This window comes from Impatiens glandulifera, chromosome 2 (assembly GCF_907164915.1).
Source record: "Impatiens glandulifera chromosome 2, dImpGla2.1, whole genome shotgun sequence".
Classification (NCBI taxonomy): Eukaryota; Viridiplantae; Streptophyta; class Magnoliopsida; order Ericales; family Balsaminaceae; genus Impatiens; species Impatiens glandulifera.
Genome location: NC_061863.1, coordinates 38,298,510 through 38,364,783, shown reverse-complemented (window position 1 = coordinate 38,364,783; position 66,274 = coordinate 38,298,510). Strand labels below are relative to the sequence as shown.

The 66,274-nt window shown below is 34.8% G+C and overlaps 2 protein-coding genes across 2 annotated transcripts; one reads left to right on the top strand and one right to left on the bottom strand.

Annotated features, from left to right (window-relative positions):
- The first annotated feature begins 21,760 nt into the window (after positions 1–21,760).
- LOC124924633 (F-box only protein 6-like) lies at positions 21,761–22,897 on the top strand. Its single transcript, XM_047464646.1, has one exon. The coding sequence runs from the start codon at positions 21,761–21,763 to the stop codon at positions 22,895–22,897; it is 1,137 nt and encodes a 378-aa protein (XP_047320602.1).
- Positions 22,898–61,245: 38,348 nt separating this feature from the next.
- On the bottom strand, positions 61,246–62,154 carry LOC124924632 (keratin, type I cytoskeletal 10-like). The gene has a single exon (XM_047464645.1). It carries the CDS (start codon positions 62,152–62,154, stop codon positions 61,246–61,248), a length of 909 nt encoding a protein of 302 aa, XP_047320601.1.
- Between the last annotated feature and the right edge of the window lie 4,120 nt (positions 62,155–66,274).

Genomic DNA, 66,274 nt, shown 5'->3' with positions numbered 1-66,274 from the left:
TTGCAAAACTTAAAATTCTAATAAAGAAAGATTAAACAATCTTGTACTTTTTTCAAGATGACTCAAAAGATTCATATAAATGAGTGGTTAAGTAGAGTAAATCGAATAAACTAATCTAATGGTGTCATCAGGATATCTCAATGATATTTTGATAGGTAGTAAAAATTGTCTTTGACTGAGGGTAAATGTAACGTCAAAAAAATGGACGACATCTTAAAACATATTTTTTACTCTAATAGTTTTCTCCCCATAACTTATCTTTCTCTTGAATCCTGAGTGGATAAGGAATCAAAATGCTAGGCTAAACTAAATTTTGACTTAAGATTTATTTCATTAAATCTCGTGACTTAACTTCCTCTCAAATCTTGTAAAATAAAACGAGATAACAACTTTTTTGGAAGTCGTCTCATTTAAAGTGAGGTGAAGAACCAAAAATATGATTTAAATGTGTTTAATAGACCAACATTAACTTCTTAGAGTTGCCACACAATTGTTTCTTTAAAAATTGCGAGAAGAAAATATTTTGCGTTCTCAAAAGCGAATAAAAAAGATTATGATCAAGGTTCGGTACTTGGTCAAACGTGAGAAAGAACACCATCGATATGCATCACGTGTCCATCAAATGATGGTGTCTACTATAAACTCTTGGATAATTTATGTTAGATTAAGTTCTACTATCCTCCTTTGTCAAGATATATTTTAGGCTTCAAAATAATAGAGCAAAATAATTATTATTTCAAGTACAAACACATAACACCTTACAAACATTACTTTAACACCTAGAAAAAACCCGGTACTAGTACCGTGAAAGTTAAAGACTCGAGATTTTAACATCGGTTTGTGTGTCATGAATTTATTTTAAAGAAACATTATTTTAATAATATTTTATATAATTTTTAACCGCTTTTGAAATTATTTAAAAATAATTAATTTTAATTTTAATTTAAATAGTTTAGGGATTTGTAGTAATCAAATTACAATTTGATTTTTTTAAAATTCGTTGTTTAAATTAATTATTTTTAATTAATTTAAAATATTATTTATTTAAAACAGAGACGCTAATTGATTTTTTTAAATCAATAAAAATGACATAGTGTACAAACGTATTAGTTAAAGTTTATGTTATTAAAATATATTTTTGTGGAAATATCCCAAAAATCTTTTGAAATCATTATCTAATTTGCCAGGATTTTTGGAAAATAGTTTTAGGTTCCAAAATTACAAAACTAATTTAGGAATTTGAAAATGGGAACCAAACGGGCCTTAGGACTGGTGTCCTAGGTCTTGTGTTCTGTTGGGTCAAATTATCTTGACTAACGATATTTTCATTATGAACTTGTGTAAAACTTAAATAAAAATGAAACTAAACCGTCTAAATTGTTTTTGTGCATGTGCATCAAAAATATGCTAAGTTAGACTTGGTTTGAAATAGGTCTATTAGACGTGTTGGTAGTTAGACGTGTAGTCTAATAGATACGTAGTTAGACGTGATGTCTAACATATACGTAATTAGACGTGCATTCTAACAGATACGTATTTAGACATGTAGTCTAACAGATACGTAGTTAGACGTGCAATCAAATAGATACGTAGTTAGACGTGCAGTCAAACAAAAACGTAGTTAAAAGTACAATCTAACAGATACATTGTAAGACGTGCTGTCTAACAGATACATAGTTAGACGCCCAGTCTAACAGATACGTAGTTTGACGTGTAGTGTAACCGATACGTAGTTAGATGTGCAGTCTAATAGATACGTAGTTAGATGTGCAGTCTAACAGATACGTAGTTAGACGTGCAGTCTAACAGATACGTAGTTAAACATGCAGTCTAATAGAAATGTAGTTAGACATGCAGTCTAATAAATACGTAGTTAGACGTGCAGTCTAACAGATACGTAGTTAGACATGTAGTCTAACAAAAACGTAGTTAGATGTGCAGTCTAACAGATGAAAGTTAGTCCGCTGGTGTCTATCTCCTTCACACAAGTCTGAAATGAAACGTAGTTAGACGTGCTGTCTAACTCCATTAGATTTGGTGGTCTAATGGATCTCGCTATTAGACGTGGGCGTTTAACTTCCTTAGACTTGACAGTCTAATGGAGCACGTCTAATGTCTCGCTTCAGCAGTTGCTTGAAGTTAGCATTTGTCTACCCACGATCAACTAGCTCTATGTTACTCCTGCTCCACTCATCATTGTAGTCCAGTACGACAGGCAATTGTATCCAATGGATGAATTTCACGTAAGTAATTATTCTCTCCACTACTTGTTCCTTGTAGGACAGGTCTATAAGATTGTTTGGCGGACTACCAGATTGGTACGACCACTATCTTTGAGAACAGAGCCTGTTTCACTCTTGTACTATGGGCGACTTTCCAATGGATTCTCTCCACGTTTCAATGCGGAAGATTCGATCATTGATACCTGTGTTCTATATAAAGATCCTCAAGGACAACAAACATTAATATCACTCTTTCATAATTAATTCTAAATGATAGCTGCGTCTATTGGGAATAGATTTCTTAGATTTTTGACGGTTCATATAATTATCAATTTAATATTCACACGTCAGCTCTTCTGTATTTAAGAAACGGTCATACTCAAAGGATTGAGTATCTTCTTCCTGAATCCCCAATTCTCTCTCTAAGAAATCTTTCTTGTTGCTTTTGAATCTTTAAGGTTTTTCTTTCATCTCTCCTGCGTCTTTTGATTTTTTTTAAATTCGTTGTTCAAATTAATTATTTTAAATTAATTTTAAATATTTTTTATTTAAAACAAAGACGCCAATTGATTTTTTAAAATCAATAAAAATGACATAGTGTACAAACGTATTATGGAGGCTTGAATTATTTGATCCAAGGGTATGAGTAGATTCACAAAGCTCCTAGGGACATTTAGAACATCATCCCAGGTATCAATCGATTTGGTTTATGATCAATTTGTATAAAATATTTTATGGCCAAAAAACGGGGTTTTTGATTTTAAAGTAGTTTTTAAAGTGGAGTGAGCTTTCCATCGTCATTATACTTCATACATATTATTGATTCCAAAATATGAACACTAGTTGTTCGTTTGGACCAATTCAAGAACTCAAAATTTTAATTATTTTGTAAATTTTGATTTTGATACAAACAAAAATGATCGGATGGATCAAACATGATCCAAATAGTTGTCCAACATCATTAGAAATATGTTGGAAAGCATTCTAGGAAGTTGTTTTTGGATGATTAACCCAAGAACAACAAACTTAATTTTTAGATTTTTAAAAATTAAATTTGTGTTTTTTGGTTAAAGGTTGATTAATTAATTTTTTTGGGAAAATTGACTTATCGTCATTTCATTAAAAATTCCCAAAAATGGAAAAAAAACCACGAGTTTAAGAGATAAATCTAGGCAGGCCTAGAATGATTTTAAAGTAAATGAATTATCTGATTACAATGCTTTGAATTTTAGTGAGTTTAAAAAACGATAAATTCTAGTTCTTACAGATATTCTAGTTCTACCACGTGCTTGGAATTCTTGTTCACGTTCCCGCGAGGGCGCTGCAATCCGATACAATATCTGATAAGATCGGCGTAATCAATAAAGACGGGGTCTGTCAAAATTTTAACGACTTCAGAAAAACGATTTGATAGAAATCCTATTATGTATTTAAATCACTTTCTATTCTACGCAACCTCTTGCAAACTCTTGAACGATTCAAGTGCGGAAATGTTTTGCTTGAGTTTGAAGCTAAGAACCAATAATGAAAAGATGACAGAAAGGAACAACACAACAATTTGTTTATGGATGTTCGGAGTTAACTCTCCTACGTCAGCCCTTCTTCCAACCACCGGAAGGATTCACTAACTTTCAAATAATCAAATACAGTCGCACGACTAGCTCACTGTTGAACAGAACAGACTCTGTTCAACTTACAATATGAAGAATATCACTCAGCTAATACAATTCTTTGATTGTAACTCTCTCTAGATTAACACACAATAAAAGCAAGAAAGTAGTTGACAGTTAAGATAGAATAATCTGAGTATCGATAGATCGATGATTCTTCCGTTGTCCTTGAGGATCTTTAAATAAGAGCAGGTACCAATGGTCGAATTCTCATAATGACACGTGGAGAGCTTCCATTGGAACGCCTCCATAGTACATAGCAGACTCTGAGTACAAAGATCGTGGTCGTTCCAATCTGGTAGTGCGCCAAATATTCTTCAAGGATATTCCTACAAAAACAAGTAGTGGGAAGAATATTTATTTACGTGGAATTAATCAATTGGTTACAGCTGGCTGTCGTACAAATTTTCACAGGAAAGTGGAGCAGGAGTAGCGTACAGCTAGAGAACGTGGGTAGGCGGGTGCTAGCTTCAAGCAACTTCTTAAGCATGGCATTAGACGTATTTCACTTACACGACCTCGTCTAATGAAATTAGACGTCCCCGTCTAATAACAAGATCCATTAGACCACCTAGTCTAAAGGGATTAGACTTCATGTCTAATTATAATTCACCTCAGACTAATCTGAAGGAGTTAGACTGCACGTCTAACTTTCACTAGTTAGATTGCACGTCTAACTTTCACTAGTTAGAATGCACATCTAACTTTCTCTTTCCATTAGACCTCACGTCTAATTACATTTCACTTCAGTCAAATCTGAAGGAGTTAGACTACACGTCTAACTTACACTAGTTAGACTGCACGTCTAACTCAACTAGTTAGACTGCACGTCTAACTTCACTAGTTAGACTGCACGTCTAACTTCACTAGTTAGACTGCACGTCTAACTCCGTGTGTTAGACTGCACGTCTAACTTAACTAGTTAGACTGCACGTCTAACTCTGTGTGTTAGACTACACGTCTAACTCCGTGTGTTAGACTGCATGTCTAACTCAACTAGTTAGACTGCAAGTCTAACTCAACTAGTTAGACTGCACGTCTAACTCCTTGTGTTAGACTGCACGTCTAACTCAACTAGTTAGACTGCATGTCTAACTTCGCTAGTTAGACTGCACGTCGAACTCCGCTAGTTAGATTGCACGTCTAACTTCGCTAGTTAGACTGCACGTCTAACTCCGTGTATTAGACTGCACATCTAACTCAACTAGTTAGACTGCACGTCTAACTCAACTAGTTAGACTGCACGTCTAACTTCGTGAATCTAATGCCAAATTGGTTTAATGAACCTCATTAAGACAAATTCTAATATAACCTGTTTTTGATACACTTTCACCAAAAGCAATTAGACACATAAATTGAGTTTTATATACATTCATCTTCAAAATTTCAATAGTCAAACTACTTTGACACTTGGTCAAAATAATTTGACCCAACAATTTCCCCTTTTTTGCTGATGATATTAAAACCTTTGCCTAGATAACGAATTACGCATTCATCATATAGATAAGAAGTAAAACTTGTTTATTCATCTTACATAAACACTTTTCAAGAACACCAATATTCAGAAACCATGTTTTAGAAAGCCAAAAACATAAACTGACATAAAAATAGTGAATCCCTTTTCACTCGAGTATCAATTGGATAGGTGAATCCTTCACCGCTCATTCCTTCTCCAATCAGCAGGTTCTGGAACGGACGAAGACCGCGTCCACCACGACCACTTCCGCCAGTTCGACTCCACGATCGCTTCCAGTACTTCGACCCCCGCGATCACCACCACTGCTTCGACCTCCGCGATCACCACCACTGCTTCGACCTCCGCGATCACCGCTTCTTCGGTTTCCGTGATCACCACCGCTTTGACCTCCGCCTCTTTTAGTTGGCCTTGGGTTTTCATCATTTGTTGGCATTCGCTTAAATCTGGTTCTGGTTGTTACACTGTCACCTCTTCTGTCTCTAACATCATTGCCTTGAGTAATGGTATTCTGCTCTTTCTCAGCATCATCTTTCGCATTCTCTTCAGCTTGAAATTTCCTTGCGATAGAGTCAGCATACTCCAGTCTTTCAGCATATGTTCTTCTCATGATGCCTTGAATTTTATCCAGCTGATTCTGAATCAAGCCCATTGCTTCCATAACCTCTCTTTGATTATCATGATTGATCTGTCTTTCAAGGCTCATCATTTCGGATTGTCGATTGAAGAGTTTCTTTTCAAACCTTCCAAAATTCGTATTGGAGTCTTCAACCTCATATGTGTTTTTCTTCAATGTTAGCTCCAACTCTTTATTTGTTTTGACAAGATCATCAAAGTTCTTCTTGTCTTCCTTCTGGGCTTCCATAAATTTTGACATGTTGGATTGCATAACTGCCACATTATTCTGAAGCATTGTTGTTGACATTGACTTCATGAGCTTTGTTCCGTCAGCTGAAGATCCTTCATTAGATGAATTATTTTGCGAATATGTTGCCATGGTCTGAATTGGACTGAAGTTGGTATGAACTTGTATGGACTGCTCAGGTTCATCCTCCCCTGATTCACCATCAGATTTATTTTGATCTTCTTCTTCCAACTCCTTCTCTTCTATGTTAATCCTTTCGAGAAAGTTACCTGAATTGTGAAGAGTATTAAGAATGTTCTCAAAAACATTTGCAGCAATGATATTGGGAAATAGTAGAGGCTTGAAAGTTTAAGCATTCTGATCTTGTTCCCCCTTAGATGAGGAACTACTCTCAGCTTCTTTTTCTTTTTTAGGGTTCCCCCTCTAATCTGATAATCTCAGGCTGACTGACTTCAGCCTCTTTTTCTTCAGATCCCTCTATTCTGACAGCATGAGATTTCACCACCTCTTCTTCATGAGTTACAAGAGCTTGAACAGGCTCTTCAACAACATCTCTTTCTTTTGATATAAGAGCTTGAACAGGCTCTTGATCAGCATTATTTTAAAGAGCTTGAGCAGGCTCTTGAATCACTTCTTCTTTTTTCTTTAGATGGGTTTGACTGAATAGGTTCTTCGGCTTGCTCAATAGAGGGTTGAGCCTTTAAATGATTCTCTTCTGAAGAAAGACTTCCAAGTTCGATCAGATGAGCAGCATCTTGCTTATCTTTATCTGTAACATCATCAGATAAGTCCATTTGATCATCTTCATCCAAGGAACTACCGAATGGGCTAGCTTCTTAGCAACTTGCTCCATCAACGTACCGAGTAACTACTAAGCTATAGTTCTCCATAATCTCGTCCAACCTCTTCAAAGCCTTTTCTTCTGCTTCAGCACCTTTCTCAATGGGATTGAAGTTGGCTTTTCTTGCCTCGAGTATAGGAAAGAGAGTTCTTCCTCTCAAGTTCGCTTCCACCAGATCTTTTCTCTTAAGGGCATCATACACTTCTGAAGTCTTAGCCCACTTCAAGACCTTTTTCTCATTTTTGACTAGCTCCCTCCATTGACTGATTATCCCTTTACCTTTGATGACTCCGGTGTACTTGATAGACATTCTGTTCAGTACCCAAGTATCGAAGATCTCTATCTTCTCAGCAGCAACAGCTTTGGCCTGATCCATCATGAGGTCAACAATACACGTTGCCTCCAAAACTTCTTCATCAATGTTTGAAACAATATTCTTCCCTTTTTTGATCACTTTGGTGGCTTTGGAAAGGGTCGTGGTTCTCCAAAGACAATTCCAGCAGATTGTCTTGCAGAACGCATGATTTCATGAGCAGTCAACGGTTTTACGATATGTCCTGGTGCGGGTTCTGCTAGAACAATCTTTCCACCCACTAAAGACTCCGTTGGAACAAGGTTTGGAACGTGAGGAAGTTCCAATAGCATAGACTTAACCTTTTCAGGTTCACCACCAGCAACAAAGGTAGGAACATCGCCTTGCTCTGGTTCAGTACGTTCTGTAGCACCCGCAGCTACAAGATCAGGTTGATGAACAGGAGATGCAACTCTGTTCAGAATTTTAGTAGTTGGACCAACTGGTTCAATAGTTGGCCCGACAGCAGATTCCTTTTCAGGAATAAAAACATATTTTTCTTGTTCCATCTCAGGAACTTTAAATTTGGGTACATCGGCCAGGTATTGAGAAGAGGTTACCTTCGATGAGGCTTTCATCGATTTAGACGCATGAGGCGCCTTTGACTTTTCACCTTTAGAAATAGATGACCTTGATGATCTCCGCAACTTACTGGCAGCGGAGACAAGGGAGACATGAGAATTGTGGCAAGTTCGACTAAACCTTGCTTGACTTTGAAATCTACGATTCCAAAATCCTTCTTCGATGAGTTCTTAAGGCTGGTAGAGCTATCCTCAGACTCGTTCACCGTTTTGGTTCGTTTTGCTCCTAATAACAGGACAGAAGCCACTGGATGTTTTGATTGGGTAACAGAACTTCCTACTGTCTGTTAACTCGAGGCTCCGGAAAGAGACTCTTTGTTGTTCTTCATTCTTACTAGGGTGTTTACGACTATGAAGACAGTGTACACCCTGGTCGGGTTAATTAGTTCGGAATCCTCCATCGGGATCCCCAAATTCTCCAATAGACGGCTTATTTGAGCAGCAAAGTTAATGCTCTCCTGGTTAATTTAAAAGTAGAGGTTCTGGAATAGCGTTAAGGCCCAGTTGACCTGAATCCCCTTTGAAATGGAAGACATATAGTCAAACCGATCTTGACAGTAGAGATTGAATGAACCCGCCTTCCCCTGAAGTGCTTTCGCCACCACATCATTCAGCAAAATGAACTGTGGTTTGAGAGCCTTCTTACTTCCATTGAGTCGAATCGCCGAGCCATCCACATAAAAGACCATCTTCATTTCCTCCATCATCGTCGCTGACAGATATTATTTGAACGTATGCCCTTCTAATGGAAGTTCAAAGAACTTCGCATATACCGCCTCGTTGAATGAGATTTCTGTTCCGTTAACAGTTGCTATAATAGAATCATTCACAATTGTTGCAGACTTGAAGAAATTCCTCACATCCTTCTCGTGGAAGATGAAAGGCCTTCCCAGATAATTTCCTAGACCGGAATACTCGAGGGATCTGAACATTTCGACCACCTCTGGTTGATCAAACGTGTAAACGGAAGGAAAATCCACATGCAAAGTACACTGACCGAGCATGATTCTCTTGTTTCCCATTTTTAGAAGAATGCGAACAGACACACAAAGAACAAGAGTTATTGAGAGAGAAAATCGGAGAAATCTAGGGTTCTTAGAAATCTTGAGTGAAAGAAACTTTCAATCTCATGCAAAACTATCCTTATATATGCTATCAAAAGTCATATAGGATATCCGTCGTTTTTCCTAGGGGTATGTCCCATCAATTAATTTTTAGACGTCCTTTCCAAAGAGTAATCATTATATTGAGGGTATATTAGTCAATCTCTCTCAACATTGACACGTGTATTCATTTTATTAGGAGATGACTGTTTTTATTTTTGAGCGGGAAAAATTAGATGTCTTCTCACGTGGGACAGCTGTCCTTGATCGGTCTAATACACACGTTGTTAAACGTTTTTCTTACTTCACTCATCTAAGACAACTAAACGTCTATTAGACGCATGAGTCTATTAGACACAAGCGTCTAATCACGTGTCATAAATATGTGTCTAATGTTTAGTAGAAGTGTACGTCTAATTACGCATGAACAACACGTATTAGACGTGTGTTTGATTAGACGTGAGCATCCACTTGCTCTTGACGTAAAAACGTCTAACGTCTATTAGACGTCTACGTCTAACCGCTCAGGTTTTAAACCAAAACATATAGACTTAGATGCATAGATTGTGAGCAAAATTACGTCTAAGTACATGCCTCTGCCTTTAGACGACCTCGTCTAATAGACCGATTAAGGCCTTTTGTCTGAGAGTATCTTTATATTCAAAATAATTTCTCCCTCTCATATTGTGCATGTACAAAATGAATAAACAAATGTTTTGAGGTCCTTCGGACCAAAAGTATTTTAATACAAAAACACAGAAAAACATTTAATCTTCTGGAATGGCAACGACCATTGTTGATCTTCTGAAATATATACTCAAAAGAGTATTCTCCATGCTTCCTTCCTGCAGCCCTCCTGCATCACCTACATAAGAAACTATTTACAAACTCTAGTACCCATCTTCAATTGGGTCCTCGATCAATTAGTCCCTTAGGAATCCATATCTGAGATATTCTAATGGATTTCTCATTCTGTGTTGTGATTAATGCGTATGATTTTGACTTAACAGACGACTTCCTGCTAGAAACTGATCCATTAGCTTTTGAAGAAGACTTTCTTTTTAAATTCCTTGACTTTGAGTTAGGTTTTAGGTTGCCAGACCTGTTAGCTGCTTCTAACTTATTTTTCAGCCAGCTAACAGTCGGTGGAACATAAATTATTTCAATCTTAAAAGCTATTTCTTCACGAATGGGATTAGATTCAATATCAGTCAAACTTCCTTTAACAAAACTTATAGGCTTAAGCTTGTTATTCGATGAGTTTGACTTTTTGCACGACAGGTTTGAGTCATTGTCATCAAATTCTAGACCGGATCTAGATCCAGCAGGTTTTAATATGCTGATCTGATATTTGACAGCTTCTCCAGACCTTATCCATGCACTGACAACATAGTTTAACCTCTTGTTTTCATCAGAAATAGTTTGAATCTGTTCTTTGGTCATCTTATTCTCAGATGAAATCTCTGCAACTTTCTTTTCAAAAACATTTGATTCAAAAGTTTGAGATAAAACTGGATGAGATGCTTCAGGTGATGATTTTGTTTCATTTAGGTCTTGCCAATGATAGATAAGGAAGAGACAATCTGACTGAATCTGGTGTCGAACTCGTTCATTGTTTATCTAGGGCGCATCTTGAAACTGTCAAACTGTTGAGTGGAAACCATGATCTTGTTTTCCTTGATTTGCTCGTTGCCCTCACACAGTTGGGTAAGTCTGTCCCAGACCTCTTTAGCAGTATCGCACTCGATAATATAGTTGAACATGCTGTCATCGAGAGATCTATATCTCGTTACTTATAGGCTAGAAGAGGGTATATATATATGTATATATAATTAACACAACAAGAAAAATGAATTTGAACACGAATTAATATGATTAATCCCAACTGTCTCTGGTCTGGTCCGTAGACAGGCAAGACTAGACAAGGCAACAACTACAACTCCCAATATGTTACTACTGACAGATCGTAATAACATAAACTTTTTTGAACTATAAAAACACAATTGAAAACAGGTTTCTATTCGACACGATGACAAATTATAGTTGAGATTACACGATACACGAATTTAAGCATACGAGATAGTACGATACGAATAAATTTATTGACACAAGTTACCACGAAACAAATAAACTTATTGACACGAGTTAACACAACACGATTGGACCCAGGCTCATGATATTTTGAGCGAGTCAAAATACAATACGACACGGATGAGAATGAGTTTCGACACAACACAAATAGATTTGGGACACAAATTGCAAAAGTCGAGTAATACTGTTTAGGCACGATGGCCCACTCTAGTTTTATATAAAGTGTTTTTTATATAGATATTATCATTATAATTAATTTACAAAATGGTTAAAAGTAAGGATGTGTTTGAAAAAAAAAAGTGACCATGTTATAGAAGATTTGTAAGTAATAAAATTTTGTCAAATAAATTTATTATTATTATCGGTTGTTATTTATATATAATAATGTTTAATATTATATTGTCAAGTTATGCGCTATTGTTGATTTAGATATTTGCATTAGTATAAACAGATCAACCTATTTTGTGGGTTAACACATGAGTTTATTGACCAAAATAAAACAGTAACAATAGAAGATGAAAGGTCTCACACAGAATGTTTAAGTAAATTAAATACAAACTTTCATTTATTGTATCTTCTCCTCTTCCATTATATGTGATGGACAAGCTCGTATAGTTGTAAAGCTTTCTCTTCTTTTTCTTTTGATTTGTTCTTCTACTCTTGAGGTAAGTATTTCCCTTTCTGAAATATCTTTTCAAATTTCTTCTGATGCTCCTCTTGTTTTTTGGAATTATTTTTATTTGAGTGTTTGAGTGTTGTTAATAATTGTTTTTCTTATGGAACTCTAAGAACATTGAATTAGTAAGGTAAAATTAATGGTTTGTATTAATCCTACTTCTTTCTAATATAAAGATAATTATTTGATATTATTTTGTTTAAAGGTGTGATACCTTCCTCGATCAACTAGATATAATGTAATCATAGACTATTTAGACTAGGTTGAAGAAAAATATTAGAAAAGGTGAACTGAGAAATACATCAATTTATTGTATTGTCTTTGAGTTTGAAGCCACTATTTATACTAAACATATTACAGTAGTTAAGAAGTAATTAGAGTCTAGTAAGGTTTGACATTCTGATTAAATCTCTTATATAGTAGTGATCGGATCATTTTGTGGGTTCACTACATTCTCCGTCCTTAAGCCTTCTTAACATTCCCGGCCTCAATTTTGTCAAAGGAAATTGTTATCCAAATGTGACGATTATTTGAGACAATCCATGTAAATTATATATATTCTCAAGAAAGGAAGAAGCTATTTGGGATGGTATGAATGGATGTTTCAATTTGACAAAATAGTCGTACTTATGCAATAATCCGTCAATGGCTTACTAATGGAAACAAAATTGCATAAGAATTTTCTGTTATGCCTTGTAAATCCTAGGAATCATTTTAATGCTTTCACTTATTTTGGAGTTGGCCATACTAGAATACATATGATTTTACTTGGATCAACTACCACACAATTACTACTAACGAAGTGGCTCAAGTAGTTTCAATAATTCGAAAGAGCATATAGATAACTTTTCCAATAACTGGTTACTTCCTAGAATATGTAAAATTGATTCCAGCTGCTCCTTATTTTTGTTTAAATTGGTACTGTAGAAAAGAAATTTGTAAGAAAATGTGTACTCCTTTGTCCATTGTGTAACCATGTTAGAAACATTTTTTTCATTAGGGACTGAAATATGACTGGTGCATCAAATAAAACAAATGACATAACTCGAAAATCATATAATTCTGAGTGTGTCACAAAGGTCGTTTTGTGAATGTCTTCCTCTTCTACTTGTATATTATGATAGCTCGCCGAAGATCTAGTCTTGAGAATATAATAGCTCCATGTTGTTTGTCCAACAGATCGTTGATTGAAGGTATATGATACTTATCCTTTATCGAAATCTCTTTCAGTCGTCTATAATCAATACAGAAACGTCAAGTCCCATCTTTCTTCTTCACTAGTATAACCGGTTATGCGAATGAGCTAGAACTCTCTCGAAAAAATCCGGAGTTTTTTATTTCTATAACTAGATTTTCAATCTCTCCTAAATGAGTTAAAAATTAGTATTTGCAATTTGTTATTAACCAGACTGCCTCTAATTAGGTGGTTGTGACCCAAGTTTTAAATTTATGGCCTAGATAGAAAAGATGACGTTGGCTCAAGAAAACCCTCACTGTTGTTGTTTTCTACGGTAGATTTCGTGTTGGATTTCGCTTTCATTTGAAAAAACACCCAACAAAATAGCTCAATCCTTATAGTTATGTGCTACTATCCCAGGATTTATCGAGCGGCTGGGATTAAATCGTTCCCAACAATGTTCAATTCACAAGTTAGGCCTATATATTTGAATGTTTGAATTTCTGTTTTTTTCAAACCTAGTTTTGTGAAACTCTAACCCTAGATTATTGAACTTATCCTCATGCTCAAACTTGGGCTATTGTAACTGATTTCTCTACTGGGTTTTGTCTGTATATAAAACTTGTATATAAAACGAACTCACCCAATTAAGAGCATAAATAATTTTTTGTGAAAATTTGGCTTCTCTCAATTAAATTTATGAATCTTCATTCTTCATCTTAAAACTCTTGAACTATTATGCGCTAACAGTGTTCTTTTCTTATCACTGTTTTTTCTTATCCTCGAAACCCTTCAATATTTCATAGTCCGTTGAATTAGGAAATCTCAATCATAAATTCATCAAAGCAACTACATGAAAGTAATGATGTGGAACGTGTTCAAGAGGGACCTCTTAATATAGTTCGGTCCTTCTACACATGAAACCCCCATAAGAAAATTAATGCACTTAAAACATGTTAGTTCATTCAAAGAAAAAATCTCCAATACATATAATTTCCTAAAAATTGTATAGTATGTGTAGAGAATATATTATAGGCTACTACCTGTTCAGATTGAGGGAAGAAATTGTAAATGTAGTCATATTGCGGTTTCTCGAGTCCTTAAGCAGCGGCCACATGTATATTTCAGAACCACCACTACTGCGTTAAACCGACCTGACCAAACCCCTCTTATGCGTCTTCTTCTAACGTGAACTAGGTCCACATAAAGCAATTAAACCCAACTATAATGGATAAAAAAAGGATTAAAGACCTCTACTACACTTGTGATGAGAGGTGGGAACCTAATCACATATGTAAATCAAAGTTATTCATGGTCTCAGTTAATGACCAAGTTTCTAAGAAGTCACCCTAATACCACTTCTTGACAATTCTCCTTCATGGCAACACATTACAGAGGAAGATCCCACATTTTCTTTACATGAATTGACCGGTTCTAAAAATTTTCAAACACTTCAGATTCTCAGCAAGATTAGAAACTTACCAATGATGATCATGGTCAATAGATGTAGAATCTTCAACTTTATAAACAACAAGATTATGAAATATATAAGTCATGATACATTGCCCACTCAGGTGTTGTCAATGAAATGGTCAATGGATGCTAAAGATTAACAAACATATATGAAAGTGATTATCATGATACAGTACGATATTATATTGGATGAATGTGGAATGACTACTAACTTAGAGAATCTAGAGATCATGAGTAAATGGTCGACTCCATAATTAGTAAAATAATTGAAAGGAATTTTGGGATTGACTAAATAACATCGAAAGTGTATGAAGGACTACGATTCTATAGCTCGACTCCTTTCTTCCCTGCTAAAAAAAATATATATAATTGCATGAAACAGTTGAATGATAGAAAGATAAACGAGTTCACTTTAGAAATCGAATATTGTGCATTAGTGATACTATTGCCATATATGCAGCTCTCGATCCATAAACTATTCTATAAACTCTCTCTCAAATAATGCCATTATACATAATGTCTTCCATATATCACAATTGAAGAATGTCTAAGGGATCTCTTCTTTCATTGTATAAATTCCCTAAATTGATGCATAAACTATCAGGAAAAAAAAATTATGCGTGAACGAGATTTCGTAATGTAGGGAAGACCAAAAGAAACTGTTAATCAGCTAAGAATGGATAGAAAGAGAAGACTAGACTTGGAAAGAAGCTAAAAAAATAAACATTCAATGCCTATAGATGTCGCTAACATGAAGTCAAACCTGACCAATATCACTTCGTCGAGGACGACAGAGAAATGAAGGGGGATAATGCTACAATCCCAAGATTGATCGAATGACTGAGATAGAATCGCACCCAACAAGGTTCAATTTACAATTATAGTTGGATACCTAATTTTTTGTGATTCTATAACCCTAGTCATTGTTTGGTTTTTTAATCAGTCGGCTGCATCAAAATTCGATGGCTTTCAATTTCCTCAATAATGGAAACTTCATCCTTTTCTTGTGAATCTATTGGTAGTCTAATAATTTTAAGCCGTATTCATTCTTGGTGATGGACATAAGGAGAAATTGAATCAATGTTTGATATTTTTTAGAACAAACGAATAGATGGACATTAAGAAATATTTATTCTCGGTGATGGACCAATGATAGATAATACCACAGTTGATCACATACTTTACGGTTTGTTCCAAGTACACTTTATCATTGATTAAATGCGGCTGAATATTTATTCAATAAGATGTTGATGCCTTGCAAAAGTAGTTTGGGATTCTTAGGTAGGAAGAGAGATACAAAGGAAGTGAAGACTCAGAAAAATATTAGAATTTTATTGTAAGGAGGATGAGATAGATACATAGATAATAGATAAGAGATATGTATCTGGAAAAAACATATGATTTGGATTCAATTCGAGTCGTATTCTTTAATCTGTGTCAACTTATGTGTGAACTTAATGGGAAATACTTGGCACCATTGGATATAAGGATTGAATTGTGAATCAACGGATTTAGATTAAAATTGACATTGGAGATAAATTGGACATACATGATATTAGTATTAATGTTAGGCTTTATACCAATGGTTGTAATACCAATCGGTATAAGTCATCTACAAAAGGGCGTGGAAAGTTAACGCGTAGTTTCCATCGGATTTTCTAGGTTATACCAATTAATATTATAACTAATCGGTATTGACTCGGCTATACCGATTGATATTATAATCAATCGGTATTATTATCTTTACACTGATTGGTATCATAACCAATCGCTAAAGATATTCGTCATTTATAGAAAGAACATTAATTAACATTTTTTCGAGCAGCTTGACGAGTATTTAGATTTCAGTATTAACCTCTTCTGCATTCCAATTAAATGAAATATATATATATTTTTTAGAGAATAGGGAAAAAAGTACCCTAAAAGATTATTCACTACATGGTTCTAAACCAAGTATGTTTCTTTTATAATTATTCTAACCTTAAGAATTTTTCTCCAAAAATAAGTTGATTAATTTCCTTTATCATCTTCACCTAAATAAGGAGTGAGATTAATTACAACACTACTAACATTCCTAAAATCTAACATCTATCTACTTAAGTAGAAAGGAAAGTAAAATTATGTTAGTTAAAATAATGATTGTAGTTTTAGAAAGAAGATTTGAATTCGAACATTTCATTATCATTATTAGGTGTATACATATTGTTTGCTGGGTGCAAGATTTGAGTTAATTTACTATGAAACTTATTCTACTCCACTTATTTATTTTATCTCAAATTGATTATTTCTCCAAAGTCATATTATTTTATCCTATATTCAAATAACAACATTGTCTATTTTATTTTCTTTCATTTATTTGATATCTGTATAAACCCAGAAGACGTTTTATTATAGGTTCTCGTGTTTGATATTTTATAGTGTTTTATGTCTAAAATTTAAAGAGAAAATGGTGACTCTTTATTAAGTTAATTAGTCATTTATTTTTCTAACTTGCAACCATGTTCCGTTTGTCCTCGACTCATTTAATCCTAGAATACCAACTTAATGTTGTAAGAATAGATTAATGTTTCTACACAAATTTTAGTTTGTCAAAATTTTATGCTCACCTTTATTTTTGAAATAGTTTATTTTGTTTGGATCATTGAACATATAATTGTTTTGTCTTCTATAATTCTTGATGAATGATGAGAAATTTCAATCTCGTGTAGTTTTTTGGAAGACATTTATTATAGTATACCTATAACATTTATTACTGTTTCTGCTTACCATCTTTCTTCCACTAGGTTATTTGTTTCCACTATTATATTCTACATTAATATAAGTAATAGCACACACGTTGTTAATGATAAAAAGATATATTTTTTCTTGTTAACAATATTATCTAGTTGATGTTTACATAGAGTCTCACACTGATTATATATATATTATTCTAATAAAATGATATTATGGGTGATACAGAGAAGACTTGATATTCAGTTAGTTTTATTGTCCATATCTAATCCTTTTGGTTTTCTATTTTTAATTTGAGTAATTTGATGACCTTTATCTTTTTTGTCATTGGATGGATATTATACTATTTCCCCCTAAATAAATGGTCTAAGTTGTTTTTTGTTTAGTTTTGGTATCATAATACATTACTTCTTCCTCTTATAAGTAGGTCTTAGACTTTTTTGACGTGGATGCAATTTTGTAATATTGTTCAATTATTTATTCTTTATGATTTAACTATTAATCTTAGTTTAAATTATTTTCTCTTTGCAACTAGTTGATTTTGGGATGGGGTGACAGAGTTTCAATATGATTTAGTTATGATTTTTCAATTATTCTAAGTTGAGTTTTATTCGTTTGGAAAAACTAATCCTGGATGTTGATATTGATTATTATAGAAAATTATGTTTTCTCATACTAGAATGATTTGGTCTGTAAGATGTTTAGATTATTTATCTCGTGTTTGGTAAAAATACTTAAAATTAATTATAATGTTTTATTGTCTCATGTAAAATGATGAACTCATATAATATAGTACAACAAAATATGATAATTTTTAGTGTTATAAATATTTTTTGCTAAATGTTTGTTTTATTTAAAATAATTTATGTACTATTTTTTTATTATGTAAGATGTACATGGTATTGATTAACATTAAATGTTTTTGTATATTTTAGGTACGAGGCAACATGTAGAATGTAGAATTGTGTTGGGGGCTTTTTTCATGACCATGACAAAGCTAACATGAAGGTCATCGTTCATGTTGGTATGGCCTATAATTTTTGTATTTATGTTTTGATTATTCTTGTTATTGAAGTGTACTTCATCACAAATCCTTAATTATTTTATCACTTGATAATTTTTATTGGAGAACACAATGACTTTTTATGTTTTGTTAACATTAATAAATATGAATATGGAGAATTATATATATGATGTATAGGATATGATTGGCATCTCAATTAGATGTTAAACATAAAATGTAGGTGTAATAACATTTTGTGTGAATAATATTTTGGATTGTAAATTTGAAAATAGTCCAAGGTTAAATTTATAATAAGGAAATGTTAACTAGGATTATGATGTATATTAGGCTCATGGGAGTTAAAATTTAAATTCATTAGAGTTTGGATTCAAAAGGAAAATTAATAGTTTTAAATTTGGGTTAAAATATGTTGGTAATAATAGATAATGAAATAATAAGAAACAATATATATATATATATATATATTTTGTAATATGTTTTGATTTTTAGTAATGTAAATGTATTGAAAGTGATATTTCTTTTTGTATAGAAAAATAATCCATTCTCTTAGTTGTTTTAAATCTATTCTATTTTTTATACATTAAGAAAATTAATAGTATTTGAATATTAATTTTAATTTTATGCATGTTCACATATTTTGATGTAATAGTGAAAACAAATGATATTTGTTCATTTGAATATCTAACTTATTTTATTTGATAAGTTATGAGCTACATTAAAAATTCAATTTTTATTATATTTCAATAGTTTTTCTCTATTATTCAAGAAGTCAAAATCTTAATTGGTATTGTGTGTTGGGTATACATTCTTAAATTTAATAATTATAAAATTGTGTCTTTAGTTTGATGTATTTTTTTGAGATATATGTTTTTTCTTTTGAATAAATTTGCAAGTGATAAATTGTAATAAACATTTATCATTCTTGAACATAACTATTTGAATTATTGAAAGTGTTTATTAGTGTTTTATAATTTTTGTTTTTGTAGTTTTTATTTTTCATATTTCATAAGATAAATTGATCATGTTTTTGTGATTGTATTCTTTTGATATATACATAAATTAATATAATCATTCTTACGTGTTTTTAATAACACAAAATTATTGTTAAGAAATAACAAGTTAACACAAAAATATTGTTAAGAAATAAAAAAGTAATGTAGTAAAAGATGATAAATTGAAGTTCAATAACCAAACATAAGTATAAAAAGCTTTATGTTTGAATTTATTTTAGAATTAACCTTGTACAAGTTTTTCAAAATTGAACTGATCAATAATGTGAAATTCTATTTATTATTTGTCTGATTTTCTCAATTATTAACATTTTAAATGGATCAATAATTTTAAATTAATGTGTTGAATAGTAAAGATTAAATTTATATCTATTTTTTAGTTCTTAGCAATCCTCATAAATAATTGGGTACATCAAATGTATGCTTATTTATTTATATCAATACATTTTCAAATTTCTACATCTATATACATTTGGGCTAACTATTGTGTTTGAAGAAAATGACTACCTTTTTATGAGTTTGAATTAAAATAATATTTTTCTTTATCCTAAATTGGAAGAATTTATTTATTAATTATAATATTTTATTTGTTAAAAAATCCTTATAATTTTTCATATTTTATTTCATGATTATAATTGTATTTATACAATGAATAACCACATATAAAAAGTATGTTCTAGAATCAATCTTTCATTTACATTTAAGAATAAAATAATATTTATTCATTAACATTTAAAATAAAATTGATTTAGAGAGTTAAACTAATAAATTAGTAGGGATTGAGAGTTATGATTTAAATATAGAGAGAAGTATTTTACACATTAAACATATTTTATTTATCTTAAAAAATATTTGATTGAAGATATATTTAAAAAGGTGATAGATTTATGGAAATTCATTTTTATCAATCTATTTTTGTCAAATTTCTTAAAAAAGTCAATAATATTTTAGAAAAAAAATTTAATCAAATATTTTTTGTTCATTATATATTTGGTAAGTTTTATTTAACTTTTAAAATAATTTTTTTTATTTATTCTTTCACAAATTAGTTTACTTTTATAATTCAATTTTTTGTTATACTTTTTTTAAATATTATCATTTATTATTAAATACATTTTAAAATTAATTATCATATTAATACATATAAATTATTATTATATAATATAATTATTATCATAATTTTAATCATATTAATTTTTAACTTTTATTTTTTAATATTTGTGAAATTGAAAATATTAAAAAAAAAATACGAATTTATGAAACAAATCTAATAAAAAAATGTTAGTTAAAAGGAATTGAAGGTGCAATCTTTGTGTGTGTTTATTTATTAGTAATGTATGAGAAAAACAAAATTAATAATGTAGAAAAAACACTTGTAGAGAGCGGACTGATCCGGAGGGAGAAGAGACAAATGACCTATATTATATCACTGGCCAAGCTTCCTTTGCTTCTCTTCATCTTCATCCTTCGACGATTCCGCCGCCACTGAGTGATAGGTACTTTTTTCTATGCTTGTTCTTATCTTCTTCCTTTGGCTGTCCAAACCGTGGATTTAATCTTATCTCTATATTTTGCCTATGCATGTTCAATCCACACATTTTAATCTCATCTCCAACGATTTGAAACTAGCTAGGTCTCATGATGTCCCTTTTCACTCATTATTCCTTGTCCTCTTTGATAGGGTTTAGAAAGACAGAATGTATAATATGATAGGGTTTAGAAAGACAGAATGTAATAAACTTCATGGTTGGATATTGAGTAGAGTAAATCTTATTATTCAGGTTTCCAATTCCTACAAGTATGTATTTGAGAAGACCTGCATTTCTTTTGATTGTTAGGTGTTAGTCATTGACCAAACACTGTTGGATATGTTGGAATATTATATATTTGGTATTAAATTGCAAAGACTGTATTGTCATAATGAAATGAAAGATCCCTTAATATTAAATATCTAAGTGATTCCAACCCCATGATTTTGGTTGATGCAAATGGAAGCAGGTAGAGTATAACGATTTTGTCATAATCTCTAGTCTTAATAATATATTCCTTCTTAGTGTTTGAAAATATTCTATTTTCCTATCATATTCACTGCATAGATGTTCAAAAAGTATTGTAAAGACATCTTATTATCCTATTTTTAATGTGAAACTATGTTTCTTTAGGGTAAAATTAGTATTAGAATTTGGCGGTTCAATTTTAATTTTCATACTTGTTTAAATAAAGAATTAGAATTAATGTACATTTTGAATTTAGCAAAAATCTGTTTCAGTAGTTTACTACAACTTAAAACGTTCAAAATTAGATCTATCTATAAATCTTATAAATCAATATTGGTTTTTTAAGTTATATTTTATCTCTACTTACATTGTCAAATTTTGATCCTTTTATTTTGTTGGGATATTGTAGAATAATGATTATGGTCAATAATTGAGCTTCATATTGAAGAATCGGAAGTATTAACCTTTAAAATGATGGAAGTCGGGGAGACTTCTCGTAGGAAAAGTCGTAGAAATAAGTTGATCATATGTTCGTCTAATGAAATGTTACCTAAGATATGGGAAAAATTCCCGGAAGACCTCTTTGAAGTCGTTGGGGCGAGACTCCCAACATCTACCTTCTTTCGTTTCCTTTGTGTTAGTAGAAAGTGGAACTCCATGTTGACTTCTCATTCGTTTCGGGACCAATATGCTCAAATTCCCATCTCCCAACCTTGGTTCTACACCATCACCCACGACAATGTAAACACCGCAGCCATTTATGACCCCTCCTCGAATAAATGGCACCATCAAAAAGTTCATTCTTTCTTAGAGAAGTTGGTTATCTACCCTCTAGCTTCTATCGGTGGTATAATTTGTTTTGTCAATATTCATCGTACCCGTTTTTTCGTGGGTAACCCGCTTACTCAGACATTCAAGGAGCTTCCAGCTTGTTCAAGCATGGATTGGTCTCAAGTAGCCGTTGGAATGTGGATGAATGGAAAATCCACAATCGAGGGCTATAAGATCCTCTTCTTAGGTTGCAATGGCCAGTACATAATTTTTGATTCCAACAAGAATAAATGGTATGAATCAAAAGTTATTTCAACGAGCATAAGGTTGCCGTATATTTTGAACTTGCGCTCGCAGGCTATCTCCGTGGATGGTTGTCTTTACTTTATGTCTTCATATCCAAACGGTATGGTCTGCTACAATACGTTGTCTGGAATTTGGAATCATTTCTCAGTCCCGATTCTACATGATATGATTTCTGGCCGATTTCTCGTAGAATGTGGGGGACGAATCATGTTCGTTTGTGTGATGATAAAATCGTGTGTTTCTATTTGCATTTGGGAGTTTGAAAAAACAACATTATTATGGAAGTACTTCGACAAAATGCCACGTGAGTTGTGCTTGAAATTGTACAAGAAGGGCGCAAATATGATTTGTGTAGGTAATAAAGATATGATCTTTCTGTGCTTTAGTTCTGAAAAATTGTTCATGTTAGTAACATATGATGTTGTGAAGAAAGAATGGTTTAAAGCTCCAAGATCTTTACTTCCCCGAGGAATGGCGTATCAAAGGTTTCGACATAAAATCGCATTTTATCCATGCATTACTGCAACACCTTAGCTTATTGCATTGTATCCATGTATTACTACTGCATTGCTGCAACACCTTAGCTTATTGCATTTTATCCATGTATTACTACGACACTTTAGCTTATCACATTTTATTTATGCATTATTGCAACACATTAACTTAGTATTAACTATCTTTATTTTATTGATAATGAATTTTGTTCCTTAATCTAAGTTATTTTAAATTGGTATTATTATTATAATACATTTTTTTTATTGAGCTTCATTTTATTAGTTTTTATTTAGAATTTTCAATTAAATAATATTATTTTTTTAAAAGCAGTTAATAACATTTTATTAAAAATTTCAAAACTGAGAGAGTTAATAATCATAGACAGACCCTAACTACTATAAAACACATCATTATTTAACTATGATATTATTATTTTATTTACTTTTCAAATTTCTTTCGCACAACAATTTTACATTCATACAATTATTGAAATATATTTTGTTTTTCTAAAATTTTCAATAAATTTAAAATTTTAATAATTATTTAAAGATTATCAACTCCAGACAAATCATTTGGATATTTTTTTTTAATTTTAATCTTTTCCAAATTTGAAAATATTGTGAAATAGTAATGTTTTTAAAAATTTAACTAAGACTTTTTATGAACTTATGATTTTAAGTGAGCTAAAAAATCAATTAGAACAATTATTAACCGACCAAACCGAGTTTTGTTCGGACGGTTCATAATTTTCTGTATCGAGTCTATATGGTTCGATTGGTGATTTAGATAATAAAAAATGACAATTTACATCATCATATATATTCATATATATGTATTTTGATAATTTTTTTAATTATTATCTTTAGCTTAGTGGTAAATGAGAGACATAATGTATTTATTTATTTTTTAAAATAAATTAATTGTCATTAATTTAAATGAAGAGTTACATATAAAATATTAATTTTCAAAATAAAATTAACTAAATCAAAACAACTAAATGAGAATTTGGATATTAAATAATATAAATGTTTGCAAAACTTAAAATTCTAATAAAGAAAGATTAAACAATCTTGTACTTTTTTCAAGATGACTCAAAAGATTCATATAAATGAGTGGTTAAGTAGAGTAAATCGAATAAACTAATCAAATGGTGTCATCAGGATATCTCAATGATATTTTGATAGGTAGTAAAAATTGTCTTTGACTGAGGGTAAATGTAACGTCAAAAAAATGGACGACTTCTTAAAACATATTTTTTACTCTAATAGTTTTCTCCCCATAACTTATCTTTCTCTTGAATCCTGAATGGATAAGGAATCAAAATGGTAGGCTAAACTAAATTTTAACATAATATTTATTTCATTAAATCTCGTGGCTTAACTTCCTCTCAAATCTTGTAAAATAAAACGAGATAACGACTTTTTTGGAAGTCGTCTCATTTAAAGTGTGGTGAAGAACCAAAAATATGATTTAAATGTGTTTAATAGACCAACATTAACTTCTTAGAGTTGCCACACAATTGTTTCTTTAAAAATTGCGAGAAGAAAATATTGTGTGTTCTCAAAAGCGAATAAAAAAGATTATGATCAAGGTTCGGTACTTGGTCAAACGTGAGAAAGAACACCATCGATATGCATCACGTGTCCATCAAATGATGGTGTCTACTATAAACTCTTGGATAATTTATGTTAGATTAAGTTCTACTATCCTCCTTTGTCAAGATCTATTTTAGGCTTCAAAATAATAGAGCAAAAAAATTATTATTTCAAGTACAAACACATAACACCTTACAAACATTACTTTAACACCTAGAAAAAACCCTTTTAGTACCGTGAAAGCTAAAAACTCGAGATTTTAACATCGGTTTGTGTGTCATGAATTTATTTTAAAGAAACATTATTTTAATAATATTTTATATAATTTTTAACCGCTTCTGAAATTATTTAAAAATAATTAATTTAAATTTAAGAAGTTTAGGGATTTGTAGTAATCAAATTACAATTTGATTTTTTTAAAATTCGTTGTTTAAATTAATTATTTTTAATTAATTTAAAATATTATTTATTTAAAATAGAGACGCCAATTGATTTTTTTAAATCAATAAAAATAACATAGTGTACAAACGTATTAGTTAAAGTTTATGTTATTAAAATATATTTTTGTGGAAATATCCCAAAAATCTTTTGAAATCATTATCTAATTTTCCAGGATTTTTGGAAAATAGTTTTAGGTTCCAAAATTACAAAACTAATTTAGGAAGTTGAAAATGGGAGCCAAACGGGCCTTAGGACTGGTGTCCTAAGTCTTGTGTTATGTTGGGTCAAATTATCTTGACTAACGATATTTTGATTACGAACTTGTGTAAAACTTAAATAAAAATGAAACTAAACCGTCTAAATTGTTTTTGTGCAGGTGCATCAAAAATATGCTAAGTTAGACTTGTTTTGAAATAGGTCTATTAGACGTGTAGTCTAACAGATACGTAGTTAGACGTGAAGTCTAATAGATACGTAGTTAGACGTGCATTCTAACAAATACGTATTTAGACATGTTGTCTAACAGATACGTAGTTAGACGTGCAATCAAATAGATACGTAGTTAGACGTGTAGTCTAACAAAAAGGTAGTTAAAAGTTCAATCTAACAGATACATTGTAAGACATGCTGTCTAACAGATACATAGTTAGACGCTCAGTCTAACAGATACGTAGTTTGACGTGTAGTGTAACCGATATGTAGTTAGATGTGCAGTCTAACAGATACGTAGTTAGATGTGCAGTCTAACAGATACGTAGTTAGATGTGCAGTCTAACAGATACGTAGTTAGATGTGCAGTCTAACAGATACGTAGTTAGACGTGCAGTCTAACAGATACGTAGTTAGACATGCAGTCTAATAGAAATGTAGTTAGACGTGCAGTCTAACAGATACGTAGTTAGACGTGCAGTCTAACAGATACGTAGTTAGACATGCAGTCTAACAGAAACATAGTTAGATGTGCAGTCTAACAGATAAGTAGTTAGACGTGCAGTCTAACAGATGAAAGTTAGTCCGCTGGTGTCTATCTCCTTCACACAAGTCTGAAGTGAAACGTAGTTAGACGTGCTGTCTAACTCTATTAGATTTGGTGGTCTAATGGATCTCGCTATTAGACGTGGGCGTTTAACTTCCTTAGACTTGACAGTCTAATGGAGCACGTCTAATGCCTCGTTTCAGCAGTTGCTTAAAATTAGCATCTGTCTACCCACGATCAACTAGCTCTATGCTACTCCTGCTCCACTCATCCTTGTAGTCCAGTACGACAGGCAATTGCATCCAATGAATGAATTTCACGTAAGTAATTATTCTCTCCACTACTTGTTCCTTACAGGACAGGTCTATAAGATTGTTTGGCGGACTACCAGATTGGTACGACCACTATCTTTGAGAACAGAGCCTATTGTACTCTTGTACTATGGGCGACTTTCCAATAGATTCTCTCCACGTTTCAATGCGGAAGATTCGATCATTGATACTTCTCTTCTATATAAAGATCCTCAAGGACAACGGACATTAATAGCACTCTTTCATAATTAATTCTAAATGATAGCTGCGTCTCTTGGGAATAGATTTCTTAGATTTTTGACGGTTCATATAATCATCAATTTAATAGTCACACGTCAGCTCTTTTGTATTTAAGAAACGGTCATACTCAAAGGATTGAGTATCTTCTCCCTGAATCCCTAATTCTCTCTCTAAGAAATCTTTCTTGTTGCTTTTGAATCTCTAAGATTTTTCTTTCATCTCTCCTGCGTCTTTTGAATTTTTTTTTAAATTCGTTGTTCAAATTAATTATTTAACTTAATTTTAAATATTATTTATTTAAAACAAAGACGCCAATTGATTTTTTAAAATCAATAAAAATGACATAGTTTACAAACGTATTATGGAGACTTGAATTATTTGATCCAAGGGTATGAATAGATTCACAAAGCTCCTAGGGACATTTAGAACACATCCCTAGGTATCAATTGATTTGGTTTATGATCAATTTGTTTAAAACATTTTATGGCCAAAAAACGGGGTTTTTGATTTTAAAATAGTTTTTAAAGTGGAGTGAGCTTTCCATCTTCATTATACTTCATACATATGATTTTAAAATAGTTGTTGTGCCGTCATCTTCACATCAGTAGAAGCAAGTGGCTCATCAGCAGTCATAAGCGCTTTGGCAATAATAATGGATGTGGATTGATCTTCTTCAATCATACAGTTCAGCTCGAACTCGTAGACCTTGAGATTAGCAAACAAGTCGAAGAGAGAGATCTTGTTAAGATCTTTGGATTCCCTCATAACCATCGTCTTTATGTCTCATTCCCTTGGAAGAGCACACATGACCTTAATAGCAAGTTCCCTGTTTCTATAGGTCTTGCCAATGATAGATAAGGAAGAGACAATCTGACTGAATCTGGTGTCGAACTCGTTCATTGTTTCACCAGGACGCATCTTGAAACTGTCAAACTGTTGAGTGGAAACCATGATCTTGTTTTCCTTGATTTGCTCGTTGCCCTCACACAGTTGGGTAAGTCTGTCCCAGACCTCTTTAGCAGTATCGCACTCGATAATATAGTTGAACATGCTGTCATCGAGAGATCTATACAGAACATCAAGAGCCATGTTGTTGAGGTTGTTCTTCCTCTTTTCTTCACTGGTCCATTCGGATTTCTTATTATTGATCTTGATAGGACCATCTGTGATGACACTCCACATGTCGTCATGGAGAGAAGAGAGGTGTGCACGGACTCTCTTTTTCCACACGATGTAGTTTTCCCTAGAGAAAGTGGGAATAGCGGTAGCACTGACATCTTTGGTTATGGTCGACATTCTTGGAAAAGCTTGAGAACAAAAACAGAGCTTTTATACCAATTGATAGGATCGGCGTAATCAATAGAGACGGAGGTCTGGTGATTGATAACGACTTCAGAAAAACGATTTGATAAAATTATTGTTAGGGATTTAAATCACTTTCTATTCTGCGCAACCTCTTGCAAACTCTTGAACGATTGAAGTGCAGAAATGTTTTCTTGAGTTTGAAGCTAAGAACCAAGAATGAAAAGATGACAGAAAGGAACAACACATCAATTTGTTAATGAATGTTCAGAGTTAACTCTCCTACGTCACCCGTTCTTCCAACCACCGGAAGGATTCACTTACTTTAAAAGAATCAAATACAGTCGCACGACTAGCTCACTGTTGAACAGAACAGACTATGTTCAACTTACAATATGAAGAATATCACTCAGCTAATACAATGTTTTGATTCTAACTCTCTCTTAAATAACACATAAGAAAAGCAAGAAATCAGCTGAAGTTAAGATAGAATAATATAAGTATCGATAGATCGATGATTCTTCCGTTGTCCTTGAGGATCTTTAAATAAGAGCAGGTACCAACGGTCGAATCTTCATAATGACACGTGGCGAGCTTCCATTGGAACGCCTCCATAGTACACAGTAGACTCTGAGTACAAAGATCGTGGACGTACTAATCTGGTAGTGCGCCAAATATTCTTCAAGGATATTCCTACAAAAACAAGTAGTGGGAAGAATATTTACTTACGTGGCATTAATCAATTGGTTACAGCTTGCTGTCGTACTGATCTTCACAGGAAAGTGGAGCAGGAGTAGTGTACATCTAGAGAACATAAGTAGGCGGGTGCTAGCTTCAAGCAACTGCTTAAGCATGACATTAGACGTATTTCACTAAGACGACATCGTCTAATGAAATTAGACGTCCCCGTCTAATGAAATTAGACATCCCCGTCTAATAACAAGATCCATTAGACCACCTGGTCTAATGGGATTAGACTTCACGTCTAATTACAGTTCACTTCAGACTAATCTGAAAGAGTTAGACTGCACGTCTAACTTTCACTAGTTAGACTGCACGTCTAACTTTCACTAGTTAGACTGCACATCTAACTTTCTCTTTCCATTAGACCTCACATCTAATTACATTTCACTTCAGACTAATCTGAAGGAGTTAGACTACACGTCTAACTTTCACTACTTAGACTGCACGTCTAACTCAACTAGTTAGACTGCACGTCTAACTTCACTAGTTAGACTGCACGTCTAACTCCGTGTGTTAAACTGCACGTTTAACTCAACTAGTTAGACTGCATGTCTATCTCTGTGTGTTAGACTGCACGTCTAACTCTGTGTGTTAGACTGCACGTCTAACTCAACTAGTTAGATTGCATGTCTAACTCCGCTAGTTAAACTGCACGTCTAACTCTGCTAGTTAGACTGCACATCTAACTTCGCTAGTTAGACTGCACGTCTAACTACGTGTGTTAGACTGCACATCTAACTCAACTAGTTAGACTGCACGTCTAACTCAACTAGTTAGATTGCACGTCTAACTCAACTAGTTAGACTTCACGTCTAACTTCGTGCATCTAATGCCAAATTGGTCTAATGAACTTCATTAAGACCAAGTCTAATATAACCTGTTTTTTATATACCTGCACCAAAAGCAATTACACACATAGATTGAGTTTGATATACATTCATCATCAAAATTCCAAAAGTCAAACTACTTTGACATTTGGTCAAAATAATTTGACCCAACAATATCTTTCCATAACTCTTCAACGCTCCTACGGGTTCTGTCATATACCCTTGCAGTCCGTTCTTTCTAAATGTTATACACCACTGCTCCAAAGCCGCACTTGAACACGCTTGTTGCAAATCTATTTCCCTTGGGTTTGAGTAGTGTTGCATCTTTGATTTCATTCCATTCGCTCGGGAAACTGATCAGCTCCATGTTTTTATAGAATCTGTCCCAAAGCTCTAAAGCAATACAGCAGCTCCCGAATAGGTGATCTATGGTTTCTTCATTTCCTCTACATAGAAGATAGCTCGTGTCCGGGATGCTCCTATACTTACTAATACCATCACGAGTGCTGAGTCTTTCCCAAAAGGCGAGCCATAGGATGAACTGGTGTCTAGGGATAATCTTCGTTGACCATACAAGAGGAGCCCATTCTACTTTCTGCGCTTTTTCCTGGGTTACCTCCCATGTTTTCTTCGATACCAACTTCTCATTTTCCTCAGCTTTCCATTCATGAATATCCGGTCTGTCGTGTAGTTGTATGTTACTTATATGATCAAGTATCCTCTATCCTTCTGGATTTCTTCTCAAGAGTGAGTCCTAATTCCCGTCTTTAATGTCTCTGATTTTCGCTTATGTGCAGTCCCTTAAAACTCCTCCTTGTGGATGATAGGCTAGTTTTCGAACTAGGGGTCGTGCCGAATAGAGTGTTTTTCCCGTTCCCTAGCCGGATGTCATAAAGATCTGCAATATCGCTTCTTAATTTGAGAATCATTTTTAGAGACCAGCTCATACCTTCATGAATTTTGCCGGTCCAGATGTTAGAAATGATTTTAGGATTAATTTCTAATCCTAAAATTTAACAATCAGACAATATAAAAACTTGTGAATATTAAAATATAGAAAGTTCAAATTAAACATTATTTGTATATGATTCCGTCAAAACTCTATATTTCTATATGTATGAGAAATCGTTCGTACATGATTCCGTTGTAAGCATGTTTGTTAATAAGCATAAAGATCGATGATCCGTTAATAATCTTCAAGTACATTCCTCCCTAAGTTATCATCGGCAACATGTACTAGCATTTAAATATTTGTTTTTACAAATTTTTAAATAACGTACAAACCTTATGCATGTTTAGGACTGGAAGAATAATCTGTAAAAATAAAATGTTATAAAACCATTTTTCAAAACCCAAATTTATAAGTAGAGACTGTTTTTAAAACAGTTACAGAGGATGAAGCGCAAAGACCGTTTTCTTAGTATCACCAAACTACAAACTAAAAGAAACTATAACCAATACATTTTTATACATATGTCTTTTTTTTTATAGATTTTCAAAAATAAATTAGTGACTCTGTTTCAAAATAAATAATATTTTAAATTAATTATTTTAAATTTAAACAACAGATTTCTAAAAAATCAAATTATAATTACTGTAAATATCTGAATTATTTAAAATTAAACCCTAAATTAATTATTTATGATTAATTTCAAAAGTTGTCAAGGATCATTAAAAAAATCTTTTAAAATAATGTTTTATTAAAAAAGAGATTCTTGACAAGCAAATCGAGTTTTAAATTTTCGAACATAGAGTTTTCTAAAGAAACTGAATGAAGAGTTTTTTTTGGGATTATATGTAGATTTTTAGTGCTTATAATCGCAATCATATTCCGATCACATATGATTTAAGATGCTCAATTAAATTGCTAATTTATTAATTTTAATATTTTTCCTAAATATTAATAATAATTGATTACATATTATTAGTTAATTTAATTAATTTAAGTTTTTAAATTAAAATAAATAAATTAATAATCATATTTCTAAACATTTATTAACAATATAATTTACAAATATATAAAAATAATTAATCTCAACAATCATATATATATATATATATATTGAATAATAATTTTAAATTTCTTTCAATACATTTAAGTAGTTACATTCGTTTTTGGATAGTTGATACATAATGGTAGTTTAAAACATTATCTATCATCACTCTAATAAATATATATAATAATATAATATATTATGTAATTAATATTGAATACAAATTAATTAAATAAATAATAAAATTATATATTTTATTTTAATAATAATAATAATAATATAAATTAAACATTTCACTAGGCGCGGAACTTGTTGTATGGCGCGTTCGATTCTAGAACCTCTCAAAAAGGTTGGAGATATCTATATCTTGTTACTTATAGGCTAGAAGAGGGTATATATATATATATATAATTAACACAACAAGAAAAATGAATTTGAACACGAATTAATATGATTAATCCCAACTGTCTCTGGTCTGGTCCGTAGACAGGCAAGACTAGACAAGGCAACAACTACAACTCCCAATATGTTACTACTGACAGATCGTAATAACATAAACTTTTTTGAACTATAAAAACACAATTGAAAACAGGTTTCTATTCGACACGATGACAAATTATAGTTGAGATTACACAACACACGAATTTAAGCACACGAGATAGTACGATACGAATAAATTTATTGACACAAGTTACCACGAAACAAATAAACTTATTGACACGAGTTAACACAACACGATTGGACCCAGGCTCATGATATTTTGAGCGAGTCAAAATACAATACGACACGGATGAGAATGAGTTTCGACACAACACAAATATATTTGGGACACAAATTGCAAAAGTCGAGTAATACTGTTTAGGCACGATGGCCCACTCTAGTTTTATATAAAGTGTTTTTTATATAGATATTATCATTATAATTAATTTACAAAATGGTTAAAAGTAAGGATGTGTTTGAAAAAAAAAAGTGACCATGTTATAGAAGATTTGTAAGTAATAAAATTTTGTCAAATAAATTTATTATTATTATCGGTTGTTATTTATATATAATAATGTTTAATATTATATTGTCAAGTTATGCGCTATTGTTGATTTAGATATTTGCATTAGTATAAACAGATCAACCTATTTTGTGGGTTAACACATGAGTTTATTGACCAAAATAAAACAGTAACAATAGAAGATGAAAGGTCTCACACAGAATGTTTAAGTAAATTAAATACAAACTTTCATTTATTGTATCTTCTCCTCTTCCATTATATGTGATGGACAAGCTCGTATAGTTGTAAAGCTCTCTCTTCTTTTTCTTTTGATTTGTTCTTCTACTCTTGAGGTAAGTATTTCCCTTTCTGAAATATCTTTTCAAATTTCTTCTGATGCTCCTCTTGATTTTTATTTGATTGTTTGAGTGTTGTTAATAATTGTTTTTCTTATGCAACTCTAAGAACATTAAATTGGTAAGGTAAAATTAATGGTTTGTATTAATCCTACTTCTTTCTAATATAAAGATAATTATTTGATATTATTTTGTTTAAAGGTGTGATACCTTCCTCGATCAACTAGATATAATGTAATCATAGACTATTTAGACTAGGTTGAAGAAAAATATTAGAAAAGGTGAACTGAGAAATACATCAATTTATTGTATTGTCTTTGAGTTTGAAGCCACTATTTATACTAAACATATTACAGTAGTTAAGAAGTAATTAGAGCCTAGTAAGGTTTGACATTCTGATTAAATCTCTTATATAGTAGTGATCGGATCATTTTGTGGGTTCACTACATTCTCCGTCCTTAAGCCTTCTTAACATTCCCGGTCTCAATTTTGTCAAAGGAAATTGTTATCCAAATGTGACGATTATTTGAGACAATCCATGTAATTTATATATATTCTCAAGAAAGGAAGAAGCTATTTGGGATGGTATGAACGGATGTTTCAATTTGACAAAATAGTCGTACTTATGCAATAATCCGTCAATGGCTTACTAATGGAAACAAAATTGCATAAGAATTTTCTGTTATGCCTTGTAAATCCTAGGAATCCTTTTAATGCTTTCACTTATTTTGGAGTTGGCCATACTAGAATACATATGATTTTACTTGGATCAACTACCACACAATTACTACTAACGAAGTGGCTCAAGTAGTTTCAATAATTCGAAAGAGCATATAGATAACTTTTCCAATAACTGGTTACTTCCTAGAATATGTAAAATTGATTCCAGCTGCTCCTTATTTTTGTTTAAATTGGTACTGTAGTAAAGAAATTTGTAAGAAAATGTGTACTCCTTTGTCCATTGTGTAACCATGTTAGAAACATTTTTTTCATTAGGGACTGAAATATGACTGGTGCATCAAATAAAACAAATGACATAACTCGAAAATCATATAATTCTGAGTGTGTCACAAAGGTCGTTTTGTGAATGTCTTCCTCTTCTACTTGTATATTATGATAGCTCGCCGAAGATCTAGTCTTGAGAATATAATAGCTCCATGCTGTTTGTCCAACAGATCGTTGATTGAAGGTATATGATACTTATCCTTTATCGAAATCTCTTTCAGTCGTCTATAATCAATACAGAAACGTCAAGTTCCATCTTTCTTCTTCACTAGTATAACCGGTTATGCGAATGAGCTAGAACTCTCTCGGAAAAATCCGGAGTTTTTTATTTCTGTAACTAGATTTTCAATCTCTCCTAAATGAGTTAAAAATTAGTATTTGCAATTTTTTATTAACCAGACTGCCTCTAATTAGGTGGTTGTGACCCAAGTTTTAAATTTATGGCCTAGATAGAAAAGATGACGTTGGCTCAAGAAAACCCTCACTGTTGTTGTTTTCTACGGTAGATTTCGTGTTGGATTTCGCTTTCATTTGAAAAAACACCCAACAAAATAGCTCAATCCTTATAGTTATGTGCTACTATCCCAGGATTTATCGAGCGGCTGGGATTAAATCGTTCCCAACAATGTTCAATTCACAAGTTAGGCCTATATATTTGAATGTTTGAATTTCTGTTTTTTTCAAACCTAGTTTTGTGAAACTCTAACCCTAGATTATTGAACTTATCCTCATGCTCAAACTTGAGCTATTGTAACTGATTTCTCTACTGGGTTTTGTCTGTATATAAAACTTGTATATAAAACGAACTCACCCAATTAAGAGCATAAATAATTTTTTGTGAAAATTTGGCTTCTCTCAATTAAATTTATGAATCTTCATTCTTCATCTTAAAACTCTTGAACTATTATGCGCTAACAGTGTTCTTTTCTTATCACTGTTTTTTCTTATCCTCGAAACCCTTCAATATTTCATAGTCCGTTGAATTAGGAAATCTCAATCATAAATTCATCAAAGCAACTACATGAAAGTAATGATGTGGAACGTGTTCAAGAGGGACCTCTTAATATAGTTCGGTCCTTCTACACATGAAACTCCCATAAGAAAATTAATGCACTTAAAACATGTTAGTTCATTCAAAGAAAAAATCTCCAATACATATAATTTCCTAAAAATTGTATAGTATGTGTAGAGAATATATTATAGACTACTACCTGTTCAGATTGAGGGAAGAAATTGTAAATGTAGTCATATTGCGGTTTCTCGAGTCCTTAAGCAGCGGCCACATGTATATTTCAGAACCACCACTACTGCGTTAAACCGACCTGACCAAACCCCTCTTATGCGTCTTCTTCTAACGTGAACTAGGTCCACATAAAGCAATTAAACCCAACTATAATGGATAAAAAAAGGATTAAAGACCTCTACTACACTTGTGATGAGAGGTGGGAACCTAACCACATATGTAAATCAAAGTTATTCATGGTCTCAGTTAATGACCAAGTTTCTAAGAAGTCACCCTAATACCACTTCTTGACAATTCTCCTTCATGGCAACCCATTGCAGAGGAAGATCCCACATTTTCTTTACATGAATTGACCGGTTCTAAAAATTTTCAAACACTTCAGATTCTCAGCAAGATTAGAAACTTACCAATGGTGATCATGGTCAATAGATGTAGAATCTTCAACTTTATAAACAACAAGATTATGAAATATATAAGTCATGATACATTGCCCACTCAGGTGTTGTCAATGAAATGGTCAATGGATGCTAAGGATTAACAAACATATATGAAAGTGATTATCATGATACAGTACGATATTATATTGGATGAATTTGGAATGACTACTAACTTAGAGAATCTAGAGATCATGAGTAAATGGTCGACTCCATAATTAGTAAAATAATTGAAAGGAATTTTGGGATTGACTAAATAACATCGAAAGTTTATGAAGGACTACGGTTCTATAGCTCGACTCCTTTCTTCCCTACTAAAAAGAATATATATAATTGCATGAAACAGTTGAATGATAGAAAGATAAACGAGTTCACTTTAGAAATCGAATATTGTGCATTAGTGATACTATTGCCATATATGCAGCTCTCGATCCATAAACTATTCTATAAACTCTCTCTCAAATAATGCCATTATACATAATGTCTTCCATATATCACAATTATACATAATGTCTTCCATATATCACAATTGAAGAATGTCTAAGGGATCTCTTCTTTCATTGTATAAATTCCCTAAATTGATGCATAAACTATCAGGAAAAAAAAATTATGGGTGAACGAGGTAATGTAGGGAAGACCAAAAGAAACTGTTAATCAGCTAAGAATGGATAGAAAGAGAAGACTAGACTTGGAAAGAAGCTAAAAAAATAAACATTCAATGCCTATAGATGTCGCTAACATGAAGTCAAACCTGACCAATATCACTTCGTCGAGGACGATAGAGAAATGAAGGGGGATAATGCTACAATCCCAAGATTGATCGAATGACTGAGATAGAATCGCACCCAACAAGGTTCAATTTACAATTATAGTTGGATACCTAATTTTTTGTGATTCTATAACCCTAGTCATTGTTTGGTTTTTTAATCAGTCGGCTGCATCAAAATTCGATGGCTTTCAATTTCCTCAATAATGGAAACTTCATCCTTTTCTTGTGAATCTATTGGTAGTCTAATAATTTTAAGCCGTATTCATTCTTGGTGATGGACATAAGGAGAAATTGAATCAATGTTTGATATTTTTTAGAACAAACGAATAGATGGACATTAAGAAATATTTATTCTCGGTGATGGACCAATGATAGATAATACCACAGTTGATCACATACTTTACGGTTTGTTCCAAGTACATTTTATCATTGATTAAATGCGGCTGAATATTTATTCAATAAGATGTTGATGCCTTGCAAAAGTAGTTTGGGATTCTTAGGTAGGAAGAGAGATACAAAGGAAGTGAAGACTCAGAAAAATATTAGAAAATGGATAAGTGAAGATAGATACATAGATAATAGATAAGAGATATGTATCTGGAAAAAACATATGATTTGGATTCAATTCGAGTCGTATTCTTTAATCTGTGTCAACTTATGTGTGAACTTAATGGGAAATACTTGGCACCATTGGATATAAGGATTGAATTGTGAATCAACGGATTTAGATTGAAATTGACATTGGAGATAAATTGGACATACATGATATTAGTATTAATGTTAGGCTTTATACCAATGGTTGTAATACCAATCGGTATAAGTCATCTACAAAAGGGCGTGGAAAGTTGCCGCGTAGTTTCCATCGGATTTTCTAGGTTATACCAATTGATATTATAACTAATCGGTATTGACTCGGCTATACCGATTGATATTATAATCAATCGGTATTATTATCTTTACACTGATTGGTATCATAACCAATCGCTAAAGATATTCGTTATTTATAGAAAGAACATTAATTAGCATTTTTTCGAGCAGCTTGACGAGTATTTAGATTTCAGTATTAACCTCTTCTGCATTCCAATTAAATGAAATATATATATATATATATATTTTAGAGAATAGGGAAAAAAGTACCCTAAAAGATTATTCACTACATGGTTCTAAACCTAGTATGTTTCTTTTATAATTATTCTAACCTTAAGAATTTTTCTACAAAAATAAGTTGATTAATTTCCTTTATCATCTTCACCTAAATAAGGAATGAGATTAATTACAACACTACTAACATTCCTAAAATCTAACATCTATCTACTTAAGTAGAAAGGAAAGTAAAATTATGTTAGTTAAAATAATGATTGTAGTTTTAGAAAGAAGATTTGAATTCGAACATTTCATTATCATTATTAGGTGTATACATATGGTTGGCTAGGGTGCAAGATTTGAGTTAATTTACTATGAAACTTATTCTACTCCACTTATTTATTTTATCTCAAATTGATTATTTCTCCAAAGTCATATTATTTTATCCTATATTCAAATAACAACATTGTCTATTTTATTTTCTTTCATTTATTTGATATCTGTATAAACCCAGAAGACGTTTTATTATAGGTTCTCGTGTTTGATATTTTATAGTGTTTTTATGTCTAAAATTTAAAGAGAAAATGGTGACTCTTTATTAAGTTAATTAGTCATTTATTTTTCTAACTTGCAACCATGTTCCGTTTGTCCTCGACTCATTTAATCCTAGAATACCAACTTAATGTTGTAAGAATAGATTAATGTTTCTACACAAATTTGAGTTTGTCAAAATTTTATGCTCACCTTTATTTTTGAAATAGTTTATTTTGTTTGGATCATTGAACATATAATTGTTTTGTCTTCTATAATTCTTGATGAATGATGAGAAATGTCAATCTCGTGTAGTTTTTTGGAAGACATTTATTATAGTATACCTCTAACATTTATTACTGTTTCTGCTTACCATCTTTCTTCCACTAGGTTATTTGTTTCTACTATTATATTCTACATTAATATAAGTAATAGCACACACGTTGTTAATGATAAAAAGATATATTTTTTCTTGTTAACGATATTATCTAGTTGATGTTTACATAGAGTCTCACACTGATTATATATATATTATTCTAATAAAATGATATTATGGGTGATACAGAGAAGACTTGATATTCAGTTAGTTTTATTGTCCATATCTAATCCTTTTGGTTTTCTATTTTTAATTTGAGTAATTTGATGACCTTTATCTTTTTTGTCATTGGATGGATATTATACTATTTCCCCCTAAATAAATGGTCTAAGTTGTTTTTTGTTTAGTTTTGGTATCATAATACATTACTTCTTCCTCTTATAAGTAGGTCTTAGACTTTTTTGACGTGGATGCAATTTTGTAATATTGTTCAATTATTTATTCTTTATGATTTAACTATTAATCTTAGTTTAAATTATTTTCTCTTTGCAACTAGTTGATTTTGGGATGGGGTGACGGAGTTTCAATATGATTTAGTTATGATTTTTCAATTATTCTAAGTTGAGTTTTATTGGTTTGGAAAAACTAATCCTGGATGTTGATATTGATTATTACAGAAAATTATGTTTTCTCATACTAGAATGATTTGGTCTGTAAGATGTTTAGCTTATTTATCTCGTGTTTGGTAAAAATACTTAAAATTAATTATAATGTTTTATTGTCTCATGTAAAATGATGAACTCATATAATATAGTACAACAAAATATGATAATTTTTAGTGTTATAAATATTTTTTGCTAAATGTTTGTTTTATTTAAAATAATTTATGTACTATTTTTTCATTATGTAAGATGTACTTGGTATTGATTAACATTAAATGTTTTTGTATATTTTAGGTACGAGGCAACATGTAGAATGTAGAATTGTGTTGGGGGCTTTTTTCATGACCATGACAAAGCTAACATGAAGGTCATCGTTCATGTTGGTATGGCCTATAATTTTTGTATTTATGTTTTGATTATTCTTGTTATTGAAGTGTACTTCATCACAAATCCTTAATTATTTTATCACTTAATAATTTTTATTGGAGAACACAATGACTTTTTTATGTTTTTGTTAACATTAATAAATATGAATAGGGAGAATTATATATATGATGTATAGGATACGATTGGCATCTCAATTAGATGTTAAACATAAAACGTAGGGGTAATAACATTTTGAGTGAATAATATTTTGGATTGTAAATTTGAAAATAGTCCAAGGTTAAATTTATAATAAGGAAATGTTAACTAGGATTATGATGTATATTAGGCTCATGGGAGTTAAAATTTAAATTTATTAGAGTTTGGATTCAAAAGGAAAATTAATAGTTTTAAATGTGGGTTAAAATATGTTGGTAATAATAGATAATGAAATAATAAGTTAAACAATATATATATATATATATATTTTGTAATATGTTTTGATTTTTAGTAATGTAAATGTATTGAAAGTGATATTTCTTTTTGTATAGAAAAATAATCCATTCTCTCAGTTGTTTTAAATCTATTCTATTTTTTATACATTAAGAAAATTAATAGTATTTGAATCTTAATTTTAATTTTATGCATGTTCACTTATTTTGATGTAATAGTGGAAACAAATGATATTTGTTCATTTGAATATCTAACTTATTTTATTTGATAAGTTATGAGCTACATTAAAAATTCAATTTTTATTATATTTCAATAGTTTTTCTCTATTATTCAAGAAGTCAAAATCTTAATTGGTATTGTGTGTTGGGTATACGTTCTTAAATTTAATAATTATAAAATTGTGTCTTTAGTTTGATGTATTTTTTTTGAGATATATGTTTTTTCTTTTGAATAAATTTGTAAGTGATAAATTGTAATAAACATTTATCGTTCTTGAACATAACTATTTGAATTATTGAAAGTGTTTATTAGTGTTTTATAATTTTTGTTTTTATAGTTTTTATTTTTCATATTTCATAAGATAAATTGATCATGTTTTGTGATTGTATTCTTTTGATATATAAATAAATTAATATAATCAATCTTACGTGTTTTTAATAACACAAAATTATTGTTAAGAAATAACAAGTTAACACAAAAATATTGTTAAGAAATAAAAAAGTAATGTAGTAAAAGATGATAAATTGAAGTTCAATTACCAAACATAAGTATAAAAAGCTTTATGTTTGAATTTATTTTAGAATTAACCTTGTACAAGTTTTTCAAAATTGAACTGATCAATAATGTGAAATTCTATTTATTATGTGTCTGATTTTCTCACTTATTAACATTTTAAATGGATCAATAATTTTAAATTAATGTGTTGAATAGTAAAGATTAAATTTATATCTATTTTTTAGTTCTTAGCCATCCTCATAAATAATTGGGTACATCAAATGTATGCTTATTTATTTATATCAATACATTTTCAAATTTCTACATCTATATACATTTGGGCTAACTATTGTGTTTGAAAAAAATGACTACCTTTTTATGAGTTTGAATTAAAATAATATTTTTCTTTATCCTAATTTGGAAGAATTTATTTATTAATTATAATATTTTATTTGTTAAAAAATCCTTATAATTTTTTCATATTTTATTTCATGATTATAATTGTATTTATACAATAAATAACCACATATAAAAGTATGTTCTAGAATCAATCTTTCATTTACATTTAAGAATAAAATGATATTTATTCATTAACATTTAAAATAAAATTGATTTAGAGAGTTAAACTAATAAATTAGTAGGGATTGAGAGTTATGATTTACATATAGAGAGAAGTATTTTACACATTAAACATATTTTATTTCTTAAAAAATATTTGATTGGAGATATATTTAAAAAGGTGATAGATTTATGGAAATTAATTTTTATCAATCTATTTTTGTCAAATTTCTTAAAAAAGTCAATAATATTTTAGAAAAAAAAATTAATCAAATATTTTTTGTTCATTATATATTTGGTAAGTTTTATTTAACTTTTAAAATAAATTTTTTTATTTATTCTTTCACAAATTAGTTTACTTTTCTAATTCAATTTTTTGTTATACTTTTTTTAATTATTATCATTTATTATTAAATACATTTTAAAATTAATTATCATATTAATACATATAAATTATTATTATATAATATAATTATTATCATAATTTTAATCATATTAATTTTTAACTTTTATTTTTTAATATTTGTGAAATTGAAAATATTAAAAAAAATTACGAATTTATGAAACAAATCTAATAAAAAAATGTTAGTTAAAAGGAATTGAAGGTGCAATCTTTGTGTGTGTTTATTTATTAGTAATGTATGAGAAAAACAAAATTAATAATGTAGAAAAAACACTTGTAGAGAGCGGACTGATCCGGAGGGAGAAGAGACAAATGACCTATATTATATCACTGGCCAAGCTTATCAACTCGAGACCAATCATTTGGATATTTTTTTAATTTTAATTTTTTCCAAATTTGAAAATATTGTGAAATAGTAATGTTTTTAAAAATTTAACTAAGACTTATTATGAACTTATGATTTTAAGAGAGCTAAAAAATCAATTAGAACAATTATTAACCGACCAAACCGAGTTTTGTTCGGACGGTTCATAATTTTCTATATCAAGTCTATATGGTTTTATTGGTGATTTAGATAATAAAAAATGACAATTTACATCATCATATATATTCATATATGTATTTTGATAATTTTTCTAATTATTATCTTTAGCTTAGTGGTAAATCAGAGACATAATGTATTTATTTATTTTTTAAAATAAATTAATTGTCATTAATTTAAATGAATAGTTACATATAAAATATTAATTTGCAAAATAACATTAACTAAATCAAAACCACTAAATGAGAATTTGGATATTAAATAATATAAATGTTTGCAAAACTTAAAATTCTAATAAAGAAAGATTAAACAATCTTGTACTTTTTTCAAGATGACTCAAAAGATTCATATAAATGAGTGGTTAAGTAGAGTAAATCGAATAAACTAATCTAATGGTGTCATCATGATATCTCAATGATATTTTGATAGGTAGTAAAAATTGTCTTTGACTGAGGGTAAATGTAACGTCAAAAAAATGGACGACATCTTAAAACATATTTTTTACTCTAATAGTTTTCTCCCCATAACTTATCTTTCTCTTGAATCCTGAGTGGATAAGGAATCAAAATGCTAGGCTAAACTAAATTTTGACTTAAGATTTATTTTATTAAATCTCGTGACTTAACTTCCTCTCAAATATTGTAAAATAAAACGAGATAACAACTTTTTTAGAAGTCGTCTCATTTAAAGTGAGGTGAAGAACCAAAAATATGATTTAAATGTGTTTAATAGACCAACATTAACTTCTTAGAGTTGCCACACAATTGTTTCTTTAAAAATTGCGAGAAGAAAATATTTTGCGTTCTCAAAAGCGAATAAAAAAGATTATGATCAAGGTTCGGTACTTGGTCAAACGTGAGAAAGAACACCATCGATGTGCATCATGTGTCCATCAAATGATGGTGTCTACTATAAACTCTTGGATAATTTATGTTAGATTAAGTTCTACTATCCTCCTTTGTCAAGATCTATTTTAGGCTTCAAAATAATAGAGCAAAATAATTATTATTTCAAGTACAAACACATAACACCTTACAAACATTACTTTAACACCTAGAAAAAACCCGGTACTAGTACCTTGAAAGTTAAAGACTCGAGATTTTAACATCGGTTTGTGTGTCATTAATTTATTTTAAAGAAACATTATTTTAATAATATTTTTGTTAGATAAATTCAGACCGGTTCAAATAAACCTAACTTAAACAAACCTTCCATGCAGGAACAAGGAACCGGACCGGATGAACAAGAGAATCAACTGAAGAAACCGAACCGGTCAAGTTACCAAACCGATCAAGAGTATTCGGAACATGACCGCACAAAGGAAGGTTCGGCCAAAGCTCAAAACCGGAACCATCAAACAGCCGATTATACACAAGACAAGAATAACCGGAAGAAGTCCGGTTACTTCACTACCAAAAGACATTCGGCCAAGTCAAGCGGCCGACCAGTACAAGAAGACAATTTGGGTATCTGTTGAGAATGATACCAAAGGAACTGACTGAATACTTCCATATCCATGCAAGTCTGAGAAAAGACTGTAGGCTGCAGAAAACAGTACTACCGAATCCTTCTACTTCGGGATAAGCCAGAAAGGAAATCTTCAAAGTACAGACAACTGTCCAAACAGACAGTGTCTACATCAAGTAAAAGACAAACCCGGCAGGTTTGCCTTACAGACCGGCAGGTCTGAGACAGGATACCAGGTCTGAGATTGACCATCAGGTCTGAGGAGACGACCGCAGGTCTGAGACACTGAATCACTGCATCTCTGATCAGCCAATCAGATTCAAGGCAGTGAAATATGACCGTTGGCATATTTCACCTATAAAAGAAGGCAGTTGCAGAAGAGTAAATGCGGGACATTCAAGGGACATACATTGGGATAACGAAAGCTAAGAGCATTTACTACAAGTGATAACAGTGTGCTATTCTAGAAAGCCTAAGTGTTGAAAGCTAAAGTGTGTTCTACAATTTCGGTGTGAATTGTAAGAGTATTATCGAGCAGGAAATAAGTCTCGATCGGATTGTACTTGTATTCCTTAGTGAATATCCTTCTCGCGGTTTCGAGAGGAAGGGGTGACGTAGGAGTTTTATCTCCGAACATCCATAAAATCTGTTGTGTTATTTACTTTCTGCAGGCTTCATTACATAACCGACTAACTTAACCATACCGCTCCAAACCGACTCTATACTAACCATACCGAATATCCAGATTACCGAAACCGACCCACCATCTCCAAATCTTCATCATCCGAAACCGACAGCGCCTATCATACAAGCGTACCGCTTCAACCTGAAAGCAAACCTCTTCCGCGCTTGAACCTAGTTCAAGGGTTTGTGACAGGTTGTGTAGTATTGAAACCCCGGTGTTAATCTCTAACCGGATTAACCACCACCCTACGAGTGAGAACCGCTAACCGGTCCAACCCCCGGTCCACCAGCGGCGACCTAGATCCTAACAATTGGTATCAGAGCAGTTAGTTTCAATACTCAAGCAAACATGTATCAGGATAGGCCTCCAATGCTAGAAGGTGATGACTTTGCCAACTGGAAGGCACGCATGCACCTGCACCTAGTCACCTTGGATGATGAAATGGAATCCATTCTAACCGAAGGACCGATATTCATTGATAAAGATAGAAAAGAATGGACAGCTGAAGATAGGAGAAGAAACAATCTGGACAACCATGCAAGAAACCGGATCTCCAACAGCGTAGACAGAAACACTTATTGCAAGATCAGAGATTGCAAGACCGCGAAGGAGACATGGAACACGGTCATCCAGATCTTTGAAGGAAATGAAAGAACAAGGGAGAACAAAATAATGATGGCCACACAGAAGTTCGAAAGTATCAAAATGAAACTAGGAGAAACTATGAAGGAATACAGTGACCGGTTCACTGGTGTGTTAGATGAACTAGCAACTCTGGGCAAGAAATATGAGAGCAAAGAGGTAGTTATGAAAGCTTTGAGATCTCTTCCAAGTGCTTGGGATATAAAGACAATGGTAATGAGGGAATCAAAGAGCCTACGTAAGATGAAACTATACGATGTATTCGAAGATCTAAAGGCATACGAGTTCGAAATGAAATCTAGAACCGAAGAGGAAGTTTCGGCCTCAACATCAACCAGAGCACTAATCACATCTACAGAACCGGCTGTACCTGCTCCTGTACCTACACCTGCACCGATACCGGTTCCTGCACCCGCACCTATCAGAACAGCCGAACAGTTTACTGAGGACGCCATGGCCATGCTCGCACAAAAGTTTGGGAGGTTCATGAAAAGGAGCCAACCGACAAACAACTACTATGGTGACAAATCCAATGTAAGATGCTACAACTGTAACTGTTTGGGACACTTTAAGTGGGAATGCAGGAAACCAAGAAGGGATACCCAGAAACCGGACTATCAAAATGACAGAAACAATTATCAACAAACCGGTGAAGGAAGTGAGGTACCGAAAGCACTAATAGCCGACGATGGAGGAAGTCTATGGGCTCGCAGTGACAGTGACGATGAACTCACGTGCCTCATGGCCAATGAGAAACAAGTATTTGACTCTCCCTATGATGAATTTACTAAAGACGAGCTATATGAAGCATTAAATGACATGGTAGAAGAATATAAGAACCTATTGACCATGTTACCTAAACACCTCAACATCAAGACCGATCCCATAGTACCTATCCCAATAGAACCAGAGGTACCCATCATAACCGAACCGGAAGTCATACAATCTGATGATACCCACACCCTAGAAACCGAGTTAGATCCTAAGATCGAACAACCTAGTGAACTAACCAAGGAAGAGAATGCCCGATTTCAATATACGATGGCCGCCTATAAGAGATCTAGCGATATAGTAAAGAATATGAATAAACACTATAGGCATCCTCGTTGTAAGCGTGGTCTAGGATACACAGGGAATAGCTCCAAAGACCGTAAACCCATAGAGAAAGCAAGGCTTACAAAAGGAAATCTCCCCTTTATAAAATTTCTTAAGAGCACCTGGACAGCCGAAGAAGAGGAAACCGCATATTATAGGGAAGAGAAGCTAAAATACGATTATGTTGGCCCAACCGATTCATGGCTTGACCTTGAGAAAAGAAAAGCCGAAATTCTTAAATATAAGAAAGACTTTCCTGAACCACGTAGGTCAAACTATAGATCACCGAACCAAAAACCACCACCATTTAGGACATTTGAAGGAAAGCCGAAATACACCAGACCAAGTGTCAAAAGGACAGTTAAAACCCTAGCAAAGAAGACCGTCCGGTTTATCAAGGTTTGGGTACCTAAGGGACTAATCGCACGTGGACCCAAGTAAATGTGGGTACCAAACAGTTGTAAATATGTACATTTTGCAGGATCCAAAGAAACAACTAGGAAACTCCGAATGGTTCTTGGACAGCGGTTGCTCCAGGCACATGACCGGAAATAGCAATTTGCTAATCGACATCAGATCAGTAACCGGTGCTCTAATTACCTTCGGTGACAACTCAAAAGGTAAAACTGTGGGCAAGGGTAAGATTGTCCATGGTAATCTAACTATTGATAATGTACTTCTAGTTGAAAACCTACGTTTTAATCTACTCAGTATTAGTCAGATGTGTGATGCCGGATACACGGTAGAATTCCTTAAACATGCATGCTTAGTTAAGGACTCTCAAGGCATCGTACTACTAACCGGAAATAGAATAGGTAACATTTACAAGGTAGACTGGAAAACAAGAGTAGAATATCCTATATGCATGATAGCTAAGACTGATCAAACCTGGCTGTGGCATAAGAGACTAAATCATCTAAACATGAAAACCTTAAACTACATTCGCGGTAAAAAGCTAGTTGAAGGTATTCCTGATATAGTATTTAACCAGGATAAGGTCTGTTCAGCATGCCAGATGGGTAAACAAACTAGGTCATCTTTTAAGAGTAATGGAAATATTCAATCAAGCCGATGCCTAGATCTTCTTCACATGGATTTATTTGGACCGATTCAGGTCATTAGCCTAGGAGGTATGCTTTACACCTTGGTAGTTATTGATGATTATTCTAGATATACATGGGTAATATTTCTACCATCTAAACGTGAAACTGTATCAAACCTGATCACACTTCTTAAGCGGCTGCAAAATGAAAAATCAACTCGTATCAATAGCATTCGAAGTGATCGAGGTACCGAATTCACTAATAGTACATTAACTGCATATCTTGATGAATCCGGCATTAGACACGAGTTGTCTAGCGCTAGGACTCCTCAACAAAATGGCCTGGCCGAGAGAAGAAACCGGACTCTCAAGGAAGCCGCACGGTCCATGATAGCCGACTCCGGCATTGCTCAGAAATTTTGGGCTGAGGCTATCAACACTGCATGCCATACACAAAATGGGTCTCTGATAAACAGATTTCACAACAAAACACCATATGAGGTTTATTTTAACAGAGTTCCCAAACTCAAGTATCTCAGGATTTTCGGTTGTAAATGTTACATTCTTATAAATGGAAAAACCCAACTCACCGCTTTTGATGTAAAGACCGATACGGGCATTATGTTAGGATATTCGTCAGTAAGTAAAGCATATAGAGTATATAATAATAGAACTGCAACCATGGAGGAAACAATTCACGTTGTTTTCGATGAATCGGTTGAAAGCAATACTGCTTCATGCTTTGATCTACACAATAGACTGGAAAATAACGATATTCATTTTGATAGTGAAGATGAGACTCCGGTTTTCAGGCGGTTTGTCCATGACCAAATGGGTATCATTGATACTCAGCCGGATCAAGCTGTTCCACAACAGGAAGCTGACACTTCGGTCCAATCCGAGGGAGTCGGTCGGTCTGACAATCTCGTTCAGCCTACCGACAAGTCTAGCCTTGATCAAACAAACGGTAACTTGGTAGACACTCCTGAACTGAATCTCAGAAGAAACAGTAAACATCCTCCTGAGCAAATTATAGGTGACCCTTCAGAACCCGTTCGAACTAGGAGTCAACTTCTGGAAGGATATTTTAACTCTGCTTTCATATCCCAGATTGAACCGAAAAGAATAGATGAAGCATTGTTAGATCCGGATTGGATCTTGGGAATGCAAGAAGAGCTAAACCAGTTCGAGAGTAGTAAAGTCTGGTACTTAGTTCCCAGACCGAAAGATCAATCGGTCATAGGAACAAGATGGGTATTCAGAAACAAACTCAATGAGGACGGTTTGGTCACGAGGAACAAAGCCAGATTAGTGGCTCAAGGTTACAAACAGGAAGAAGGCATTGACTTTGAAGAGTCATTTGCTCCTGTAGCCAGAATTGAAGCCATTAGGATCTTTTTAGCTTTTGCGGCTTTCAAAAACTTTAAGGTTTTCCAAATGGATGTTAAAAGTGCATTTCTGAACGGTGATCTACGTGAAGAAGTGTACATTGAACAACCACCCGGTTTCAAAAATGCTGCATTTCCAAACCATGTATACCGGCTAAACAAAGCTTTATACGGTCTAAAGCAAGCACCTAGAGCCTGGTATGATACGCTAACCGCATTTCTATTAGAGCATGATTTCACCATCGGTTCGGTGGATAAAACCTTGTTTAAGTTTGAAAAGAAGGAACATATCCTACTTGTTCAAATTTATGTAGATGACATTATTTTCGGTTCCACCGATCCAAAGTTTTGTGACAAGTTCTCAAAAATGATGACTGACAAATTTGAAATGATTATGATGGGAGAATTAAGTTTCTTCCTAGGTCTTCAGGTTAAACAACTTAAAGAAGGAACATTCATCAGTCAACCTAAATATACCAAGGAGCTACTAAAGAAATTCGGTATGGACACATGCTCCTCGGCGGCCACTCCAATGAGCTCATCCATTAAATTGGACAGAGATGATGAAGGCCAATCAGTAGATCAGATTGCATACCGGGGCATGATCGGTTCCCTATTGTATCTGACAGCAAGTAGACCGGACATCCTGTTTGCAGTTGGTGTGTGTGGAAGATTCCAAGCAAATCCAAAGCAATCCCATTACACAGCCGCAAAGAGGATACTGAAGTATCTAAAAGGCACTCCTGATGTCGGTCTGTGGTACCCTAAAGACTCATCCTTTAATCTAACAAGCTACTCAGACGCAGATTATGCAGGATGCAAGATCGACAGGAAAAGCACCAGTGGAACATGTCAGTTCCTAGGTGACCGACTGGTGTCATGGCACAGCAAGAAACAGACATCGGTGGCTACATCAACCGCGGAGGCTGAATACTTGGCGGCCGGAAGCTGCTGCTCTCAACTCCTCTGGATCCAACAGCAGCTGAATGACTTCGGTATCATAGCCGAAGAGTCCCCGATTTTCTGTGACAACACAAGTGCCATTGCGATTACCTACAACCCGGTTCTCCACTCCAGAACTAAGCACATCGACATAAGGCATCATTTCATCCGAGAGCATGTCACGCTGAAGCATATCCGGCTGGAATACGTACCGACCGATCAACAAGTAGCCGATATCTTCACAAAGCCGCTGCAGGAAGCTAAGTTTTCTCAATTCAGGCTTACTCTCGGCTTAACCGACATTAGCCAAATCCTTCCAAAGGATGCTTAAAGGGAAACCAGTTCAGACAGACAAACCGGTAACTCCTCCTAAGATGTCGAACTTCGAATCTTCGGGGTGTCTGTGGAAGAACCGCCCAGCTCATCAGATAGAGTAAACCGACCGGCTACTTGGTGCATGCACCAAATAACCGCATCGGGATGAACAACTGATGTCTGACCGGTTCGGAAGCAGGCTACCCTAGATTATTTGAATTTTAAACAGAAGAGGAATAGTTATCAGAGGTTAAGGACATCTGCTCTGCAACATTGCCCTTTCCAAGTAAAACAGGTCGCGCCTAAAAAGACGTGAAGATCTTTTGATATCTTTCACAGTTCAGGCCTATGACCGACACCTACAACTATAAACCTGCCTATTTTATGCAAAGTTTCTTATCCTGCGGTTAATACATATCATCTCATTTAATGCCTGGATAATAGGTTAGCCCCAAAACCAGTATTTAAAGGAAGCACTCACTCACCAAAACACTCACAAAAACAAAACACCTTCTCTATCACTAAGGCAAAAATGTCTCAGTTCACAAACATTCTTCAGGTTGATTTTGAATCGTGTTCCAACACCGATCATTACGACATCTATAAAATGATAAAATCCTTGGAGGATACCGGCCTCCAATACTTTCTTGATGATAAACTCACCATTTATCCTGGGTCTGTTCTGGAGTTTTTCCAAAATGCCAGAGTGTTCAGAGGAACACCACACTTTGACACCAACATTCAATCTAAAGTGGGGGGTATTCTCTTTGACTTCACCGAGCAAGACTTCGCCCGGTGCTTCAGCTTGCCCAAACAAGGGCTAACAGATCTTAACCCCCGGGCCAACTTAAAGGCCGAGGTCTCACACAACCTAGCCCGGTCGGATGAGCCGGTGGATGACCACGGCAGCAAGGCCAACTTGAGAGCTGAATATCAGCTACTCAACGATGTAATAGGAAGGGGCATCTTAGGAAAAGATGTCACTAATACTTACTGCGTGGCGGCCTTCAACATGATGGCGGCCATTGTCACCGGTGCGCCGGTGAACTGGTCTAGGGTGCTGTTTGACGTCCTTATTTGGATAATCGGCACCCGATCAGTGGCCCTCATCCCCCAAGTAAGCCGACTTCTTGAGGAGCTTGGCGTCCCGACCTGTCCCGGCGAAGGTCTAAACCATGCTCAGGTGCTCACAAGGGAAGCAACTGATTCATTCTATGAACAGTTTGAAAGAGAATGGAGGAGGAGAAACTTCAATCCCCCTCGTGATGTTAATTCCCGCGCTCGCTAAGTCACTCCTTCTTGCATCCGGTCGTTTTGCAGTATGTACCGGATGAAGACTTACCCAACTCAAATTTGATCATATCGGCTTCATCCATGTCCACTTCAGTTTTATTTATGTTTTTCTTGCCTTCATCATTTCCATATGTCATTTTCGGCATTGTCTCTACCATTTTCGGTTTCTATCTAATCAATATCGGTTATGTGTTAAATTCATTTAATGAAATAACCATAATTAATGGAATAACTCCCAACCACCCACACATTTAAAACCCAACTAACTTGGTTACTTTCCAACAAATACTTACCTCGGGCTTTGTAAACCGCCGCTTCCCCATGTGCCTTGAAAAGGGAAAGATTCTTTTCCTTAATAAAACAAAACTGACCATCAATGCTCAGATTTTCCCTCCAAAACCGATCCTATATAAAGAGCCATCCTCTTCCCATTTTATCACATCCAAAAGTACAAAAATCACTTGTATTCTTCTTGAATCTCTCTCTCAATACCATAATCATGCCGAGCCGAACTTTGGGAAACTTTCTAAGCATCGATTTCAACTCATGTATGGCAGAATGGGACTATGACCATCCAAAGAAAAACATGTTTGAATGCCTTATTGATACCGGCCTTCAAACCTTCCTCGAAGAATCCGGTCCTGTACTAATTGAGGATGTCAAGGCATTCTTCAGAAATGCCCGCATCAGGGGCGACTACATTGTCTCCACGGTAAGGAACCACACCTTCCGGCTTGATGAAGCCGAATTTGCCACCCTTCTCAATCTGCCCAAAGAAGGGTTCTCTGATTTCCCGACTATGGAGGGACTTGATGCATTCTACTATGGATTACTCTGCTCTGCAACCCTTGATCCGGTGGAAACCTATGGGTTAAAAACCCGCCTCTGTCGTAGTGCTCAGCTCCTTCTTGAGATTGTCACTCGGTCCATTCTGTGTCAATCCCCAAATCAGCGGTATTCACAGAACACCTACAATATCATGACCCACATCTTCCACAAAACGACCATCAATTGGTCAGCGGTCCTCTTTCAAAACTTGAAGAACATGGTGCTGACCAAGAAAGGTCTCGGTTATGCACCTCACATCAGCAAGTTGATTCTCAAGTACCGGCCAGAGTTTGGACCGGGTACACCGGCTTCCCCCTCAAACATTCTTGATGCAAATGCGGTGGAAGAGAAGTTTTCCAGAATGGTGCTTACTTTTTAAGTGCCTATCTTTCGTATCATCTTATCGGCTTTCTCTCTGTACTGTCTCTCGAATAAAATATCGTTTTAGTTTCAATGACCGTTTCTGTTTAATTTTTGCACATTTATCTAAGTAACCGGTTCACATCTTAAAATAACCTCGTTCGTATCCGGTATCATAAAATCTGATTAAAAACCGTTAACACTCTGATCAATCAAAATGTCTGTCTAGACTTAGAAACCGCTCAATCATTCGGCCTCCAAGAAAAGAATGCGTCATCCATGACATAGGTAAGGTTTTGGAGGGAAATCTCCCGCTCAAAGTTGCCGCCCACCGTTTCATACGTAACCGCCCATAGTTTGGCGTCTTTTCACTTTGGAGGGAAAAGTCCCGCCCATTCATCATGGGACGGTTGGGCTTCCAAACCGTGTCAATAAAAGGGGGCCTTCGGTCATTTTTCTTATTCTCACGCGAATTCACTTTCTCTCTCTAAGCTTCTTAAACTCTCTGAAACCGTTTTCTCTCATTCTCAAACTCTTCAACATGGGTCGTGATTCGACGTTGTTCAAACTCTACTCTCAAGTGGATTTCGAGGAAATCCGGCTGAATGGGACGACCGAGGCGAAGGAAGTTATTGACCAGCTGATTAAAACCGGTCTGGGATATTTCCTCGACGGTCCCCATATTATATACAAGGAAGCGGTCGTAGAATTCTTCGATACCGCAACCATCGCTTACGACAGAATCATTGCAACGGTTTGCGGTTCCCACATCGAGCTCACCGAAGATTTGGTGGCCGAAAGCCTGCGCCTTCCAAGAACCGGTCAGGATGCAACGGCAGAAATAGACCCGGAAATCTTTGAGGCAGCTTGCCACGCTCTGTCAGCATCTAAAGAGCCGATCGCAACATCCGGCAGTAAACAAATGCTGAGGCCGGAGTTAATCCCGGCATGTGACATCTTCGCCAGGGCGATACTGGCAAGGGGAGGAAACTTCAGCAACCTTACCAAAGACAAAATCAAGATGATAATCGGTCTGCTGGAAGGAAAAGAGGTCAACTGGGCAAGATCAGTGTTCGGCAACCTCATGGACATGGTGAAACCGGACTCAACCCGATCGTGGGGATACGCCGTGCCTCTCGGTAAGATATTCCTCCACTTAAAAATCAATCTCGGTCCTGGCACCGTTCTCCCCAAACGATGCCTCATTAGATCAAGGCAGTTCCTTGAAAGAACGTAGCCGGCCTCCAGTGCCACAGTTGGCCGAAAGAAGAAAGCCGCGAAGAAAGATGCCCCGGCCAAAGCAAAGACCGGAGGAAAGGGGAAAGAAAAGATAACCTTCGCAGACCCTCCACAATAAACAGAAGATGAGGAATGGGCCTCTGAGCATACCGAAACAGAAGGGACCGATAATAGAACGGTCAATGACGATAGTCAGTCGGTTTGGGGCCCAGAGGATGCCGAACCAAACAACAATCCTGAGACCACCGAGGGTGAAGAAGGGATTGGTGAAGAAGCCGATGATAAAGGCTACAACCCGGAGAGGGAGGAGGCCGACGAAGCAGAGGCCGATAGATTAGTCCAGAAAATTATTCAGGGCATTAACCAGCGAGCCGACGACGTTGAACATTTATATCTGGAGTGGCATGAGAACCGGTTCAGTACAACATATAGAGAAATGCTACCGGACCTCTCGGGAAAAGAATGCTACGACAGATTGGAGGAAGTGGAGAACCTGATGTTGAGCCTCACAAAATCCAACACAATTCAAGAGGTAGAGAGCCGAACTTGTCTCTTGTTACCGAGGTTCAAACTTCGGAATCTAAGAAAGCGCATCCGGAGAATTAAGAAAGAATTCTACGAGACGGGATCGGTGGATACCGTAGCACCGCGGGTGTTGACAACGCTTGCAAAAGTCAAAATAGAATTACTTCAAGAAATCGAGCGGCTGGAAACAATATGCAGCCGAATGCAAGTACCGGTTTACACTGCTCCGGTAATCGACAGGTTCCCAGCTAACTGTCCAACACCTCCAAGGGATGTTGAGGCACCGATTTTACAAGATGTTGAGGCACCGATCTTGGAAAATGCGGTAACGAACTCGGAGGATGCGGCACAATTAGAACCTCCAAATGAAGAGGATGCACCGTTAAATCTCGATGAAAGAGCCGATCCTGATCCCACCGAGCACGCGCCTCCCTCACCACCAGAAGTCACCACTTCAGTCCCTCCTAAAGAATGGATTGATGACCGACTTCAAAAGTTTGAAGCATCAGTTTCGGAGCGGGTTGAGGACCGACTTCAGCAGCTTGACGCATCCTTATCAGAACGGATCGATGACCGCGTTCAAGAACACGACGTGTCCAAGTTTCAACCGTTCAAGGATAGATGCAACAACATAATTGATTCGGCCCTGCAGTTCACCGACGTGACAAAGCAGCTTCTGGATCAACATCAAGCACGCCTAGCAGAACTCAGCACCGGACTGTGGGAAGAGGCCGGTGAGCGCGAAAAATGTGTTCAGCGAACCGCGATTCTAGAAGGTATGACCTCGGACTTAAAGAAGGATTTCGAACGGGTCGACACGACAATCGACCGGGTCTCGGTACTGGAAAAGAAAAACGAAGATCTCGTGGCCGAAGTAAAGGCACTTACCGAACAGATGGCCGAAATTCTAAAGGCTAAGGAGAACGCAGATGCCGCGGCTATAGAGGCTGATGCTCTAGTGGCTAAAAGGGTCCAGGATGCGCTGGACGCCGAAGCTAGCAAAAATAAAGAGGCGCCGCGATCGTCTCAACTAACCGAAGCAGAATTAGAGGCCGAAAGAATAAGAAGGGCCGAGATCTTATATCCAGGGTATGCTGCGAAAGTGGCCAGTCAGGCTGCGGAGGATGCCGCACGGTTGGAAAGGGAGGCACGAAGGCTGGAGGGCTACGCAACAGAAAACGAGAAGAAGAAGAAGGCGGCCGCCTCCGCTTCCGCACCGAAGAAGAGACAGAGGCAGGCTCCTAAGAGAGTTCGGATAGTCGAGATGCTCAATGAAATCTCTGAACCGGTTACTACGGGTACTTCGCAGCAAGCCGACCTAGTCGAGGACGAAGTCGAGGAACAACTGCGGTCCCGGTCTAAAAGACAACGATCCTCCCAACAGACCAGGCAACCGCAACCGAAGAAAAAGAAGAGTGCCTATGACTTCACAGACTCTGAATAGGGACTATCCTTCTTTTTCTTATTTGCCTTAGTATTTCTATATGCTTTGCCTTTTCCGGTCACCTATAAATATATATAAAGTTATTTTTGAATTCGGCCTTATTTTGCATTCCTACTTAGTTTTGATAATTTTAAATAAAATAATCAAAAAGGGAGAAATTGTTAGATAAAAGATAAAGACTCTTCCAAAACTTCTCTCTCAAAAATTTTCGAAAAATTCTCTAAGTCTTTTTCAAAAACCGGCCAAACAAAACAACCGGCCTACGGTTGCAAACTTACATGATTTTGATAATTTTAAATAAGATAATCAATAAGGGAGAAATTGTTAGATAAATTCAGAACGGTTCAAATAAACCTAACTTAAACAAACCTTCCATGCAGGAACAAAGAACCGGACCGGATGAACAAGAGAATCAACTGAAGAAACCGAACCGGTCAAGCTACCAAACCGATCAAGAGTATTCGGAACATGACCGCACAAAGGAAGGTTCGGCCAAAGCTCAAAACCGGAACCATCAAACAGCCGATTATACACAAGACAAGAATAACCGGAAGAAGTCCGGTTACTTCACTACCAAAAGACATTCGGCCAAGTCAAGCGGCCGACCAGTACAAGAAGACAATTTGGGTATTTGTTGAGAATGATACCAAAGGAACAGACTGAATACTTCCATATCCATGCAAGTCTGAGAAAAGACTGTAGGCTGCAGAAAACAGTACTACCGGATCCTTCTACTTCGGGATAAGCCAGAAAGGAAATCTTCAAAGTACAGACAACTGTCCAAACAGACAGTGTCTACATCAAGTAAAAGACAAACCCGGCAGGTTTGCCTTACAGACCGGCAGGTCTGAGACAGGATACCAGGTCTGAGATTGACCATCAGGTCTGAGGAGACGACCGCAGGTCTGAGACACTGAATCACTGCACCTTTGATCAGCCAATCAGATTCAAGGCAGTGAAATATGACCGTTGGCATATTTCACCTATAAAAGGAGGCAGTTGTAGAAGAGTAAATGCGCGACATTCAAGGGACATACATTGGGATAACGAAAGCTAAGAGCATTTACTACAAGTGATAACAGTGTGCTATTCTAGAAAGCCTAAGTGTTGAAAGCTAAAGTGTGTTCTACAATTTCGGTGTGAATTGTAAGAGTATTATCGAGCAGGAAATAAGTCTCGATCGGATTGTACTTGTATTCCTTAGTGAATATCCTTCTCGCGGTTTCGAGAGGAAGGGGTGACGTAGGAGTTTTATCTCCGAACATCCATAAAATCTGTTGTGTTATTTACTTTCTGCAGGCTTCATTACATAACCGACTAACTTAACCATACCGCTCCAAACCGACTCTATACTAACCATACCGAATATCCAGATTACCGAAACCGACCCACCATCTCCAAATCTTCATCATCCGAAACCGACAGCGCCTATCATACAAGCGTACCGCTTCAACCTGAAAGCAAACCTCTTCCGCGCTTGAACCTAGTTCAAGGGTTTGTGACAGGTTGTGTAGTATTGAAACCCCGGTGTTAATCTCTAACCGGATTAACCACCACCCTACGAGTGAGAACCGCTAACCGGTCCAACCCCCGGTCCACCAGCGGCGACCTAGATCCTAACAATTTTATATAATTTTTAACCACTTTTGAAATTATTTAAAAATAATTAATTTTAATTTAAATTTAAATAGTTTAGGGATTTGTAGTAATCAAATTATAATTTGATTTTTTTAAAATTCGCTGTTTAAATTAATTATTTTTAATTAATTTAAAATATTATTTATTTAAAACAGAGACGCCAATTGATTTTTTTAAATCAATAAAAATGAAATAGTGTACAAACGTATTAGTTAAAGTTTATGTTATTAAAATATATTTTTGTGGAAATATCCCAAAAATCTTTTGAAATCATTATCTAATTTGCCAGGATTTTTGGAAAATAGTTTTAGGTTCTAAAATTACAAAACTAATTTAGGAATTTGAAAATGGGAACCAAACGGGCCTTAGGACTGGTGTCCTAGGTCTTGTGTTCTGTTGGGTCAAATTATCTTGACTAACGATATTTTCATTATGAACTTGTGTAAAACTTAAATAAAAATGAAACTAAACCGTCTAAATTGTTTTTGTGCAGGTGCATCAAAAATATGCTAAGTTAGACTTGGTTTGAAATAGGTCTATTAGACGTGTTGGTAGTTAGACGTGTAGTCTAATAGATACGTAGTTAGACGTGATGTCTAACATATACGTAATTAGACGTGCATTCTAACAGATACGTATTTAGACATGTAGTCTAACAGATACGTAGTTAGACGTGCAATCAAATAGATACGTAGTTAGACGTGCAGTCAAACAAAAATGTAGTTAAAAGTACAATCTAACAGATACATTGTAAGACGTGCTGTCTAACAGATACATAGTTAGACGCCCAGTCTAACAGATACGTAGTTTGACGTGTAGTGTAACCGATACGTAGTTAGATGTGCAGTCTAACAGATACGTAGTTAGATGTGCAGTCTAACAGATACGTAGTTAGACGTGCAGTCTAACAGATACGTAGTTAAACATGCAGTCTAATAGAAATGTAGTTAGACATGTAGTCTAGTAATACGTAGTTAGACGTGCAATCTAACAGATACGTAGTTAAACATGTAGTCTAACAAAAACGTAGTTAGATGTGCAGTATAACAGATGAAAGTTAGTCCGCTGGTGTCTATCTCCTTCACACAAGTCTGAAGTGAAACGTAGTTAGACGTGTTGTCTAACTCCATTAGATTTGGTGGTCTAATGGATCTCGCTATTAGACGTGGGCGTTTAACTTCCTTAGACTTGACAGTCTAATGGAGCACGTCTAATGTCTCGCTTCAGCAGTTGCTTGAAGTTAGCTTTTGTCTACCCACGATCAACTAGCTCTATGCTACTCCTGCTCCACTCATCATTGTAGTCCAGTACGACAGGCAATTGTATCCAATGGATGAATTTCACGTAAGTAATTATTCTCTCCACTACTTGTTCCTTGTAGGACAAGTCTATAAGATTGTTTGGCGGACTACCAGATTGGTACGACCACTATCTTTGAGAACAGAGCCTGTTTCACTCTTGTACTATGGGCGACTTTCCAATGGATTCTCTCCACGTTTCAATGCGGAAGATTCGATCATTGATACCTGTGTTCTATATAAAGATCCTCAAGGACAACGAACATTAATATCACTCTTTCATAATTAATTCTAAATGATAGCTACGTCTCTTGGGAATAGATTTCTTAGATTTTTGACGATTCATATAATCATCAATTTAATAGTCACACGTCAGCTCTTCTGTATTTAAGAAACGGTCATACTCAAAGGATTGAGTATCTTCTTCCCGAATCCCCAATTCTCTCTCTAAGAAATCTTTCTTGTTGCTTTTGAATCTCTAAGGTTTTTCTTTCATCTCTCCTGCGTCTTTTGATTTTTTTTTAAATTCGTTGTTCAAATTAATTATTTTAAATTAATTTTAAATATTATTTATTTAAAACAAAGACGCCAATTGATTTTTTAAAATCAATAAAAATGACATAGTGTACAAACGTATTATGGAGGCTTGAATTATTTGATCCAAGGGTATGAGTAGATTCACAAAGCTCCTAGGGACATTTAGAACATCATCCCAGGTATCAATCGATTTGGTTTATGATCAATTTGTTTAAAATATTTTATGGCCAAAAAACGGGGTTTTTGATTTTAAAGTAGTTTTTAAAGTGGAGTGAGCTTTCCATCTTCATTATACTTCATACATATTATTGATTCCAAAATATGAACACTAGTTGTTCGTTTGGACCAATTCAAGAACTCAAAATTTTAATTATTTTGTAAATTTTGATTTTGATACAAACAAAAATGATCGGATGGATCAAACATGATCCAAATAGTTGTCCAACATCATTAGAAATATGTTGGAAAGCATTCTAGGAAGTTGTTTTTGGATGATTAACCCAAGAACAACAAACTTAATTTTTAGATTTTTAAAAATTAAATTTGTGTTTTTTGGTTAAAGGTTGATTAATTAATTTTTTTGGGAAAAAACGACTTATCGTCATTTCATTAAAAATTTCCAAAAATGGAAAAAAAACACGAGTTTAAGAGATCAATCTAGGCAGGCCTAGAATGATTTTAAAGTAAATGAATTATCTGATTACAATGCTTTGAATTCTAGTGAGTTTAAAAACGATAAATTCCAGTTCTTACAGATATTGTAGTTCTGCCACGTGCTTGGAATTCTTGTTCACGTTCCCGCGAGGGCGCTGCAATCCGATACAATATCTGATAAGATCGGCGTAATCAATAAAGACGGGGTCTGTCAAATTTTTAACGACTTCGGAAAAACGATTTGATAGAAATCCTATTATGTATTTAAATCACTTTCTATTCTACGCAACCTCTTGCAAACTCTTGAACGATTCAAGTGCGGAAATGTTTTGCTTGAGTTTGAAGCTAAGAACCAATAATGAAAAGATGACAGAAAGGAACAACACAACAATTTGTTTATGGATGTTCGGAGTTAACTCTCCTACGTCAGCCCTTCTTCCAACCACCGGAAGGATTCTAACTTTCAAATAATCAAATACAGTCGCACGACTAGCTCACTGTTGAACAGAACAGACTCTGTTCAACTTACAATATGAAGTATGTCACTCAGCTAATACAATTCTTTGATTGTAACTCTCTCTAGATTAACACACAATAAAAGCAAGAAAGAAGTTGACAGTTAAGATAGAATAATCTGAGTATCGATAGATCGATGATTCTTCCGTTGTCCTTAAGGATCTTTAAATAAGAGCAGGTACCAATGGTCGAATTCTCATAATGACACGTGGAGAGATTCCATTGGAACGCCTCCATAGTACATAGCAGACTCTGAGTACAAAGATCGTGGTCGTACCAATCTGGTAGTGCGCCAAATATTCTTCAAGGATATTTCTGCAAAAACAAGTAGTGGGAAGAATATTTATTTACGTGGCATTAATCAATTGGTTACAGCTGGCTGTCGTACAAATTTTCACAGGAAAGTGGAGCAGGAGTAGCGTACAGCTAGAGAACGTGGGTAGGCGGGTGCTAGCTTCAAGCAACTTCTTAAGCATGGCATTAGACGTATTTCACTTACACGACCTCGTCTAATGAAATTAGACGTCCCCGTCTAATAACAAGATCCATTAGACCACCTAGTCTAAAGGGATTAGACTTCATGTCTAATTATAGTTCACTTCAGACTAATCTGAAGGAGTTAGACTGCACGTCTAACTTTCACTAGTTAGATTGCACGTCTAACTTTCACTAGTTAGAATGCACATCTAACTTTCTTTTTCCATTAGACCTCACGTCTAATTACATTTCGCTTCAGTCTAATCTGAAGGAGTTAGACTACACGTCTAACTTACACTAGTTAGACTGCACGTCTAACTCAACTAGTTAGACTGCACGTCTAACTTCACTAGTTAGACTGCACGTCTAACTCCGTGTGTTAGACTGCACGTCTAACTTAACTAGTTAGACTGCACGTCTAACTCTGTCTGTTAGACTACACGTCTAACTCTGTGTGTTAGACTGCATATCTAACTCAACTAGTTAGACTGCAAGTCTAACTCAACTAGTTAGACTGCACGTCTAACTTCTTGTGTTAAACTGCACGTCTAACTCAATTAGTTTGACTGCATGTCTAACTTCGCTAGTTAGACTGCACGTCTAACTCCGCTAGTTAGATTGCACGTCTAACTTCGCTAGTTAGACTGCACGTCTAACTCCGTGTATTAGACTGCACATCTAACTCAACTAGTTAGACTGCACGTCTAACTCAACTAGTTAGACTGCACGTCTAACTTCGTGAATCTAATGCCAAATTGGTTTAATGAACCTCATTAAGACAAATTCTAATATAACCTGTTTTTGATACACCTTCACCAAAAGCAATTAGACACATAAATTGAGTTTTATATACATTCATCATCAAAATTTCAATAGTCAAACTACTTTGACACTTGGTCAAAATAATTTGACCCAACAATTTCCCCTTTTTTGCTGATGATATTAAAACCTTTGCCTAGATAACGAATTACGCATTCATCATATAGATAAGAAGTAAAACTTGTTTATTCATCTTACATAAACACTTTTCAAGAACACCAATATTCAGAAACCATGTTTTAGAAAGCCAAAAACATAAACTGACATAAAAATAGTGAATCCTTTTTCACTCGAGTATCAATTGGATAGGTGAATCCTTCACCGCTCATCCCTTCACCAGTCAGCAGGTTCTGGAACGGAGGAAGACCGCGTCCACCACGACCACTTCCGCCAGTTCGACTCCACGATCGCTTCCAGTACTTCGACCCCCGCGATCACCACCACTGCTTCGACCTCCGCGATCACCACCACTGCTTCGACCTCCGCGATCACCGCTTCTTCGGTTTCCGTGATCACCACCGCTTTGACCTCCGCCTCTTTTAGTTGGCCTTGGGTTTTCATCATTTGTTGGCATTCGCTTAGATCTGGTTCCGGTTGTTACACTGTCACCTCTTCTGTCTCTAACATCATTGCCTTGAGTAATGGTATTCTGCTCTTTCTTAGCATCATCTTTCGCATTCTCTTCAGCTTGAAATTTCCTTGCGATAGAGTCAGCATACTCCAGTCTTTCAGCATATGTTCTTCTCATGATGCCTTGAATTTTATCCAGCTGATTCTGAATCAAGCCCATTGCTTCCATAACCTCTCTTTGATTATCAAGATTGATCTGTCTTTCAAGGCTCATCATTTCGGATTGTCGATTGAAGAGTTTCTTTTCAAACCTTCCAAAATTCGTATTGGAGTCTTCAACCTCATATGTGTTTTTCTTCAATGTTAGCTCCAACTCTTTATGGGTATTGACAAGATCATCAAAGTTCTTCTTGTCTTCCTTCTGGGCTTCCATAAATTTTGACATGTTGGATTGCATAACTGCCACATTATTCTGAAGCATTGTTGTTGACATCGACTTCATGAGCTTTATTCCGTCAGCTGAAGATCCTTCATTAGATGAATTATTTTGCGAATATGCTGCCATGGTCTGAATTGGACTGAAGTTGGTATGAACTTGTATGGACTGCTCAGGTTCATCCTCCCCTGATTCACCATCAGATTTATTTTGATCTTCTTCTTCTAACTCCTTCTCTTCCATGTTAATCCTTTAGAGAAAGTTACCTGAATTGTGAAGAGTATTAAGAATGTTCTCAAAAACATTTGCAGCAATGATATTGGGAAATAGTAGAGGCTTGAAAGTTTAAGCATTTTGATCTTGTTCCCCCTTAGATGAGGAACTACTCTCAGCTTCTTTTTCTTTTTTAGGGTTCCCCCTCTAATCTTATAATCTCAGGCTGACTGACTTCAACCTATTTTTCTTGAGATCCCTCTGTTCTGACAGCAGGAGATTTCACCACCTCTTCAACGTACCGAGTAACCACTAAGCTATAGTTCTCCATAATCTCGTCCAACCTCTTCAAAGCCTTTTCTTCTGCTTCAGCACCTTTCTCAATGGGATTGAAGTTTGCTTTTCTTGCCTCGAGAATAGGAAAGAGAGTTCTTCCTCTCAAGTTCGCTTCCACCAGATCTTTTCTCTTAAGGGCATCATACACTTCTGAAGTCTTAGCCCACTTCAAGACCTTTTTCTCATTTTTGACTAGCTCCCTCCATTGACTGATTATCCCTTTACCTTTGATGACTCCGGTGTACTTGATAGACATTCTGTTCAGTACCCAAGTATCGAAGATCTCTATCTTCTCAGCAGCAGCAGCTTTGGCCTGATCCATCATGAGGTCAACAATACACGTTGCCTCCAAAACTTCTTCATAAATGTTTGAAACAATATTGTTCCCTTTTTTGATCACTTTGGTGGCTTTGGAAAGGGTCGTGGTTCTCCAAAGACAATTCCAGCAGATTGTCTTACAGAACGCATGATTTCATGAGCAGTCAACGGTTTTACGATATGTCCTGGTGCGGGTTCTGCTAGAACAATCTTTCCACCCACTAAAGACTCCGTTGGAACAAGGTTTGGAACGTGAGGAAGTTCCAATAGCATAGACTTAACCTTTTCAGGTTCACCACCAGCAACAAAGGTAGGAACATCGCCTTGCTCTGGTTCAGTACGTTCTGTAGCACCCGCGGCTACAAGATCAGGTTGATGAACAGGAGATGCAACCCTGTTCAGAATTTTAGTAGTTGGACCAACTGGTTCAATAGTTGGCCCGACAGCAGATTCCTTTTCAGGAATAAAAACATATTTTTCTTGTTCCATCTCAGGAACTTTAAATTTGGGTACATCGGCCAGGTATTGAGAAGAGGTTACCTTCGTTGAGGCTTTCATCGATTTAGACGCATGAGACGCCTTTGACTTGTCACCTTTAGAAATAGATGACTTTGATGATCTCCGCAACTGACTGGCAGCGGAGACAAGGGAGACATGAGAATTGTGGCAAGTTTGACTAAACCTTGCTTGACTTTGGAATCTACGATTCCAGAATCCTTCTTCGATGAGTTCTTAAGGCTGGTAGAGCTATCCTCAGACTCGTTCACCGTTTTGGTTCGTTTTGCTCCTAATAACAGGACAGAAGCCATTGGATGTTTTGATTGGGTAACAGAACTTCCTACTGTCTGTTAACTCGAGGCTCCGAAAAGAGACTCTTTGTTGTTCTTCATTCTTACTAGGGTGTTTACGACTATGAAGACAGTGTACACCCTGGTCGGGTTAATTAATTCGGAATCCTCCATCGGGATCCCCAAATTCTCCAATAGACGGCTTATTTGAGCAGCAAAGTTAATGCTCTCCTGGTTAATTTAAAAGTAGAGGTTCTGGAATAGCGTTAAGGCCCAGTTGACCTGAGTCCCCTTTGAAATGGCAGACATATAGTCAAACCGATCTTGACAGTAGAGATTGAATGAACCCGCCTTCCCCTGAAGTGCTTTCGCCACCACATCATTCAGCAAAATGAACTGTGGTTTGAGAGCCTTCTTACTTCCATTGAGTCGAATCGCCGAGCCATCGACATAAAAGACCATCTTCATTTCCTCCATCATCGTCGCTGACAGATATTAGTTGAACGTATTCCCTTCTAATGGAAGTTCAAAGAACTCCGCATATACCGCCTCGTTGAATGAGATTTTTGTTCCGTTAACAGTTGCTATAATAGAATCATTTACCATTGTTGCAGACTTGAAGAAATTCCTCACATCCTTCTCGTGGAAGATGAAAGGCCTTCCTAGATAATTTCCTAGACCGGAATACTCGAGGGATCTGAACATTTCGACCACCTTTGGTTGATCAAACGTGTAAACGGAAGGAAAATCCACCTACAAAGTACACTGACCGAGCATGATTCTCTTGTTTCCCATTTTTAGAAGAATGCGAACAGACACACAAAGAACAAGAGTTATTGAGAGAGAAAATCAGATAAATCTAGGGTTCTTAGAAATCTTGAGTGAAAGAAACTTTCAATCTCATGCAAAACTATCCTTATATATGCTATCAAAAGTCATATATGATAACCGTCGTTTTTCCTAGGGGTATGTCCCATCAATTAATTTTTAGACGTCCTTTCCAAAGAGTAATCATTATATTGAGGGTATATTAGTCAATCTCTCTCAACATTGAAAGACACGTGTCTTCATTTTATTAGGAGATGACTGTTTTTATTTTTGAGCGGGAAAAATTAGATGTCTTCTCACGTGGGACAGTTGTCCTTGATCGGTCTAATACACACGTTGTTAAACGTTTTTCTTACTTCACTCATCTAAGACAACTAAACGTCTATTAGACGCATGAGTCTATTAGACACAAGCGTTTAATCACGTGTCATAAATATGTGTCTAATGTTTAGTAGAAGTGTACGTCTAATTACGCATGAACAACACGTATTAGACGTGTGTTTAATTAGACGTGAGCATCCACTTGCTCTTGACGTAAAAACGTCTAACGTCTATTAGACGTCTACGTCTAACCGCGCAGGTTTTAAACCAAAACATATAGACTTAGATGCATAGATTGTGAGCAAAATTACGTCTAAGTACATGCCTCTACCTTTAGACGACCTCGTCTAATAGACCGATTAAGGCCTTTTGTCTGAGAGTATCTTTATATTCAAAATAATTTCTCCCTCTCATATTGTGCATGTACAAAATGAATAAACAAATGTTTTGAGGTCCTTTGGACCAAAAGTATTTTAATACAAAAACACAGAAAAACATTTAATCTTCTGGAATGGCAACGACCATTGTTGATCTTCTGAAATGTATACTCAAAAGAGTATTCTCCATGCTTCCTTCCTGCAGCCCTCCTGCATCACCTACATAAGAAACTATTTACAAACTCTAGGACCCATCTTCAATTGGGTCCTCGATCAATTAGTCCCTTAGGAATCCATATCTGAGATATTCTAATGGATTTCTCATTCTGTGTTGTGATTAATGCGTATGATTTTGACTTAGCAGACGACTTCCTGCTAGGAACTGATCCATTAGCTTTTGAAGAAGACTTTCTTTTTAAATTCCTTGACTTTGAGTTAGGTTTTAGGTTGCCAGACCTGTTAGCTGCTTCTAACTTATTTTTCAGCCAGCTAACAGTCGGTGGAACATAAATTATTTCAATCTTAAAACCTATTTCTTCACGAATGGGATTAGATTCAATATCAGTCAAACTTCCTTTAACAAAACTTATAGGCTTAAGCTTGTTATTCGATGAGTTTGACTTTTTGCACGACAGGTTTGAGTCATTGCCATCAAATTCTAGACCGGATCTAGATCCAGCAGGTTTTAATATGCTGATCTGATATTTGACAGCTTTTCCAGACCTTATCCATGCACTGACAACATAGTTTAACCTCTTGTTTTCATCATAAATAGTTTGAATCTGTTCTTTGAGCATCTTATTCTCAGATGAAATCTCTGCAACTTTCTTTTCAAAAACATTTGATTCAAAAGTTTGAGATAAAACTGGATGAGATGCTTCAGGTGATGATTTTGTTTCATTTAGGGATTCTGCTAGCTTTCTGTACTCTATGACCATGTCATTTAGTGCATCTACCAATTGTTCCCTTGAAAAATTTTCAGAAGAGAAGTCAAATACCTTAGTTTCCTGAGTATCTTCTTTATCTTCTATTGCCATGAAGCAGGTCACTTCTTCGTCATCACTATCACTGGCTGAGAAGTAAGAGTCACAGATGCTTCGTCTGTTCTTCCCATCTCCTTCCATAAAAGCCTTCAGCTCCTTTTCATCATCCTTCTTATCTTCATGCTTAGGCTTCCGACAT

Coding starts and splice junctions, on each gene's coding strand:
- LOC124924633 (XM_047464646.1), top strand. CDS start 21,761: ATGGAAGTCGGGGAGACTTCTCGTAGGAAAAGTCGTAGAAATAAGTTG.
- LOC124924632 (XM_047464645.1), bottom strand. CDS start 62,154: ATGGAAGAGAAGGAGTTAGAAGAAGAAGATCAAAATAAATCTGATGGT.